Here is a 61513-nt window from a genome sequence, read left to right as displayed (position 1 = left end):
AATTACTGCTGTCATGATTATAATTACTATCCCCATTCCGCAGATAAAGAAATGGAGGCCCAGGGAACTAAAGTTCTTTCCCAGTATTTCCCCCTGGGAATCTCCCCTCCACCCTGAGGAATGAGGCCAAGGATAGGCCCGCCTTGCTCTGCACTGGTCTTGGGCACCCCCATGCTGAGTTTTCCTGCTCTACCCATGTACCTCACTCAGGCATTTGGTCCTTGGGAGAGTGAGTAAACAAACAGTAGACCTCACCTGCCACCAGTGCCTTGGCCCAGTGACCTGGGCACCTGACAGTCTCCTTACTGGTTTCCTGGCCTCTGGGACTCCAGTTCTGGTACCCTCAATCCAGTGATCAGACTATTCCTTGTTCAAAGTCCCTCAGTGCTAATAGACCAGCTCTACGTTCTTGTTCCAGGCAGCTCCAGCATCCATCACAATCTGGCCCCTGCCTGCTGTCCTTTGTCATTATGCATACACATTTTACATGCTAGGGTACACAACACTGGACTACTGGGAATTCCCAGAGTGAGCCAGGTCCTTTGTACCTTGGATGAGCCCACACATGTTGTTCTCTGCCGTGTCTGGAACACTTCCCTTCCTGTCCTCTGTGTTCCCCTCCTCCACCCCAGCACACACACACACACACACACACACACACACACACTCTCTCTCTCTCTCTTTCTCTCCCCTCCACTTCCAAACGTTTGTTTGCCTGGAAAATTCCTCCTCACCCTTCAAGTCTCAGACCAAAGGAAGCCAAAGTGCCCTCAGCACAGTTATAATTTCCTTGCCTGGAGATCTCCCTGCATCTGTACAGCCCCCACTAACGTGATGCCCACAGTGTGTTCTAACCAGTTACAGGTCAGTGTCCTCACCCAACTGTGAGCTCCTTGTGGGCAGGGATGGGGTAATGTCTATATCTCAGAGGCCAGCCCAGGACTTCAGCTCACAGTAGGTCCTTAGTAAACATTGGTCAACTGAATGAAGGTACAAATAAAGGAATGACTCCCTTACCACAACTTGCCTGGATAGGACAGAGATGGCATAGGCTCGGGAACCCAGGAATGAGTTATGAAACAGAGCCACCAAACTTTGGGGTTATTCAGTCTCACACCATGACTGTATGGAGAATAATAATGTGAGGCTCAGAGAAGGGAGACAATGGCCCTAAGCCACACAAGTTAGTACAGAGACAGAACTCAAGCCCAGGCTTCCTGGCTCTTGACCTTGGACTAATTTCACTATCCCACTCAAGAGATGCTCTAAGTAACTGTCTGAAAGGCTCCACTCGCAGTTCCATCCCTCCGCTCCTGATTCTCCTCATTGCCAGGTGAGAGAACAGCTGCAAATTTGCCAAGCCTCAGTTGCCACATCTGTCTAATGGGGAAAATCTGGGCAGACTCTGGGCTGCAGGGAGGGTTCAGGAAGATCCACATGCAAAGAGATGGAGGGGGGACATGAGGTCAGCCAGAGTGGGGTTCGAATCTCAGCTCTGCCCCTTGTGTGACCTAGAACCAGTGATTTATCCTCTTTGAGCTGCATTTCTTCACCTGCCACAATATGGACCATACCTGGCATGCTTGGTGGTGAGGATTAAAGCAATCAGGCATACCATGCACTGAACACGGCGGAGCACACAGTAGGAGCACAATAATTGCTGGTTAGCAGCAGCAGCAGCATTATCCTAGAGGCCTTTCCCCATTTCTCTCCCTTTCTCTCCGCCAGGGACTTCACCTGCCCCCTCCTGCCAGACCTGCTGTGTGTTGGTGCCCTTTTGTTAGCTTGATAAGGTAATTCCCGCCCGTGGTTTGAAGGTACCACCCTGCCCAGATAACTGTGTTTTTCCGATTACCTCTTGCTTTAACCCCTGAAGGCAGCAGAGACAAAATTATGAAGTGGATGGGAAAGTTAGTGTTTAGACGTGCCTGCCCCCGCCATCACACCTCTGTGCATCCTGGTCTCCCTGAGCCTTCCCTGCGGCCCTGAGTGTCTCCATAAGCCTTTCCCCATTCGACAGATGTGGCAACTGAGGCTCAGTGTGTTTGGCTGCAGCCATTCTCTCATCTAGGAATGAGGAAAATCAGCAAGAGGCTGGCCTCTCTAAACCCTAGCCTTTTGACCTCAAGCAAGTTAACTCACCCCCCTGAGCCTTACTCCCGTCCACTGTAAAATGGGTATACTGCCTCTAATGTACTTAGCCTAGTGCTGGACCCAGAGCCAGCAAGATGATGAGCGTCAGCCTCTCACCGAGAGAAGAGACCCTAAGAGCCAGCCAGTGGCTCCTGGAGATGGCCAGGGCCCTTCTCTCCGGCTGTGAACAGGGCAGGAGGGAGCAAGTCACAGCTGCCTCCCCTCCTTACCCTTAAGGAAACCCTGAACCAGAGGCCTGAGTGTTTACAGCCCTCTCTGGGCAGGGGATGGGTTACGTAATGCCAGATGTTTGTGAAACTGGCTCAGGCCCAGGACTGAGACACACTTTGCAATCCCAGAGCCCCTCGCAGGCCCTCTTTCCTCTGCTCCTTCCCCCCAACCTGGCTCCCCTTGGCCAGACTGGGAGCTTTCAGCCCCTCACCCTGGAAGTGGGAAATCCCACTCACTGGCAGAGACCAGGGGGCACTTGGTACTCTGCTTTATCTCCTTTGTCATGTGGGGGCCCCCAAACCCTCCCTCTCCGTCCCCTCTCTCTCTTCCTTGACTAACACCAACCTCCTCCCGCTCCTTCCCCTCTCCCCACCCTTTCCCCCCACCCCACAGGAGCCGGCCTACCCTTTGCCACCTGAGGACCCCCAGAGACAGCAGGTACGGATTGAACAGCGTGGGACGGTCCCCGGGCATCCGCCATGAGGTCACCAGTCGGCCCTTGAGCAGGCTCCCAGCCTTGCCCTCTGCTGGCCTCTTGTCTGCCTGTCAAACAGGGTCCAATGTTGGCCCCCAGGTCCCTTTGGTGGGATGGGGGAGTCCCTGATTACAGCCTTCCTGCCCACTCTGCCATGCCCACCTCAAAGGCTCAGGGTTCCCATCTTTCTTCTCCCAGAGCTGCGGAGCTTTGTTACCTTGTTCACACTACCTGGGGTTTGCTTGACAGGGCTCCTGGAGCTCAGCCCGCCTGGGGATGTACACTTCACCCCCTAAAGTCAAACCCCAGGTGGCCAGCAGGAGGGGAGTGCAGGCTACAGATGTGTGTTCAGCCCGCATAGACTTTTCAGATTATTTTGCATTAGATTCCAATGTTAAATAATCAAGAGATTTACCATATAACTACGTATTTCCAGCTTCTCTTGAAATATCTAAAGATACAGGAACTCTGGATCCCTCTTTCTTATGACAACAACCACATGGAGCCAAGGGGTCACACAAGGACCCCCCAGTTCCAAGTCCCCCACTTGCCTATTCTCCACTTTTGTGAAAGGAATGCATCAGATTCCTACAGCCACCTCCCCTCACCCCCTGCAGAGCCCCCAAATGCACCCCCTTTGGAGGAAACAGGCCCCAGCAAAGCAGAGGTATTTGCCCAAAGTCACAAAGCAGGTAGAGGTAGGATAGAGCACAGGTATCCCAACTCTCTGGAATCCAGAGATTCACTGCAGGCGGAACATGCAGCCTCAAAGCACAGGTCCAGGAGGGCTTTGGGGAAGGACTGCCCCACCCTGCCACCGCGTACCCCATCACAGCCCTGCCCACTAAACTGTGAGCTCCATGTTGGCACTCCAGTTCACCTCTGCCCACACCCAGGCGTGCAGAAGGTGCTCACTAAGTGTATGTGAATGAATGAATGAATGAATGAATGAATGAATGAATGAATGAGGCAGTTATCAGTTCTGTCCAGTCCAGGCCGCCTGGGGGTAGATTGAGAGGTTTTCCATGTTGCTGGACGGGCCTATTTTGCAGAGAATAGAGGGGACCCCTATATTGCTATTTCCTCTTTGTTCATGAAACTCTGGTTCCAGGAAGTGTGAAGAAATAACCCAGAAAGAGGAAGAGCAAAGTTGCCAGAGCCCCTGTGAGAGCTGGAAGTGCCTTTAGTGATCCGTCCCCTGTCCCCTCCCATTTCACAGATGGGAAAACTGGCCCACCAAGCACTTAGAACGCTACTGCTTCTGCTGTGCGAGGCCATGCAGGGATTGGAGCAGGCCAGGAAGCGGCGTGGGGGGAGCAGAGAATGCTGGGTAGAGGTCCCAAGCCCCGGTTTAGTTTGAGTCCAACCACCCACTGGCTGTGTGACCTGGGACAACACCCCTGCCCCTTGTTTACACATCTGCACAGTGAGGGCAAAATCCCCCCAGCTCTGACTAGCTGAAGGGCCAGAGTTGGGGGCTCCAGGCTGCCAGAAACACTCCCCCTGTCACACCCAGCTTCGCAGGAGGCAGCACGGGGAACAGCAGAACAGCAGGATGAGAAAAGCATAGCCCCAAACAGCCTGTCTCCTTCTCCCCGCCTCTGGCTGCCCCAAGCCCGTAGCTCTGACCTCACCTCTCTGGAGGCTGAGGGCGATGAGAACAGTCTGTTTGGCAGGTCATGGGCGGGGGTGGGGGTGGGGGGCGTGCAGAGCAATGTGCTCCAGCTGCAGCCAGGCCTCAGAGCAGCCTTAGTTGGTCCCACCCCCTGCACACATCTTTCCTGCCCCAGGACCCAGGAGACCCTCCAGGCCCTGCTGTGGCATCTCCTCAGCCCTCTTCAATGCTTCTTTGGCTCCAGCTCCTAGAAGCTCTACCCTTTCTCCCAGCCTGGCCAGCCCTCCAGAGCCAGAAGGACTTTGCCTTCAGAGACCATCAGGGCCAAACTGCCATTTGCCCAGGGAAGACATTCTAGCTTACCTTGTCAGGGCATTCTAGCAAGTTAAAAGCAGAGCCATGGGCTCTGAACTCAGGATTATCCAGCTACCCAGAAGGTGGCATTGCTACCTAGCTCCACCAGATCATCTCAAGGGCCCCCATGCACACAGATGATGCCATGGCAGAGACCACCTTTGCCTGGATGTCCCAGAGCTCATCTGAGGACCTCAGCCGACCTCCAATCTGATTTCCCTTCCCTTTCCCTCCCCATGTGCCCACACCCAAGACCCAACTACCGAGTCTGCCCGCTTCTGGTCGGTCAGTGAGTCTTGGCCTCCTCTTGGTTTTGATCCCTCAGGCTCCTCTGATTGGAACTGGAGATAAGAAAGAACACAGCTTAGTCCAGGTTATTCCCCAGTTTCCATCCATCTGTCCACCTTATCCATCCACTCATTGTCTATCCATCCAACATCCATCCTACATTATCTACTCACTCGTCGATCCAACATCCACGATCTCATTTATACATCCATCCTCTATTTATTCATCATCTGTCCATCCAGGCCACATGCATATCCTTCCTCAATCCATCCAACCTCCATTCATCTATTACCCATCTTCCCATCCAACGTTCACCACCATCCGCCATCCTCCTCCACAACATTTACCCTCCATACAACAGCCTTTCATCCATATTCTGCCTAACATGTATCCATCCATCCATCACCCTGTTTATCATCTAAGCAACATCCATCCATCCAGCATCCATCATCTGTTCTATTCGTCACCCATCCTACCTATCCATCCACTCATCTGTCATCCATCCAGCATCTATCTATTTATTATTTCTGCAGCATATGTCACCTATCCATCATTCATCCATCACCTACCCAGGACGCACCCATCTCCCATCGGTTTCTTACATGCACTTAAACATCCATGTATTTACTGATCAACCGTCCACTGAGCTGAGCTCCAACTTTGTGTTAGGCCCTGGGCCAGGGGCCAGAGGTACAGAGATAAAGTAGTCACGCTTCCTGCCCTCATGGAGCTCACGCTTCTCATGGGGAAATGACCACTGAGTGTGACCAGGTAGAAGGGAGCAGAACCACCAAACCCAGAAGGGAGACATCACCAACCAGGGGTGGTGGTGAGTGTCCAGAAAGGCATCTCAGAGCAGGACACCTGATCTAAGACTTGAACAATGAACAGGCATTTGGTGAGTGAAGTGGGAAGGGAAGAACATTCTGGGCGATGGGAACAGCATGCGCAGAAGCAGGGACACGTGCTCGCAGAGCTCTGCATCCAGCTCAGCATGACTAGAGGGCAAAACTGGGATGGAAGGCAGGCCTTGAATACCATACCAACGATTTTCATAGAGGGTGAGCAGCTGCGGCCCAGCATGAACCAGTGATTGCTTCTGATGTCATCTGTGAACTGTCCTTCAGCATGTGGTGTTCCCGTCCTGCCCCAGTCGCCATCTCCTAACCTCCAAGGGACCCCTGAGCCTCACCGTGGAATAACTCTGGCTGAAGAATCTCTCTATCCTCCTTCTTCCCTTTGACCCTGCCAGCCTGCAGCATCCCAGCATCCACTGGCACATAGCATCTCACCTTCCGTGAGCTGCCTGTGGTCCACCTGCCTCCCCAACAAGCCTGTCAGCAACTTCTTGTGTGGAGACCCCAAACCCTCCCCTTTGTCCTTAGGACAGGACCAAGCTGGCTCATCCCTGCATTGAGTTGATTAGAGGGCAAATGGATAAAAGCCACAGGGAAATACAGGGGAGGGGGCTCCCTAATCCTGCCATGGGCTTGAGGTCTCACAACATGGTGGTAAAAAGCTTGGGCTTTGGAGCCAGGGTCAGGTAGGAGCCACCAGAGGCATACATACCAGGTGTTGTGGGGCCAGGAGGGGAGAAGGCCTGGCCGGAGCATTTGTTTGAGGCCTCTGGGTGATCTGCACTGAGCAGACCTGGGGGCCACCTCTGCCCCCACCCTTACTAGCTATGTAATCTTGGGCGAGTGGCATAATCTCTGTCTCAGTTTCCTTGTTTGTAAATTCACAGTGCCTCATCAGGTTGCTATGGGAATTAAGAGGAAAATAACCGTAAACCATTCAGACCAGGGCTTAGCACACAAGTAAAAGCTCACAGAAGCGTTGGTCATTCTCACTGCTGGCTAGTGTGGTGGTTGGCACAGGTTTCGGTTAGAAGGTCGGATTAGGGCTGAGCTCGGGAGGGTGTGCAGGAGCTGAGAGCAGGCCTTGCTAAGGACACTTGTCTGGGGTGCTGCCCCTCAGAAGTGAGACTGACTTACCTCCCACGCTGGTGAGCTGGGGCCACCTGCAGGGCTCCTGCTCCCCAGCTGGCCTGGCTCCTCCAGACCAGCCATAACTGAGGTCTCTGGTCCACTCGTCACTTTGGTCTTTGGCCACTGGGTGGAGATGCAGGCAGGGCTGGATGGCTGGGCCAAGCTCTGGGGCCACTGCCCAGGGCTGTGTCCATTGACTAGGGTGGCCTCTGCCCAGCCTTCAGGCTGGCTGTGTCGCTCGCCATCCTTTGTGCCTAGGGAACCGAGCTCTGGCCCTGCAGCTGGGGCCTTTCGGGGCAGCTGGGCCTGCAGGAACTCCAGGAGGCCTTCCCAATCCAGCCTCGGAAGGTGGGAAATGAGTGTTGGCTCCTCCGTGCGGGCCCAGGTCCCCTCTCTGGTCATCCCCAGAAGGCTCACCAGGTCCCGCCAGTCAAGCTCAGGTCGCCTCTCAGGACCATGCAGGTGTGGCCATGTTCCTTCAGTTCCCCGGCCCGTAACAGTGGGTGTCTCAGGCCTCCAGGATTTTGAGAACTCTGCTGGCCCTTCCCTGAAGGTCTCTGGGGGGCTCTTAGGCTGGTGAGGACTACCCCAGCCCCTCTGAGCTGGCCTGTCAGGGGGCTCCTGCAACCCATTACTGGGGGGCTCCTCCCAGGCCTCTGACTGCCCCCTATGGCAGGGGGGGCCACCCAGCTGCCCCCAGCTCTCCTCAGACTCCCTGGGAGGGCCCCTCCATGTTCCCTCTGGGGCTCTGGCAGCCCCCCGGCTAGGCTCCCCAAGTCCTTGCCAGCTCGCCACGCCTGGGCCCTCTTCCTGGCTGCTCCAGCCTCTCTCCAGGTGTCTGTGAGGGCCCCAGGATCCTGGCGGCTCCTCCTGACTCTGCCACCCCCCCAGAGGCTGTCTTGGGACTGCCTGGCCACTCTCCGGAGGTCTCTCTGTCCGCCGCTCCCTCTCAGAGGTCCTGGCTGATGTCCTTGGGGGCGGTGAGGACCCCTGGAGCCGCCGGTCCCTCTCAGGTTGCCTCTCGGGGCTCCTGGGATGAGGGGGCTCTGCTCGGCTCCTCCTGGTCGCGTCTGCCTGCTTCGCAAGGGGCGTGGTTACCTGAGGATGAGGTGGGAGTGGGTGAGGCTCCCGGACCCTGACTGGGTGGCCTCTGTCTAAGAGCACAGGAAACTGGGGTGCTAGCCAGGCCTCAGAGAGACAAGCTGTGTCCTCACAGCAGCCTGGATTAAAACAGGTCAAAAATACCTACAGCCTCTGGATTCCCTCCCTGGGGGTGTCAGCTCTTCCCTCTCACCCAGTTTCCTCAGTTCCAGAAAGAGATCTGCAAAGAGCTGCTCACTTTCCCGCTTTCCCCTCCCCCAAGATATTGATTCCAACCTGGGCTATCAGGTGCCGGATTTTCCACCACCAATACTACCTATATTGCACTGGGTTGGGCCTTGCCTTCTAAGAGTTTCTTTAAAAATACAAATCCCCACCCTGGAAGAGACAGCCCTTAGAGCCAGACTGATGCGTGCGAGGCTTTCCCTGAAAACTCAAGGTGGCAGCTACCTAATGAAGGAAGGGAACAGCATGGAAGGGCCATCTTCAAAGAACTAACTCGGGGTCCTTCTCAATTTTTCCAAGTGCTGCTGGCTCTTCGGGAGAGGGGGAAGCTGGACGCCCATGATTGGGACTCTGACCCTTTCATAAAGGACCTCCCTTCCCAGGACCCCTGCCTGGCACCTGGGGAGGGGAAAAGCAGTGGCTCACCCCTTGGGGTACAGGGACCCAGGGCAGGCTGGCAGTGCTCACCTCCCTGCTGAGGGCAGGGCTGGACTGTCTTCGGAGAAGTTGGCTCTGACCTTGACCAGGCCGCTGCGACCGCCCCTCGTCCCGGGCCTGGAAGGCCCCCGGTGCCTCGGACTTCCTATGAGCAAACGCAGCCGCCCCTCTGAGGGCCCTTGGGACTGTCCCACTCCCAGCACCCCACCTCCTCTACTCCCACCCCCAATGGGAGGAGATGTGGGAGATCCAAGGACCCATAGCTCAAGGGCCCTAAGTGAGGGATAAGACTGTCAGGACTTCAGTATTCCCTTCTGGAAAATGGCGATGGTCGACACTGCTCTACCTGCCTCATGGGGATGTTGGAAAGATTCAATGAGAAAAGGGGGGAGCAAAGGTGGGGGCTCAGCCTTGGCCTTGACTGCCTCCTGTCTCACTCAGCACTTCCTGTTTCTGAGTGCCACCCAGCCAGCAGCCCACCTCTCAACCCCAGACAAAGGTTAGACTGATCTTTGCGGGAATTAAGATTTATTGAGCACCTACTTGTTGCCAGGCACCGTGCACACATGATCATAATGGCAAACATTTATTGAGCACTGCCTGCGTTCCACGTGCCAAGCACTTGTCCCATCTCATTTCAGGTCACACAACCCATGAAGTGGGGATGGGAGACGCAGAATGTTACATGCCCCCATGTTCCGTTCTTTCTGCCCTCTTCCTGTCCATATGTAAGTTTTGGACTTCCCGGACCCACATTTTCCCCCTCAGGACTAACAGAATTCTTACACTTGGCCTTGACAACTCCAGGCCATCCTAGCTATTGGTAACAGAGCTGCTAGCAAGTCAGAAAGAAGACATGTTCTCTCTTCCTGCACAGTTCCAGGAAGGCCAACATAAACGGTCCGTGCAAATGTCATTTCTAAGACACCTGGACTTCAGGCATTGTTGCCAGGTCTGACAAAGATAACTTCTAAGCTGTAAAAAGTCCTTAGTTCCACTTAATTGTCTTGCTTAATCATTGGTAGCCATGGTTTTTAATATTTAACCTGACATCTGTGTTGAAACATAGCAACACCAAACAGAATCTGGGCCCTTTTGTCTCCTCCCATAGGTAAGGGGTCAAAACAAAAGACCTGACCACTCCACTGGCTATCTAGTCCAACAGGGTTTGAGAGTCTGGCTCCATCGAATTGACAAATGGATCTGTGTCTGAACCAAACAGGGAGAAGCCTGAAAAAGAGAACCCAGGGCTGAGCCTTGACTGAGACAGCAAAGGAGGAAGTCAGAGGAACCTCTACTCAGGTCTGAGAGGGGACCGTGCTCAGCTTGGGAACCATGCTGAAACTCTACAGAGGTTTTGAATAAACAAATGATGGGCTTGGGGTCTATTGTTGTCTTACGGCTTTTGCCAATATCATTAGAATCAGACCCGTAGAGTAACTGGAGGGTTTTGTTTTTAGCAGTTCTTAGCCGTTGACTCACGGGAACCAAAGCTCCCTGTCTGGAGTGAATCTTTCTAAGTTTGGGGGCTGCTTGGACAGGTTCAATTTTCAATCTCATTTGAAGTGAGAGAGGTTTCTTGCTCTGTGAGATCTGAGGCCTTAGCGTGATTTCCCCCAGAACTGGGGTGTAGGACCTCTGTGCAGCAAGAGCCTCAAACGTGAACAGGTGGGGAGTACTTGGTGCGGTCACGTGTGTTCTCTCTCAGGTGAGTGCATTCTCCATATAAACTCTAGCTTGCTCAATTCCTCCTGAGAAGTGTCCCACTATGTGGAACTGAGAGATAGGAGTGAAGGACTCAGAAGGATTCTTAGCTGCCAACACAGACCCCGCCTTTCTAATGCTGAAGCAATAGGGTCCTCGGGCCACCTGTTCTTGGTGAGGCTGCACCGAGGGTGACAAAGGAAACGTGTTTCCTTTGGAAGCTTGAATGGGCTCTTCCACCTCCATGACAAAGCCGTCAAATCTAGCAAATTCCATGAAGGCTCTGTTTAAATTCAAGAAACTATGAAGTGCTTATATGATTCTAAGAGATTCTAAAGGCATCTAGGTGGAAAAAATGAAGATATCAAGCCAAAATTCCTAATGCTTTAATGTGATACCCCTTTAAGGAAAAATTTCCAGGTTCAGTTAGAATAATGCTTGGACACAGTAGATGCTCAATAAATACATGTCGAATGAATAAAAGGGAGAAAATGGAAGCACGGCTCCATAGCCACTCATAAATTTCAGTCTGTCCCTTCCAGATACTTAAATAGGTTTTAAAATTTCATATTCAGAGGATGAATAGTTTTCTACTTGGAATAAGTGTCATACAACAGGAGAAAATTTAATTACTCAGTAGAGTTATAAAACCTTGGTTAAAAGGTAAATAATCTATTTCACCAAAATACGTACATTAAACATATGCAATTTTATATATCAATTATACTTCAATCAAGCTTAAAAAGATAAATAATCTACTTCAAAGAGAGAAAATAAAATGAGTAACAGTATCTGTGTAAAAACAATTAAATCATTAATAAAAGTATAAACATATTCTGGCCTTCTATTATAAAACTTTCTCTCTCTAAAAGTTATCCCAGGAAGAAAAAAAAAGAATGAAAATTTAACTTTGGTTTAAAGACTTTAGTGTCCCCACTGAGTTATCAGATGAAGTCAAAGTATGCAAATTAACATCGGACAAAAAAATAGTAATCATAAATAGGCAGACAAAGGGGGTTTAGGGCAGTGAAACTATTCTGTACACCACAACGGTGAATACATGTCTTTATACATTTCTCCAAACCCACAGAATGTACACCAAGAGTGAACCCTAACGTAAACTATGGCCTTTGGGTGATAATGAAGTGTCTGCAGGTTCATGGTTTGTAACAAATGGACCACTCTGGTGAGGGATGCTGACAGTGAGGGGAGGCTGTGCCTTGGGGCACAGGGGGTGTCTGGGAAACCTCTGTACTTTCTACTCAATTTTGCAGTGAACCTAAAACTGCTCTAAAAAAATTAGTGTTTTTCTTTTTAAAAAAGGCCTAAGAAAGAATTACATTAACGCTGGAGACCATAAAGGTTGTCCCCTGGATAGTAAATGGATTAAGCTTACTGGAAAAGGAAATTTGAAGACTAAGAGATAAGGCTTCTCATGCAGATTCAAATCTAAGAGAAAATGTTGCCTAAGGGACAACAAAGAGAGGAATTCTGGATGTAAAATATTACCCGCTCTTCGGGGTGATGGAAATGTTCTAAAATTAGGTTGCGGTGATTGTTGTACAACTCGGTCTTGGTAAATACACCATAATTCATTGTACACTGAAAGTTTTCAGACTTCCAGACCAGCTTTTTTTGTGTTCTCTTGACCCTAACTACAGAATTCCAGCCCTGATCCTGAAAACTCTGAGGCTGGAACTGCTGGACAAAGAAATCTCAGCTAGATCAGGGGGAATGTTCCTCTCCCCGCAGCTGTGGAAAAGCAGTTCTCTGCTGGGTGGTAAACTGCCTGTGTGGGTGGCTCCTCCACCAAGGAGACTCGCAGGGCACCTGGACTTCAGGCGTCGCCGCTGTGTTCCAGGAAAGTAACACTCAACCTCTAAAAAGTCTGTGATTCTGAGGATTCTGAGTTCTCTTATTTAAAATAATGGCTCTGGCCACATGTTTTAAATTGACACCTCTGTTTTCTGAGGGGCACAGGTACCCATGAGGTTTTTTTTGTTAAGGCAGACAAAAATCATGGGGTTTCTTGTCCCTCACGTGAGGGGGCAAAAATGAACCTGTGACTCTGGATCAACTAAAGGGTTTGAGAGTTTAACCTCATTTCAATTAAATGTACTAATGTTCTAATTTTACAGATGGGAAAACTGAGGCTCAGGTAGGTTAAATCACTTTACAAGGTCACATATTTTGGGGAGTAGGTTTGACCCAGGATTTGACTCCAGCCTGCTTGACCCCGGTCTTTGCTCTTAACCACTAGACTATGCACAGTATCACTTAATTGTCAAAAAAGGACTCAACATGGGAAAACAGACTGATGAAGTGACTTGCCCAAGGTCACACAGCCAGTAAGTGGCAGGGCGGGGGTCTGAACCCTTTCCATCTGGCAACCTAAGCCTGTGAACCTTCCACCTGTCCTGCTGCCGAGCCTCCTCCCCAGCCCACCTGGCTGACCCCACCTTGGGCTCACCTGCGCTCTTGCCCGAAGAGGCGCTCCACCTCTGCACGGCCAGGGCTGCGGGTGCGGCCCCCGTTGCTGCCCTGGGGACCTGGCTCCCTCTGCGCCAGCCTCCTGGGCGGGGGCAGGTCGGCCAGCACGGTGTATTCCTCCCTCTCCAAGTTGTGCCTGGTCTCCCCGGGGGGTGCTGAGCCCCGAGAGCCCCCTGAGCTGCCTGGCGGAGGTGAGGATGCCAGGAATGCTAGGTCACTGGGTGGGTGGCGGGGTGGGGACGAGGCTCGTGGTGCATCTCGATACCCGATGCACACTTGGGGGGGCAGCATCGGGGAGCCATGCAGAGAGTCGGTGGAGGGGGCCAGGCTCTCCATACTAGTCCCAGGGGGGTCCTGAAAGAAGAGGGAAGGCTCGGGGGCCTGGCGTGGTGGGGATGAGAATGAGGGTGCATCTCGATGCCCAATGCACACCGGAGTGGGGATGTGTGGGGGCTCATGCAGAGACTCTGTGGAGGGGACAAGGCTCTCAGTGCTGGCCCTCGGGAGATCCTGGAACAAGAGTGCGGGCTCCGGGGCCTGGCGTGGTGGCGAGGAGGCCCGGGGTGCATCACGGTACCCGATACACACAGGTGGGGGGAACTGAGGAGGGTCATGCTGAGGGGACTGATTCTCAGCATCTGATGTGTCTGGGAGGAAGGGAAAGGGGTCAAACTGGGTGTGGCGAGGGGGTGAGGAGGCCCGGGGGGCATCCCGGTACCCAATGCACACAGCTGGGGGGATATAGGGGGGATCGTGGTGGGGTGAATCACTCTCAGAGGCACGAGGGTCTGGGAAGAAGGGGAAGGGGTCATGTTGCAAATAGCGAGGAGGTGAAGAGGCTCGGGGGGCGTCCCGGTACCCAATGCACACAGCACATGGAGACTGGAAGGAATCAAAAGAGGTCTGGGGTGTCCCACGGGCAGCTGGATGCAAAGGCGAGGAAGTCCGGGAGGCACTGTGTTGGCCCGGGTTGTGGGAGGCGGAAGGAGCCCGGGACGGTGAGTTGTGCTGGGTAGGGCCAGAGGCTGACTGCGGTGGGGTATGCTGAGCTGGTCTAGTGGGAGACGAGGTCTGAGGCCTGTCAGCCTGAGTTGGTCGGAGGGAGATGGATGCCCAGGGAACCTCACTTTGCTTGGAGCGAGATGGAGAAGAGGTTCGGGGGCCATCACTCTGGGTAGGCCGGAGGGGAAAGGAGGCCCAGGGAATGTCTTTGTTAGTACGATGGGGAGAAGAATTCCTGGGATTGTTCCGTTGAGTGGAGTGATGGGGAGTTGATGGTCCGGGATTATTCTGTTGGGTGCAGCCCTGAGAGGAGGAGGTTCCGGGGTTATCCCGCCGAAAGGAAGAGGACTGGGTGTTGTCCCGTTGTGTAGAAGTTCTGGGGGTGTTCTGCTGAGTACAAGAAGTTCTGGAGTTTTCCCGCTGGATGGTTCGGTTGGGAGAGGAGGCTCTGGGATTGTCCCTTTGGGCACAGGACGTTCTAGAGTTTTCCCGCTGGATGGTTCGGTTGGGAGAGGAAGCTCTGGGGTTGTCCCTTTGGGCACAGGACGTTCTAGAGTTTTCCCGCTGGATGGTTCGGTTGGGAGAGGAGGCTCTGGGGTTGTCCCGTTGGGCACAGGACGTTCTAGAGTTTTCCCGCTGGATGGTTCGGTTGGGAGAGGAGGCTCTGGGGTTGTCCCGTTGGGCACAGGACGTTCTAGAGTTTTCCCGCTGGGGAGTACACGTAGGAAAAGAAGTCTGAGGGTTGTCCTGTTGAGTAGAAGAGGATCTGGAGTTGTCCTGCTGGGCAGCTCTGGGGGCAGAGGAAACGCGAGGATTGCCTCGTTGGGTGGATGAGGTTCTGGGGTTATCCCGTTGAGCGATTCTTGAGGGAGAGGATGCTCTGGGGGTGTTCCGCTGTGTGGAAGAGGTCCTGGGGGTGTCCTGTTGGTTGGACAAGGTTCTAGGGTTGTCCCGTTGAGCAATTTGGGGGGGAGAGGAGGCTCGGGGGGGATCGGGCTGTGTGGAAGCAGGGTGGGCAACGTCTCTTTGCGCAGAGCGATGGAGAGAGGAAGCCTGAGGGGTGGTACTACGAGGTCCACTCTGTGACGTCCCAGAGGAAGCCTGGGTTAGTGATGACCGGTGCCGCTCCAAGAAGTGGCCACTTTCTCCCCGGAGCTTCGCCCAGTGCTGTCCAGCGCTTCGGCTCCCGCCACCGGTATCTAAAGAAAGAAGAAGCAGGTTCAAGGAGAGCGAGCTTTGCAAACAGGGAGTTGCTCTGAGAGGAATGTCCAGGAGTTCCTAGCACCTGGGATTTGGCTAATTCCTCCTTGGCCTTGGCCCCCGCCTGCAATTTGGGACCCTGCCACCAGGTGGACAGCGGTGCCTGCCTTTGATCACGCAGGTCACAAAGTGAAGCTTCCCCTCAACCCCACTGCCCATGTGTTGAAGGGCAAGAAAGCAGGTATTTACTACAAAATCTCGTGGTCTACCAATCACACCATTCCCACTGGGGAGGTGTTTAGCCCCCATGTATGATTGCTTATTCCCATACCCTCTTCCCCAGAGCCGGATGGGGCAGGGCAGGGGCGGGGGGATGGTGACAAGGTATGATTAATGTTTTTAAAGATGGCTCCGACTGCCGTGGGGGGGATGGGCTGAAGGGGGAGACCTTCAGGGGGCTCTGGCAATAATGCCAGCCAGTGGCAGTGGCACTTGGCCAGGGAGGAGTGGTACAGATGGCAATAAGGGGACAGATTAGGGATGTGTTTTGGAGGCAGGGCTAACCACGACAGCTGATAACTGGATACAAAGGATGAAGAAAGAGAGGAATCGGGATAACACGAGATTGAGTGCCTGAGCCGCTGGGCTGGTGGGGACTGAGGAGAGACTGCAGGAGAAACAGGTTTGGAGGAAGGGTCAGGTTGCTAGTGGTCCCACACCACCTCCTCTCCACCCGTCTCCCTGCTCCACGTGCTCCCATCACCCCACCTTCCTCTGCTTCTCGACACCTTAGGGCTTCTGCACTGGCTGTTCCTTCTGCTTCTAAACTCAGGTCTCAGCCAGTGTTGACTCCCCAGAGAGGCCCTCCCCGTCCACCTGGCCACTCACTCTCACAGCTTCCTGTCTTAATTGTCCAAAAATCAGTTTCCGCTCTCTGGTCTGGCTTTTCTTTTGTTTCCTGTCTGCCCTGCCTCCACCGGAGTGCCAGCTCCACAGGGTGGGTCTTGTCTGTCTTCTTCACTCTGGTTCACCAGCACCGGGACAGGGCCTGGCACACAGTAGGTGCTTCATAGTTATTGAATGACTAAAATAGAGTGCTGTGTTGAGTTTGAGGTGCTATACACCCCAGGGGAAAGGTTGGTTCTACAATGAACTCGAGTTCAGGGGAGAAATCAGGCCAGAGGTGTGGAGTGAGGGGATGTTGACTTTTCCAGATAGTACTGGAAGTCGAGTAGCTGAGTGTTCAGGGAGAGAACAGAAGGGCAGCCAGGACGAGGCTCTGGGGCACCCATATTTGAAGGTTGAGCCGAGGAAGAGGCATCAGCAAAGGAGAGCAGAGTGGCCAGTGAGGAAGGCCTTGACCCTTTGCTGAACACCCCATCTCTACACCTCTTCCCTGGGGCTCTTGGATCCAGCACGGCCAAGAGGGCTTACACCCCCTCCCCAGTTCTCCACTATCCTCGAAAGGTACCGCCATCCACACACACCCAGATCGGGCGTTGGGACCGTGTATTCTCACGTCCCTAATCCCATCTGTCCACCTCCTAAGCCTCTTCTCTTCTCTGTCCCCTCCTCACCCACAACCACGGCCCTAAGTCAGGTTTCTCCATCTCTCAGCTGGACAACAAGCTCCACGAGGGTTACAGGAATGGTGCATCCATCACCCATACAGGGATCTTTCACCCAGAGTCACCAGCTGATAACAGTTTGTCTCCTGCTTTCTTCATCTACATCCATGTACCTACCCACCTACCTAACTAGCATCTACCTGTCTCTGTCTATCTATCTCTCTATATCTACCTATCTTTTATCTACTTATTGAACTGTATGAGAGTTAGCTGATGACACTTCACCTCAACCCCCTCCTAAGGCAACTCCTAAGGGCAAGGACAGTCTCCTTCCATGACCACACTCAGGAAATACAGCGTGGATACAATACTGCTCTCTAATATACGTCCACATTCAAATTGCCCCAGCTGCCCCAATAACGTCCTTTCATCATTGTAACTTCCCATCCTGGATCCAATCCAGCACCCCACATGGCATTTTGCTCCCCCTGTAGCCTCTTTTACTCGAGAACCGCCCTCCAGGCCTTTTTGTCTTTCATGAAGAGTCCTGCCGGTTATTTTGCAGAATGTCCCTCAGTTTGGGTTTGTCTGATGTTTCATTGGGACGAGACGCAGGCGGTGCATTTTTAACCAGAAGACTCAGAAAGGGTGCCACGTCCTCGCCTGTGCATCACATGGGGGCACCTGATGCCGCTTTGCCCCACGCTAGGATGCTGAGTGGCCACTTGGGTAGGTGGTGTCTGCCAGATCTTCCCATCCTAAGGGTGCCTTTTCCCTCTGTAATCGATGTGTAATCTGAGGGGTGATACTTTGAGACCGTGTGAATATCCTGTTCCCCGACAACCTTTCACACAAGAATTAGCATCAGCCGGTGATTCGTGCCTGAACCAGCTATCACTGCAGTGGCTGCAATAGTCCCTTTGCTGGCTCATCCCTAGCCTCACCCCACTCCAGTTCATCCTTCATACCTTTGCCCTGGTGAACTTCCTCAGGCACAGGTCCAATCACATCACTCTCCTCCTCAAAACCCCCGTGACTCCCTACTACTTAGAGAAGAAAGTTCAAACTCCTTGGCTAGACTCTTGAGGCCCGGCTATATGGCCCCCATCTACACTTAAGCTGTACATATCAGGTTATTCCATATTCCCGCCTCCAAGCCCGGGCTGCACCGCGTGCACGAGGCACACCTCTGAGTCCCTTCCTGGCTGGAAAGAAGCACTTTGTCCCCTGCCTCAGACCCAACTCCTTGCTCCCAGCATGGCACGTGTTTCTGTTCTGCCTCTGTCCTGGGCTGCGGTTCGTCATCTCCCATTGCCTGCTTGCAGACCCACCTGGGGCAGGGACTAACTCCTCCTGAACACCCACGGAGTCCAGCACCAGATTTTATGCACAGGTAGTGCTAGCACGTTGCTGACTCAGTGCTAGAGGAGGCGTGGGAAGCCAGGGTGAGGACATGGGTGCCTTGGCCCAAATCCTGATGATGCTGAAGTCACCGATCAGGGGGCCACACAGGGTAGGAGTGATGGGGGGGCCCAAGCTCTGGGGCCCAGCACACTGGGCTCACATACCAGTGAGATGCTAACCGGTGTCATGTGCATCTGTGAGCTGGGCCTGCCCAGCAGCCTTTTCCCTTTCTCTGGGAGCGGCATCACCCTGATTTCCTTTGGGCCCTCTCCTCTTTCCCACTCTCAGGCCGTGAGCTTTGCACCCGGGGCTGAGCCCATCACTGATCACCAGGTTGGGCATATGAACCATGCTGGGTCCCAGGGAGAACCCTTCCTAAGGCTTTAGCTACATCTGCTGGGAAGATTGTGTGTCCTCTGTCTGTGGGGTTAATAAGCAAGTAGGATACAGCCTGGCACTGCTGCCGCTCATCATGCCACTATGGGGGAGGGTCTGACTGAGAATGAAGCCACCACAGAAGAAAGCAGAACAAAGACAAGATTTTTGATGCTGTTTGGACACCTGGATCCAGCCATGCCTGAAGTCATCACCTCCTAGACTTTTTACTCAGCCAGTTTCAGTTTCTGTCACTTGCAACCCGAAGATCCTAACCCACCAAAGGAAGACAGGCCCAAGGGCCCAGATGGCCAGTGAGATGGCTGTCTCGGCCCCAGGCCCCTGGCTATCACCACATCCATGGTCACAGGGACTAACCTGGCCTGGCAAAAACACTCACCCTCCTTTCTCTGGCCTGCAGCATCTCCTCCCACAGGAGACCGGGTGAGGAGAGATGGAGCCTTTCGGGCACTGTCAGCTCTTGGCCCTTCTTGCAGCTTGCGAGGGATCATCACGGTGAGCTCGTCCCAGCTAGAGGCCTCCTCCCGCCTCTCGACAATGTCCCAGTCCTGCCAGGGAAGGCGAGGAGAAAGTGTGCTTGGAGAAACCCCTGGGCCTATGCTCCCAGCATGAGATGGAGAGAAGGAAGGGAAAGGAACTGACACTGAAAGAGCACCTACTGTACAGCCAGCACTGTGCTGGGCTCTCTGCAAGTGTAACTCAGCTCATCTTCAATCAACCCTGTGAGGTCGGCCCGTCCATTGCAGTTAAGAACTTGCCCAAAGTTGCAAAGCTGGGAAGTGGTTTATATGGGAGGGGACTTGAACCCAGGGCAGTTGGACTCTATGTGGTAGGAGGGCCTTGGCATAATATTTTCCAATCCCAGCGAAATCTCAGGATCCAGAAGGAAGTGGATTCAAAGACTAGCCCCACCACTTACCAGATGTGTAACTTTGTTGCTTCCCTTCTCTGAGCCTCAGTTTTCTTGCCCCAGAACAGAGTCATTAAAGTCTCTACCTCAGAGGGGGGTGGTGAACCTTCCTGAGCCCATGCCTGCCATCTCGTCACTTCCCCTGGGGGTCTCATGGGTAGTCTGTCTCTTCTATCCCGTGATGGCCCTTTAAGCGCTGAATGCCCAGTAAGTTCCCCTGGGTCTCCTCTTCTCCAGGCTAAACGGCCCCAGCCCTGGCCAGGCCCCCCCAGACTGCTCCTTTCCCTCTCTCTGTCCTCTGGTCATGGGGCTCAATGGTGTGTGACCAGGGCAGGAGCCAGTGCCACTCCCATCCTTGCTCGGGACAACACACCCAACATCCTGGCCCTGTGTGACCTGTGACCTGAGTTTTTGGCAGCCTGAGCCTGTTGGTGACTCGCGTGGAAATCCCTATCCACTGAAACGCCTATCTCCATCTTCCCGCAGCCAGACCCTCAGCCCTCCTTGGCCAACCCTGCAGAGACAGCTTCGCCTTCCAGGTGGGTGGTCTGGGTAGCCCCAGGTGCCCGCTAAGTCTCCAGAGGCCCTTTGCCCAGTTCCCTGGTGAAAGAAGCTCAGCCTTCCTCTGGAGGTTTGGGTGGAACCCCGGGGCTGGCAAGAAGGGGTGATCTGCTCTTGCCCTCAGCCTCCCGCCCCCAGCTCACCACAGAGGACGAGTTGCTGGTATCATCAGCGGTGTCACAGTCAGGGCTGCAGCTGGTACCAGAGTCAGGGCTCTCGTCGAAGATGCCACACAGGGAGGAGGCCAGGCCCTCCAAATAGGGCACTGCCTCCGGGGCTCGGCTCCTGCTCCTGGGGGCAGCTGTGGGGCCCTCTGCAGGAAGGCCTGCCGCTGGGCCCCTGGGACAGGAGACAGACCCATCACTTTTTCCCCAAAAGTAATGGGAATTAAGGAGAAATACCCCCACGCAAGTACAAACACACCTCACATTAGAGTGGAAGAGGGTGCTGGCACCGAGGGCTCTCTGTGCTGGACTCTTTACATGGGCTGCCTTGTTTAGCTACAACAGCCTTTCTTTGAAGTGAAATGATTCCCGTTTTACAGATAAAGAAACTGAGGCTCAGAGAGGCCAAGGGACTGGCCAAGGTGGCAGAGCTAGGAAAGGGCAGAGCTGCGTTGTGAACCAGGGCTGTGGCCCCAGCCCCAACCCTCTGTCACTGGAGCAAGCTCAGTAAGACTAAGAAGACAGAATTGTGCTGGGCTAATCGGGGCCTCTGAGAGGTAGCAGAGCTCCAGGGGCACTGACAGGCCACCGGTCTGTGTGCCAAGGGAGGGAGTTCAGAGAAAGCCCTGCTTAGGATAAGCCAGTCGGGGTGGCCACAGGGCCAAGTAGGCTCAGAGCTGCCAGTATCCCCAAAGAGTGACCCACAAACTAGCCTACAAGATGAAAATAGGTGATGACCCCCAAAAAAGGGGTTTGTGGTCAAATAACTTTGAGATATACTACACACTTCTACTTCCCCCATTCAAAAGCAGTGTGTGCCTGCAAACTAAAGGCTTTGACAAGTCCTGCAAGAAAGATAACCGACTTAGTTTATCCCAGACTTCCTGAAACATATTTGATGGCAAAGCTTTTGGTTTTTTAAAAAAATAATGTCTACCCAGAGGAACGCATGTTTGCAAAGCAATGCTGATTTGATTCAATTCTTCTTGTTTTTTAAATGGGGAAACTGAGACACAAAAAGAGGAAATAACGTGCGCATGGTCCTACAGCCGAACAGGGATGGAGCTGAAGCTGGATGCCAGGTTTCGAGACCCTCAGCTGTGCCCTCCCAAAGCACCTTGGCCCCAAAGGAGGACTTCAGTTCAGCTCAGGACTGGAATGGAGGGAACCCCAGAGCCTGGAGCAGTGCACAGTCAGGTAGGTAGGGGGGTGATAAACCTGTTTAATTTTTTAAAGCTGTGCAAAGGGAACCTGGAAATGTGAGCGGGCTGTGGGCCATGCCCACGGCAGGGTGGGTGCATGGCTGCTCCATACCCTGGAGCGAAGCTGAGCTAGGGCCCAAGGAACATGCCCACGGCCTGCGTGTGCCTGGCCGTGTGGACTGACCATGTGAACCACACTAACAGCCATCACAGAGAGATGGTGCCATTGTGAAGGGGGGTGGGGTGGGGTGGAAGAGGGCTATCCCGGGGAGCCCCTCTCCAGGCCCTGGCACTCTACCCACCTCTCAGGCCCTGGTCCAAGGCCCAGGCCCACCACAGACTGGCAGCCGGAGGTCGAGGCACTGAGCAGGTCCTCAGCGGCAGGCGGGCGGCGGGGCAGGTCGCAGTAGGGCACCTCAGCACCTGGAGGGCTCCCGGGCTCCTGGGACAGAGTTGGAAAGAGGAGGCACCTCATGGCCCACGTGGGGGCTCCCCTCCCCCTGCACGGCCCCTCCCCCCAGGCGGTGTGGAAGAGAGTCTCCAAGCATCTCCTCCTGGGATCTCAGACTTCTCAAGGAGAGCTGTCCATCAGGCTGGAAGCGCCCCTGGGGACCCAAGCTGGGGGCTGGCAGAGGTACAGGGCGTGTGCATGCACATGTGTGTACAGGTATGTGTGCATATAAAGGCCTGTGTGAGTGCAAGTGTGCACGCATGCATGCATGTGTATTCAAGTCTAGGCGTACACTAGTGCATATGTTTGCATAAATGCATGTAAGTGTGTTTATATGCGTGTGTTGGCACATATGTAGGTGTGTGTGCTTGAGGATGTGAAGTACAAAAGGACCCCGAAGGGTCTTCTATAGCTAGAAGACGGGATGAGGAAGGAGGGTGAGGAGAAAGGACGAAGACGGCTTGGAGAATGAGGGAGGAAGATGTAGTCTGAGGGAGGGGAAGATGGGAAAAGAAGGCCTTGGAGGAGTGGGGAGATGTGCCCCATTAGAGGAGAGGCAGGGGGCTCCAAGGCTGGAGGGTCAAGGCCCTAGGGGTAGGGGCGGGGGCCCTGAGCCGACTGCCGGCTTCTCTCTTCCTCCGCCCTTAGCAAGGCCACACCTGTGAAGGCTGGTGCTGGGCTCACCCAGGGGGAACGGCTGTTCACCTCCAGGAAGGCCCCCCCAATCCTCCCCACCCCCCGGGCTGGCAAGGCCCTCCCCTACTGGTGGGAGACAGCGGCCACAGCACCCTGCACCCTGCCTCCTCTCGGGTTACCTGGGCGGCGGGCTCCGGCGGTGGCGGCTGGCGGCTGTCAGCACCCTCGTCCCCGGGGGGCTACGGCTCAGGCCCCCATGCTGCCGCCCTCCCAGGCCCCGACTCTGGGCCGTGGCAGCGGCGGCCGAGGCAGCAGAAACCTTAGAGGGGCCGGCTGCAGGAGCAGGGGCCCCTCATTACTGTTTCATAAGCCGGGGCCCAGCCAAGAACAATGCAGGACATGAAACCACAGGAACCTGATCTCCACAGCTCACCTGAGAGCTGGCTGGGCGGGGGCCTGGGAATGGGCTCCCTGGGGACCCTAGAGCCCAGAGCTCTGGGCTGAGGCCACAACCTGGCCACAGCCCCAGGGTGGGCACAGACTCTCTGGGTTCCAGGAAGGCGGCCACTAGCAGGACCTAGGCAGGGCCAAGGAGTGGGGCGGGGGTGTTTGCCACACCATCCACGCCAGAGAAGCCCGTCTGGGTTCAGTTTCGCCCCCTGCCCTGGAGCCAGATTCTGATCAGAGCTCGGCAGCAGGAGGTGTCAGATCCACAGCCCGGCCTGGCGCCTTAGCCGCCCTGGGGACCTCACTGCATGAATGAGGAAGGAGCCATTCACGGGGCATTGCCAAGGGGTCCCAGGCCAGCTGGGCCCAGCAGGACCCCCAGCCTGTCACCTGTCATGGCACCTCCTCCCTGCTGTTACCTCCAGCCCCCATCACTACCCTCCACCAGCATGAGCGGGCCCAGCAGCCAGTCCCTGGCTCTGATTTCTGTCTGGCGGGTCAGCATAGGCTCTGGCCTCAGACAGACATCAGGCCCAATCCTGGCACCTCCACTTCCCAGCTGGGTGACCTCAGAACAGTGGCTTCCCCTCTCTGAGCCTGGGTTTCTCATCTACAAAACTGGAATGATAAGAGGACCCACCTCCTAGAGGTGTTGCGAGAATTAAATGACGTAAAATTTGTAAAGGGCTTAGAACAGTGCCTGCTCTGTACATCTTAAATACTGAGGGAGCCAAAAAAATGTACACGCATTTTAAGAAAGGAAAAAACTGTATTAAAATTGTAATATTCAATATATACCAATAACAAAAGTTGAATACAAGTCATGTGTATACATTTTTTTGGCACCCCCTGTATAACAGATAATGTAAAAACATTAAATAGAATTTTGTTAGTGTTAAATCGATAGAATATTAAATACACTTAAGAATAAATACATTAAAAAGGGATGTATGATGCCTGGCATACAGCAGGATCCTCTCACCTAGGCCCTCCATCCAGAACTTGGCTAGTACCTAGTCAAGGCCAAGTGATTTCCAGGGATAATCCCTTCCCCACCCCCAGTCTGTGGGGAGACTCAGCTGAGGGTAGAGCAGAGACAGGATCCCGGGGAAGCTGGAGCAAGTTTTGGGGAGGGGCCTGCCCTGGGACCTAGGCCATTCCTGCATATTCCTGGGTAGGTAAAGATGTCCACCCCCAGGAGATACCTTTAGGCCCTCAGGAAAGAGGTTGTGCCCAGGTTTAACTAGGGATCCAGCTGGGAACGGAACAGGCCCATTCCGGCTGGAGGAGGCTTCTGTAACACACAGATTTTGTGACTCCACATGCTTGAAACTGCTCAACGATGAGCAAGACGGTCTATCTCTGGCAGAGTCTGGCTCCTAAACTCCGTGTTTCAGTTATTCCCTCATCTCCAGTGTGGCCCACAGGCACCTCTCACTCACCACTGCAAACAACTCGAGAGGGAGCTCCTATCCCAAGTACCTGCCTCAGGAAATAACTTAGACGTCAGCCATGTTCCACCTCCTCCTTGTTCCTCCGGTATTAAATCCTTTAGATTCTCCCGGTTCAATTAGTTCTGAAATGGGTCCCTGTCTCTCCATCTCAAAGTCTCTGCCATCTCTGGCATGAGTAATTGGACCTTTCCCTCACTGGTCACCTTGATTCACTCTCACTCCCTGCACTCCATTCTCTGCCCTGCAGTCAGAGTGACTTTGGAAAATGCAAATCTGATCACATCACTCCCCTGTTTAAAAATCTTCAGTGACTCCCATGCCTCTCAGGAAAAAAGTCCCAAGTCAGCATGTCCACAAGGCCCCAACCAAGGCCTGGAGAGACCAGCCCCCACCCCATTCTCCATCCTTGTCCTGGAGTTCTTCTGCCCCTCCCCCTTCCTGGCCTCTCTCCATCCTCCAACATGCCTCCTCCTCTCTGCCTCAGGGCCTTTGCACCTACCATCCCTTTCCTCTGCTCTTCCCCTAGTTCACAGGCCAATTACCAAGCTTCACCAAATAGCTGAAATGTCATTTCTTTGGAGAAACCTATTATTTACCCTCATGCCACTTGCTGTTCCTTACAACATTTATCACAACCATAATTATGTGCATGATTAATTTCTTAGTCTTCATTTATCTTGCTAGAGTATAAGCCCCATGGACCAGGGACTATTTCCCCAACACATAGCATAATGCCTGCACATTTTTAGCACCTATTCAATATATGTGAACACGTGAGCTGGACCGAGGTCTCGGCTGGGAAGTGGTAGAACTGAGACTAGAACTCAGACCTGTGTGAATCCAAATTTCTCCTCCTGTTCCTCACTTGTCATCTCCCCATCCATTGGGAGAGGTCATTTGTATGGGACATGGACTCAGAGGGCTTTCAGGCTTCTGTTCCCTGAACTTGGGGGTGAGGGTAGGGGAGCTGTTACTGCAGGTATCAAGACAAGTAGAAAGGAATCTCCCAGGTTTGCTTTTCTCGTCAGGAAGAAAGAAAAGAGGAAACTAACGTGTATTGAATTAGTTACATGTGACTTGGGCTAAGCAGGGCCAGATGCCCTGAGTGAGAAGGTCTTGTTGCCCCACTTTACTCTTCAAAAGAAGAAAGCCAGAGGGGTGGCCAGTTTAGCTCAGTTGGTTAGAGCATGGTGCTAATAGCACCAAGGTTGCTGGTTCGATCCCTGCATGGGCCACTGTGAGCTGCGCCCTCCTTAAAAAAAATAATTAATTATTAATTAATTAATTAAAATAAATAAATAAATGGAGCTGTGACTCTCAGATAGAAATGTCCTCTCCAATGTTTAAAAAAAAGAGAGAGGGAAGCCAGAGAGAGTAAATGATCCAAGGTCACACAGCAGAGAAATGGCAAACCTAGCACTGGTGCTCTGGCCTGTCTGGCTCTAAAGCTGAACAGTGACTCCCCTTCAATGGTCACCTCTTGGAGCCTAACCCCCTGCATGGCACTGGCTGCCAGGCTCCAGAGGAGCCTTAGGCCTCAGGACCCTCTGGGAATGACAGAGTCATAATGAGGCACGGCCGGAAGCGCCCATGGAGCTTCACACGTGCCCTGCTTCTCATAGCGTGTGCGACTGCACTCTGGGTTTACGTGTATGGTTTACGTGTATCAGGACATCGATCTCAAAGTGAGAAAATGCCTCCCTTTCCCTTTCCCTCCTTCAATACCTTCAAGGGGAAAGTCTTCAGTGGGTGCTGGGGTATTTTTAACGCTTTTCTAACACCTGCCAATTTCCCTTTTTAACAGAGAGACAGACAGCAGGACTCAGGCTCAGAGCCTTCAGCCAATAACACTCTCCAGTTAGAATTTAATGATATTTCTGGTTTTTGTCCTTTTCTTTCTCTCTTTTTAACCTTCTATATAAAGGATATTATCCTGGTTTTCTATTTGTGGTGGTGATGTAAAGTTCTGTTTTAGTATAAGTGAAAAAAGGGTGTGAGTTAAAAAATAATAAAGTAAGTAATAGATTACATGAGGTGATGGCAAAGAAATCATAAAAGCAGGAGAATGACTGGCATTTAGGAAACATTAACGTGGTCCCACCACCCCATTATACAGCTGGGAAAACTGAGGCTCTGCCCAGGAGGAAGGCCAGTGTCTGGGTTCCATTGCAAGCGAGTGGCCCAGCCAGACCCCAGCCCATCATGGACTCCCCCAGCCCATCATGGACTCCCCCACCCAAAACCACGCTGACCACTCGGGAAAGCCGGCCTACCTGGTGCCTTGCTCTGTGGGCCTCCTCAGGCTGCAAGCAGTTCCGACAGCAACTCTGGGCCAGCTCATTGGCCTCGAAGTGTTCACAGGGGGCATTCTCAGCTGCCCCCTCCATATTGGCTGAGTCAGGCCAGGGCAGCTCCTGTGATCTGATGGTGGCACCTGGGAAGAATGGGGGTGAGGCAAGGACCAGGTGACTAGCTGGCAGCCCACCCGGACCCCAGCCCCAGTTTGCCCCTGGACCAACAAGGGCCAAGGAAATAATGTTATCCATCCATTCATTCATTTGTTCATTTACTCATTCAACACTCATTAAGCACCTACTAAGCACCAGGCACTCTGCCAAGCATTTCACATGTGATTTCTAGTCATTACTGCATTGTTGCTCCAAGTGTGTTCCGAGGACCCTGCATTAGACTCAGCCATGCTGCTCATAACATGCATATTCCCAGTTCCCTCCCCAGATCTGCCTAGTCAGAATCTATCTGGAGGTGAGGCCTGGGGGTGTGAAATGTTATAAAAGTCTCCTAGGGGATTCCAGTGTACCCCAAAGTTGGAATGCCCTTGCCTTACAGTTATCCTACATTGTGGATACAATGAGTGCCAATTTCAGATGAGGCAACGAAGGCTCACAGAGGTTCCATAACTTGCTGAAGTTCCCAGTGGCTGAACTGGATTCAACGCCAGGTCTGTGCCCACCCCCCCTCCCCACCCTGGGGGTGGTAGTGAGGGGCACTGGAATCACACTGCCAACTCACACAGTTCCTTGGGAAACACTGGGAGTGAGGCAAAAGGCTGGCCAGGTATTTTCAGAGTTGAGGACAAAGTCGTGGACGAAAGCGAACAACCTAAAGTCACACAACAAGTTTGTGGCAGAGCTCCGCCAAAGAGAAACCCTGGTGTTCTGACTTGAGCATAGGGCTGTCCCTTCTGTGCCACTGAGGGCTCCAATGCCATGTCTGGGGGCACAAGAAAGCCCTGACAGAAAAGTGACTTGAAGATGCCCTCCTAACCCACACAGAGGCCCAGGAGGGGATGGGGATGAGAGGAATCCATATTCACAAACACGCATGCCTCTTATGGTGCCCCCAGGTCACTGCCCATACCTGTCCTCACCTGAAGAGCTTCCTCCACAGCGTTCCAGAGGATCGGGCTTTTGCTGCCAATCTCACCCGAGAGCTGGGGAATTTTATGTCCTCCCCTGGGGCATCCAGGGTGAAGGTTTCTGGCTGCTCCACCTTCAGACCTAGGGGAGCGGAAGGGCACGGTGTGTGTGGAGGGGGTATCCACTGGCCCGACGGTGGCCCCGGGGTCTCCGATCTTCTCTGGACAGTCATCTTCCCGCGTCGTTCCCTGCTCCCAGTGGTAGAGTGGGCACGCATCTGTCCCGCTCAGCCAGGGCGGTTCTTTCCCAGTCCGGCCACAAAAAGAAGCAACGCCTCGAAAGGAGACCGCCACTCAGGATGGCTCTACTCCACTTGCCCCTCACTGCTCCCTCGTCCTCCTCCCCACTCCCAACCAATTGGCAGAACCCTTCTCTGAAACCCACTTAGGTGTGGATATAACAATGAAAAACCTTCAGCGGACACGGCGGATGCCCCACCCAGAGAATGGACCCCTGGACCTCTCTCCATCCAGTCAACCAGTCCCTCCCCGTATCCCTCACCCCTCCACCTTTTCCTCCCTATGCTCCCCCCCACCTCCACCCTCCACCACCCTTTCTGCTATGCAGAACCAACCTCGGCTCGGGTTTCCACGCACAGGGGGTGCTGAGGTGGGGTGCCGAGGTCACAGCCTCTATTTTAACAATGAATCAGAATGTTGCCCTGATTCGTTCAGGGGGTGAACAAAGACCACGCCCCTTCCCTTTCCCATAGGCCATCTCTAGGTGCTTCATTTACATGAAGACTATGGGATTGGACAATCCGAGAACAAGGGGCGGGGCGGAGGCGGACGGTGCCTGCAGGCCTCCGAACGCGGGACTTAACGCACGTTTAAGCCTGAGCAGTCGGTGTGGGTCCCTAGGGGGACCTTGACAAGGGTTGCACTGGCGACTCTGGCTCCTTCAGATCTCTTTCCCGTTGGTTCATTCCCGCTACAGTCCCCTAAACTGGCTTTCGCCTAGACCTTGATGTAGAGACTTAACCTCTCTGTGCCTCAGTTTTCTCATCAGTAAAATGGAGGTAGCACCTGTGAGGATGAAATGAAATGCCCGGTTTTCAACGTCCATTTGCAACACTTCCACTGATGCGGTGCTTACTCAGAATTCACAGCTCTCCTTGTTTTAAAAGTCTGGCCCCTACTTTAAGCTAACACATATTCTGCACTATGTGCCAGCTCCTATTCCAAAAGCTTTACATTCATGAGGACATAGTGACCTGGAGGATTAAGTATCAAGATCTTCATTTCAAGCAACTGAGGATCAGAGAAATTAACTAACTTGCCAGTTTCACACAGCTAGTAAGTGGCAGAGGCAAGACAAACCCTTGGTGGTGTGTCTGACTCCACCCGCATTCACAGAGCATCTTAACTAATTCACTCAAGATATCCACATGTACCTGGAATATGCCTCAGCTGGGCGCTGGGGAGATGGTAATATGCATAAAATGTGGCTCCTTCTGAGATGCGGCGCCCACTGACCAGTGGGAGAGACCTCTGAACAGGTCATCTTGGCCCAGGATGGAACCAGCAAAAATATGCTGCATAACAATGAGCTTTCTGCTTGGTCCCAATCACTGTAAGCAAAACAAGCAGTGAGACTCATGTTCAACATCTGGCTCTAGCACTTCCTGGCTGTATGATCTTGAGAAAGTTACTTGACCTCTCGGAGCCTGGAGTGGACACTGGGTTTGAGTCTGAAGCTCAGGATATGGCCCCAGCCCTCTACAGACTCCATCAATCAGTAAAACCTGGAGCCAACTCAGAGCGGCCCTGCCAACAATTTAATTCATTATATACTATGGAGCCCCTACTTTACCAGTCGTGCATGCTGAGGATACATCAGTAAACAAAAAATCAAATTTCCTGCTTCATAGCACTTACTTTCTAGTGGAGACAAACAGACCGTAAACTAGATAATCTATAGAGTATGTTGGCTGGTGATAGATGCTAAGAAGAAAAATTAAGCAGGGAGGGCATTGAAAGTGGCTGGTGTAGGTAGGGCATTACGTTTTAAATGAGGTGTTCAGAGAAAGCCACACTGAGATGGCGACAGGTGAACAAAGACCTGGAGAAGATGAGGCAGTGAGTCTACAGGTCCTGGGGAGGAGCGTCTCTGGCTGAGGGGACAGAAGCAGTGAGACTGGAATGGAAAGAATATGGGAGCAAGGGGAAGAGTCAGGGGCAGGCTGGTGGGTCGTCCTGAGTGCTCTCCCCAGCTGGAGCTGCCTGGTTGCACCCCTCTGTAGGTTGGCTCAGGGCTAAAGGTGTCATGGCGGCAGCCAGGGAAGAGTCACCACTTGCCACCATTTAGTCCTAGCCTCACATCCCCCTTCCTACTCCCTGAAATCTGTGCCTGGTCATCTCCCCCTTTGTTCATGCCCTTCCCTGTGGCTGGGACACCCCTCTTCAGAGATCTGGGGAAGCAGAACTATTACTGACAGCTGTAGTCCCACTCTACCCCACGGAGCCTGTTTCCTCTCAGTCAAGTGGAAAAAGTCATCCCAGCCCTCTCAGTCCCTAGACTTGTCGGAAAATCACATGCCCGGGCAGGCAAGATAAGAGACACAGGCTGTGGTCCAGTGGAGCGGGGGCAAGAAGGCATGAGGCGCTAAAAGGGTCATCAGGGCAGGCTTCGGCCCCTGGGTAGCCTGCAAAGTGACCCAAAGTGGCCAGGCTTGCTTTTACTGACCCCTTTAGACACTCAAGCCTTGATAAAGCTCCTAGAGGCCTCAACCCAGAGGGCCTACAAGACGGGGAGCAGGAGTCAAGAATCCAGGTGTGGAGCATGGAGAGGGGGGCTCCTAGAAAACCAGTTCTCCAGAGGGTCCTGATTCACCACTCCTGATCCTAGGACTGGCAAAACCACCGTGACTCAATTTCCTGGGTTTGCTTCAAGAACTGCTGGCACATATAGGAAACAGCAGATGAGAATTTCATACCAGTAAACATTACAAACTGTAGATGTCAGCTGTAAATGGCCCTATGACGGGCTGGGAGGAGACCCAGGTCAGATGACTCAGTGGTCAGCAGCAGCCAGGTACACTAAAGGCACACGGGGGAATGGCAGGTGCCACAGGAAGTGGTTCATACACGTCTCATTTCTGCTGGGTGGTCCCAGGAGATAGGTGTCATATGTCATCTTACATATGGGGAACACACAAAGAAGTCAGTACAGTGAGGAGCTCACAGAATGAGCAAGTGGCAGAGCCAGGATTCAAACCCAAGCCCTGTGCACTGATCTCCCAGGCCCAGCTCTGTTTCTGCTTCCACACAGCTCTCCTGGGTTGACTGCCAGAACACCTGGAGAGCCTGGTAACCCACCCTCTGCCCTTCATGGAGGCAGCCCAGTGGGTTGAGTCACCTCACTCCAAGCACAGGGGAGAATGATCAGAAAGCAGCAGGGAAAAAAGGTGGGAGGCGCTGAGAAGCCAAGTCACAGGGCCTCCTGGCCAGAAGCCCTGAGCTTTGCATTCCCGTGTCCAGGTGTGGCCTTCAGACCTGCACCAGCCATTGTCAGCTATCACCAGATGGTGGGTTTGATGGTGACGTGAGAGATTGTGTGTCCACCCCCAGGCACAGCCTAACAGAGCCACTGTTCCTGAGCCTGCCCAGGGATGGGGCGGGACTGCTCCGGGCAGGTCCTCCATGGGGTCAGTGAGGGAAAGGCCTGGCCCGCACACTTCAGCTCCCTCCTCCAGGAGTCTCCCACATTCCAAGACCCTAAAGCTGTGCTCCTATCACAGCATTCTCCTGTCACCTTGACCATCCCTCTCACTAGTCCATGAGCTTTGCCCGGATGAAAGCACATCTTACATCCCTTTCTGTCCTAGTGTTAGGGCCCAACACAGCTCCCCTAATCAGGGTACAACAGGCAATCCCTGTCTCCGGCCCAGAATCACAAGAACCAGTAAGTGGCAAGGGGTGGGGGGTCTGCCAATGCCCCAGAACAGTGCTCTGGTTATCCTTGCTGGTACCACATCTACCTGCCACAGGCGGACCCGGATTCTGCCAATGGCCCTGCTTGGTCAGGGAACAGCAGGGTGTGTGACATGGGTCACTCATAAGCTGGGACAAGGAAGGGACAAGGCTGGTTTTCATCAGCCCTGAAGCCATGCCTGAAGCTCTGGAAGGAGTATGAAGAAATGGCAGCCTTGCAGATCACCAGCAGGCCTCCTGAGGGGTCTGCTCGGAAAAGGCCCCACTTTTAGACGAGCTGCATCTTCTTTAAAAAGGATTAATCACTCCTTGCTTCTGGGAGCTGCTGGAAGCCTGGGAAACTGCCCCATTTTGAGGGTGAGGATGCTCCAGGACTCATCCATTTCCACCATTTCAATTTTCACTGAGGAGATGAAGGAGGCTGAGAAGGGACAGGCCCCAAGTCAGTAAAGGGCAGAGCCTGGCACTGCTCACCCACCTGCCCCAGCTGCCCGCTTTTCAAAACACCAGTGGACTCTGGATTCTACCAGTGGTTACACCGGTCTGTACCCCTGGTTAGGGGGCCCAGACCCGATGCTGTCTTTTTATACCCACAGGGAAAACTGCTGGAGGGTGAGGACGGACCCACTCCCCTACCACCCCAGAAGCCTGCCCTTGGCACTTGCCATCAGGGCCAAAGACAAACCAACCACTTTGTACTTAGTTTCACAAATCTGATGAAGGCCTAGTGGGGTACACATTTGGGAAGATGCTCCAAATTTGGTCCTGAAGCTTCTTCCTGAGAAAAGCCAGTTCTCAGCTGCCTGCTCTTTCTGGGGTCCAAGCCCCAGGCCGGAGAGGTGCTGGTCTCCCAACCTGGTCTCCCACCTCGGTGCAGGCTGGGTTATGGGGACAGCCAAGCAGAGACAGGACAGGCTTGCAGCCTAGGCTGGGGCCTGGTCTGGTTCTCGAGCTCACTCTCCATTGTGCCCGGCTCTGCCAGTCAGCCGGCGGCGCTGGGTCTTGCTGGTACGAGTGGAACTCAGGGGCTTCTTGGTGGAGTCCTGCGCCCGTCGGGGATGTTTCCTCTTGACCTTTTTGCGATTGTGCGCATGCAGCGATGCTGTGAGAGAGGAGATCCTGTGGGAGGGTGGGAGGTTGGTGAGGCTAGGGCCTCAGTTTACCCTGGGGAACAGGGCATAAGTGAAAGGTTGGCTTGGGGGTGACTGATGGCCCAGATGAAGGGGAAGTCAGGACAGGCTGTGAATACTGGCAGTAACAAGTCCACTCCAGAGGCAGCCTGCTCTGACCCCAGAGGGCCTGCCAAACTCCTCAAGTCAGAGACAGAAAGGCTCTTACGCAAGGCACAAAAGGCACCGAGGGTCGGCTGTTTTTGGGGGGTGGAGGTGGGGACTGTGAGGAGGGGCTAGGACCACTTGACAGGCAAAGCAGAAGGCTGCTCTGGGCCCCACACCTGCCCCACACCGTGCCCTACAGGCCAGAGGGAAGTGGCTCTGCAGGCTGGGTCACCAATGACAGCCCTGCAGAGCAGTCATAGGGGAGGACAGGCCAGGGCTCACCGCTGGGATAGCAGGGGGTCTCTGGACTTCCTGGGTAAGGCTCTGGTCGGCTTCTCCATGGATGACAGCTCTTCCTCAGACCCGTGCCTGGCCCCCTGCTAAAGAAGCACAGAACAGGGACTGTCACAGAGAGCAGTGGATGCGGAGGCCTGGGCCAGGGCTCAGAGAAGGCCGTGTGTGCCCTGGAGCAGGGATTCCACAGGGGAGAGCTGTTTCAGAGTCCTCTGCTGCCTCAGCTTCCAATGGACTCTCAACACGCACAGATGAAAGAACTCTAAAATGGGGACAAGGCTTCTTTGCATCAGACCTTTCAGAAGAATGATTACAAAATACAAGGAGCAGTTGCTCCAGGACTGAAGGACACTGTAACCACCCATGATAGACATGTGGTTTACCTTGCAACACTTTATATACATGTACAGAAATTCCTAGACAACCCAGACAGACACAACTTTAACTGAAACAACTTACTGGGATGCTTTCCAATATTTTCAGTGACAGTCTGCTCTATTTCTTTTCTTTTCTTTCTTTTTTCTTTTTTTTAAAATGCTGGTCAAAACCTGCTAATAGTAGGTTGGTCCAAAAGTAATTGACGTTTAAAAGGTTAAAAATAATTGCAAAAAACCACAATTACTTTTGCACCAACCTAATAGGTTGAAAACTCAGTCAGTGCACACAGACGTGCCTGGTGTTATTGCTGCTTATGCAATGGGAGTGATTACAATACACAGCTATGGTAAGTGTTTCTTGTGGGTTCTTTTAATCTCATAGCCATCTGACAAGGCAGGTGCTACCATCAGTGAACACTGTTTACTGAGGAAGGGAAGAGGCAAAGCAAAGAGACTTGCCCAAGCTTCCACAGCCACTCAGCGATGGAACTGGCCTCTGAAGCCCCTTGCACTGGAATGTCCACGTCACGGACCAGCACTTAACAACCCCATAAGCCAGTCTGCCTGTGTCCCTTCTTCCCTAGGCTGGGAGTGACACCCACCTCAGGCGGAGGCAGTCCGAGCAGCCGGGCCCCCGAGAGGTCCAGGTCACTGATGGTAGTCACGGTGACAGTGTGGTTGGGGTGGTCATACTGCACTGACTCTGTCTTTGCTGTCACCAGCCGGTCCAGTTCGTCTGCCTCCTCTGTGCAGGATGGACACAGAATCAGGCCTCAGCCCCCAGGCCCAAGTAACCAGGCTCCAGCCCCTTCCAATCCTGGAATGTAATGGCCCCCTCTATTGTATGGGAGAGTATCCAGGCAGTCACCGGCTCCAGAGCCTGCTTGCCAGCAAAAGTTGGAAATGATCCAACTCTTCCTTTCATCTTCCAAGGAGACCTCAGACCACCTGGTCCCTGCCTAGGGCAAGCCCCGTGAGACACCAGGAGCTGCTCCGCCCCTTCCCCGCTACTCCCAGTCCCTCCAGGCCTCCAAACCGGACTATGTTCTCAGGATTGGTTTACCAAGAGGTTTGGGTCTCCTCCTGGTCTCTGATCCACTCACATTTAGAGGTACCTGAGGACCACCCTGGCCCCCAGATCACCACCCAGACCCCTAGAGCTAAGGACGTCAGCTTCTGTGCAGCCCTCACACCCCTCCCCTCCCACCCACTGGAGGATAAAGAAACCCAAGCTCACTGGCTATCCTCCAGGTCAGGACAAGGATGGGACTTACCCAGCGCCTCCTCTCTCTCTGCCAGCATCTTCAAATATTCTTGGTGGCGCTGAAACAAAAAGGTTAGAGAACCTTTTGTTAGAGTATGGCCTCTCAGCCCCACCTCAGGCGGGTCATTGCTCATCTCCAGGGTGAGTGAGTGAAAGACCAGAAGATTTCACCCTAAACCTTCCCTAGACCTGGGCCCACGGCGTCTCTACCTGTATGAACTGTTCCCCAGTCCTGCTCACACCTCTCCTCATCCCTGCCGATGCCCCTATTCAGGCCACTCAAGTCCCCTGGGAGTCAGACTCTCCTGCCCTCCCGCTCTGCACCTCCTCCCGGAGCTTCTTCTGCTCCTCCTTGAGCCGCTGTTTGATCTCCTCAATGGCTGCCTTCTTCCGCTCCACCTTCCTCTTGTGGAAACCTGTCAGGAACTCCCTACAGGAAAGAAGCAAGGGAGAATCAGGAGATACTAGGAAAGAAAGCCTTGCTCCAACGAGAGAAAAACAGCTAACTTTGCACTCACTATACATGCCAGGCACCATTCCAAAAATTTACAAAATTTGTAATCCTCACAACCTGGGTAATACCGTGTTTCCCCGAAAATAAGATCTAGCCGGACGATCAGCTCTAATGTGTCTCTTGGAGCAAAAATTAATATAAGACCCAGTCTTATTTTACTATAAGACCCGGTATGGTATAATATAATATAATATAAATATAATACTGGGTCTTATATTAATTTTTGCTCCAAGAGACACATTAGAGCTGATCGTCCGGCTAGGTCTTATTTTCGGGGAAACACGGTAGGTATCAACCCTGTTTTACTGATGGGGTCACTGAGGCACAGAGAGGAAAGAAAGGAAAGAGGGGGAAAAAAGGAAAAGAAAGGAAGAAGGAAAGGGAAGGGAAAGGAGAAAGGTTGCTTGTCCAAGATCACAGAGACTGGGAGATTACGAAAAAGAGGGAAATATGCTTCTTTCCACCTACTACCCTCCAGGGCTCTCAGCTTCAAACAACCGGGCCAGGTGATAGGCACAGGTCGTGGGCCTTTGAATCTAGAACAGGTGGGCACCCCTTCTATACCACCAAATTCCATTCCCCAGTGAAGTAAACCACTTCTGGCAGGGCTTTCAAGGTCACCCGCACCCAGACCTCCACATTTTCCGCTGGACATCTGCCCCCTGGATCTATCTGGAGGGCCTGTGGATGCCCCAGCATTTCCCTCCCTCTATCTGATCTCAGCCCTTTCTCAGCCCTGTAGCGCTGACTGCACCGTTCCCATCAGTTCTGGGGCCCAACACTAGGTTTTTCCCTGACCCACTACCATATGCGGAGGTGGCCCTGAGTAGGGAGCACTTGATAGGCCGGAGGCTAAGGCTTAGGCGTTCAGCTCAGGGATCCCTATGTCTGGCACACACAACGAAGGAGTAAACAAACGTCTGGTGAGTGAATAAATGAACTTAAGCCACTCATTTCATTTACTCATCATTCATAAACAGATGAGAGTACCGCGTGCGGGGCCACTGTGTTGGGCTGGGCTAAGGAGGTCGAAACCGCTGCTCAGAGACCCAAGCTCCCCTGCCAATCTGGCAGAGCACACACACAGCAGCAGCTGGGCGTGCTGGGGCACCGAGAACAGCCAAGGCAGGGCGGGGCGGGCGATTCCATTTCACAGGTTAGGGGCCGAGAGCGGCAGCTTCCATTCCGCGGGGGGGAATATCCAAGGGAACGTTAGGCCACGCCGAGGGGGCGGGGCCGGAAGGGACCTCTGCCTGAGCGTGCGCGGCCGGGACCTCGCCTCGGCCTTGCGGGCCGAAGGGGATTTGGTACAGCCTTAGCACTTACCGCCGCTTCTCCTCGTCGAAGCTGAGGACGAGCCGCGGCCGCCGGTTGTCGCCATCTCGCTTCTTTTTCTTTTTGCGGCCCATAAAGATGAGGCCTAAGCGGCGCGTCTCCTGCTCGCCTAAGACACTTCCGGGTGTAGCGTTTTCGGCTTTCCGGGCGCGCCTCGCAACAGTGCTCCGCAGTTCCGCTCATCAGGCTCCATCTTTTAAAGGGACCGCTCCAGCCCGTCTCCCCACCACTCCCTTCTGGATGTCACTGGCAGATACCTGCCCGGCGTCTCTCAGCCCCACTCCTTTTCGACTAGCTACGACTACGTAGCCACGATGAGAGCGAGGCCCCGAGGTCCTAGCGCTTAGCACAATGGCTGGCACACAGTAGGTGCTCAATGCGAGAGTTATTAGTGAATGGCCAAAAATAACTGATCCTTCTTTTGAGTCTAATGTCAGCTTGGTGGTGGTCTGCAAGAGCACGTTTCTGGAAACAAACTACCTGGATTAGACTCTTAGTATCCCAAATACAGCTGTGTGATACTGGACCAATTGCCATTGGTATGACTGAATTACCCTGTTTGTAAAATAGGGATTTGCAGGGTTATTGTAAGGCAGTGGTTTTCAAACTTTGGTGTGCATCAGAATCCCCTGGAGGTCTTGCTGAACCCCAGATCACTTGGCCCCCCACTACAGTTTCTGATTCAGCAGATCTGGAGTGAGCCCCAGAATTTGCATTTCTAACACTTGATGTGGCCCGTCCACAAACCACACTTGGAGAACGTGATTGTGAAGAGTTAAGTGAGTTATGTAATGTGTGTGTAATATAATACATACCACACGTGTTTGCTACACAAGCCATCTCCCCTCTCTTCTCTCCCAAGTATGAATAGGGGTGTAATAACTCATCCTCTACTGAAAATGAGGGCAGGAATGTGAAGGCATTCTGTAAAACAACACCTGAAGGGGAATTTTAGCAACTGGGATTGTGTACTTGAATCTCCCTGTAAACAGTAATGTAAATGGAGCCACTTTAAAATGGAGTCAGAGCTGCCATCCCAGAGTAACTGCCTTACACATCTTAACTCCTCAATCTTCAAATCTTTGGAATGTTGAAACTGGGCAAAATAACCTTTGGACTGGGCCTAAGCAACCTTGTTTCCTAAGGAACTATTTGCAAAGATAACAAAGCAATTATGACTACTGGACTGATGACTGCTGGACTGAAAATTAAAAACATTGTTTAGAATTAACACCTGTATGTTATGTTATCTGCACCAATAGAAATGCCTTCCTTCTACTGATGTAATTGTTCCCTTTCCTATTCTCATAAATACCCCTTGCCTTTGTCTCTTAATTGCAATATTATTTGGGCCTCTGCCTGAATTAATGATTCCCAAATAGCTGTTCTTATTGATCTCAAACATTTGTTTGCCTCTTACTTTGAAAGGTCTTTTTATTCTTAGGTTAGCGACCCATTCTCAATTCATTTGTGCTGGATGGTCCAGCAAGTTTAATGATTATTGCAGTCTGGAGGATGATACCTCTGCCGCTAGAAGCACAGGAGGCTGCAGGAGATCAGGGTTGGCTCCTACAGTGGAGGGCTTCCCAGAGGAGGTGACCCCAGAACTGGCTGATAGTGGGACTACCAGAAGAATAAGACTCTTAGGACCCAACTCTCTCCTTTGACAAGTGACTGGATCCCAGAGAGCAAGTAAACACACATGTATTGAGTGCTTGCTCAGTGCCAGGCACACAGAGAAGAGAAGGGAACCACACAGTATTAGCTCAGGGGAAGTGACTTGTCCAGGGTTACACTGCTACTCTGTGGCAAAGCTGGGACTTGAACCCGGTTCACTGGCCTCATGGCCCAGAATCCTGGACCACCAGCCCGAGGGATCACTCCCTGAGAAGCTAGCATGGCCCCTTTGGAGGACAAAATGCAGGACCTGACCATAAGTTTTGGAAGGAGCCAGACACACAGGTGCATCTCTCCATGAATGTTGAACCCATTCCATGAGGGTCCTCTGCCTGGGGGATTCCATGTTGGTGCTGAGAGGAAGTTATCCTCAAATCCAGGGCACAACAGGGGGTTGACTGAATGGTGGGACTTCAAGGCACTGCCCCCCACTGGCCGTGCCCTGATGCGCCCACCTTGGTACCCTCCCTCTGGGTAGAAGCCCTGCCCTGGCTACAGTGATACTCCCCCAAAGATGCCCAGCGGGCCACCTTCTGCAGCTAGGCCTGTGAGTCCCAGGCACTGGGTCTCGGGGCTGCCATCTGCTGTTTCCCAGGCTCCACGTGCCCACACACACACCCAGATTGGCTGTAGATGGAAAGTGATGGGTCCATTGCTGAACGTGATAAATCATAAAACTTCCTGGGCCTCTTCCCTCTCCACAGTTCATTCACTCAGTCTCCCACTGTGTTGAGGTATGTTCTCAGGGCCTCACGTGGATTATCTCAGTCCTCACAACCTCCCTGTGAAGTTGGTGCTGCTTTCATCCCTATGATACAGGTGAGGAAACAGGTTCAGAGAGGGGAAATGACTTGACCAAAGTCACCCAGTTAGGAAGTGGCGTACACAGCCATTCCCTGACCACTGCCCTGGGTGTGGAGTGGGTCAGCCCTCCAGAGGTTCCAGTCTGGTGCAGAGACAGACCAACTAAGGAGCCAGCTGCTTGTGCAACTAAGGAGCCAGCTCCCCGTATGGGGAGCTCGGTGCAGTTGGCCTTTGCAGCCTACAGCCTGAGTTGGAGCTCAGAGGCCTCACCTGCAAAAGCTCCCGGTGCAGAGTGAAGTCTGCCACCTCAGGCAGGCACTCTTGCTCCAAACTCTTCCCAGGAAATTTGTGGTCTCCTTGCCCCAGGAAAGGAGACAAGGTATTGGCAATGCCACCCAGGTTCCAAAAGCTTGAGGGCCCTTTACTGCAGCTCACGATCTAAAAACACCCACTTTGGCATTATTTTTGAAAATTTTCTGTTTCTTGAGCACCTACTGTGTGCTGGGCACAGCAAGAGGCAGCACATTCTCTTAATAGAAATGAAGATGATGAACAAGAGGGATTTTGCTATTCATTTAGCTCTTTACGTGATTATCTCTTTTGAGGTATGAGCCCCATTTTACTGAGGCTTCGAGGTGCAGTCACTTGCCCAAGGTCATACAGGCAAGAAGAGCAAGTGCTGAACCTAGGTGGCCTCAGGGAAGACTGAATTTCTCTGGACCCAGTTTCATAGGCTCTTGAGACACAGTGAGTCTTAAAAGAGGTGAAGGAAACCAACATTTACAGAGCTCTTTCTATGTGCCAGGCCCCATGCATTCCGCTACATTATCTCAGCTCAACCTTGCAACAACCCCACAGGGTAGATATTAGTATTAATGCAATTTGATAAAGGAGGAAACTGAGGTTCAGAGAGGTTGAGTAACTGGTTCGAGGGCAGTGTTGAAGCTGGGGTTTGAACATAACTCTAATTCCAAACCCAGTTTCCTTCCTTCTCACCCAGGGGTCTCTCTCCTTATCTTCTCCAGGGCTTTCCTCTGTACTGTGCTAGTGCCAGTCCTGGTGCATTGTGGGCGTTCAGCCAGCTTAGGGAGAATCAGTGTGGGTGAACTCTTGAGGACGAGACAGTTAGTTGAGGGGACACTTTCTCCAATGTTCAGCAGAGGGCGCCTGTCCACAGCCAGATTTCCAAAGCTGTTTCTTTGGGTGGCCACTTGGGTGATCCAGGAGAGCCTGGAGATTGGGTGTGGCTCATAGGTGCCCCCAGCATGCGTGCTCCATCCTCCTTGGCCCTCTTATAGAAATGTGCCCCCTAGGGGACCCACCAATCCAAAAGGGCCCCGGTGCAAATATGACCCCCATTTTATAGATGAGGACGTGAAAGGAAGGGATAGAAGAGACCAACCCAGGGTCTCAAGGTGGTTGCTGGCTGTCTTAGAGATTTGCCAGGCTCCCAACTCAAGCCTCAGCTGGACCTGGTACAGATAGACCAGGGAGTCATATTGTCCCTCAGAGCCTGTTTCCTCCCCTTCAAGCAGGGGTACACTAACATCTCGAGGTAGTACAGCAGAGATGGGAAACCACTACTCACTGAGCTTTTACCATGCGCCACACACTAAACTTGACCTTTTTCACATATCTCACTTAACCCTCACAACAGGCTATGTGCTACTAGTCCCCTCATATAAATGAATAACGAAGGCTCAGAGAGGTCCGTTAATACACACAAGGTCACACAGCTGGTAGCCCTGCACCACCATGTGAACTAGCTTTTTCTACTTCGTGAAAACAAATGAGAGGGGCCCCAGATACCATGACATGATTCAGTCTGTCCTTGCCTCTTCTCCCCTGGTTTCATTTATGCACCATCTTTTGGGTACCTCAAACAGCTCCCAATCCAGTGGGCCCCAGCACACAGCACTGTGTGCTGGGGCCCACTGGATTGGGAGCTGTTTGAGGACAGTAACTGGGTCTTATTTAGTAATCACTAAGCCCTCTACTATGTACTGAGCTCTCTGCTTGGCCCAGAGGACCCAGGGGACCCAGGGGAAGATGTCACTGGCACTTAGGTGTGCATCAAGAAAGTGAACAGAAGTGAAGGTAGGGGCAGAACCTGGGGGAGTTGGTGGAACCCACCCATTTACACACACACACACACACACACACACACACACGAGGCTGGTTCAACGGGAACAGAGGCAGCTGCCTTTTATTGGGGGCCATGGGTTGGCTGGTTTCACTCAAAGGCCACACACTTGATCTTGAAGTCACCCTCTGCTGCCAGGTAGTTGATGGCCTCCAGATTGAGGCGGTTGGGGAACTTGAATGTGTATCCATCTGGCAGCTTGATGCTCAGGTCTGCCTGGTCGAAGGAGATGCACACCTGGGGGAAGGGGGGATGTGAAGGGCAGTGAGCAGCGTGGACCCCCAAGCAGAAGCCTCAGTGCAGCCAATGCCATGGCCTACAGGCCAGGGGCCCTCCCAGAGCCCTTTCCTCCTGTAGCCCTGACAACAGCCCCCCTTCATGGGTGAAGCCACTGAGGCTGGGAGAGGGAGATAACACAGCAGATGAAGGGGGGAGGGGAGAAAGGGCAGGGTGGGAGCTAGATTACTAGCCACTAAACCCAGCTCTGCCCCAGCCCACCCAGTGCCCTGCTCCAGTCCCCAGTCCCCAGCCCACCTCTGTGACACTTCCAGGCTGGAAGGGAAAGGCAGACTCCCGCTGTTCCGTCCCCCAGGTCCCGTCATCCTTGCTGTTACACACAATTGTGTTGGTATCCCCATGTATATCGAAGCGAGGGTTGAAGTGCAGGCACACGTTGTTGCTGTCTTTGCCCAGGTTCAGCACGAAGCTAGTGGGTAACAGATGGGATTGAGGCCAGCTGCAGCGCCCTCGGACTAACCAGTCTGTGCTACTCAGTACACCATCAGTGCAGCTAGCTGGGAGAACTCAATTGAGCCAGGAGAAAAGAAACCTGCTTTCTAGCTCTGGCCCTACCACCTCCTTGCTGTGTGACCTTGAGCAAGTACCTGCCCCTCTCTGGGCCTCAGCTTCCTCATCTGCACAACGGGAACTGTACAGGAAGGATCTTTATGGGTCTTGCTGTGCTGATAGCCAAGACTCTTGCAGATGTTAGTTTGTGTCCCAGCCCCTTTGGTCAAAGTCGGAGACTCCCTCCAGATGGAGACCTCTGGAAGGACAAGTGTCCCATCTGTGTTGTTTATCTCTGTACCACTGGTGCCCAGTATGATGAATGACACACAGTAGGTACTCAATAACTGGGGAGAATGAAGATTTGATAGACCGAACATTTGCTGAGTGGAGGTAACAGCAATCCTCGTCCCTGAGGGTTTGGTAAGAATGAAAGAATAGCGCACGGGAGGTGTGCAGCCCTTTGATAATGTCAGCGGATCATCTCGTGGGCTCTGAGAGACCCAGCATCTCACTTCCTCCATACAACCACTGTCCCCCTTGTTTTGGTTTACTGATTAAAAAACTGAGGCTCAATGTGGTTGGTTGACTAGTTCAAGGTCACACGGCTGCTGAGAAAATTGACCAGCTAGCTGAATAAATGAGTGAATGAGTGAAGGAAGGACTGAAGGAATGAAGGTTGAGCATGCAGGAAAGAGGGACCTCAGAGGGAGAGCAACGGGGGTGAAAGCCTTCTCATTCCCTCTCTCTGCCCTGCCCCACAACGGCCTCAGGTCCCGCCAAGGTCTATGATGAGGCCGCAGCTGGTTTAGTTTAAGAGGCTCCAGCAGGGAGGGGAGGGGGCGACAGTGGTGGGGGCATCCAGATCCCGCGGAGGAAGTGACTCACCCAGAAAACGCAGCCTCTGCGGCCGCCTGAATTAACCCCTTCCCCCCTCCGCCAGAGGGTGGGGAGGAGCGGGGCCTGGCCGACCACGCCCCTACCCGACTCCGGACGCGACCCTCGGGCTCAGAACCCCAGCCCCTACCGCCCACCGCCCGCGTCTTGGCCTCCTCACCTTTTGGCGTCGGGGGCCACCTCGCCCCGCACTCTGAGGCACTCCCCAGGTTTGAGATTCAGGTTGCTGGCGACCAGACCCTGCGCAGACAAGACCCCGCCCAGCTGGGTTAGCCAACGCGTCCCGGTGGATCCTCAGGCCAACTGGAAGCCTGGGGAACCCGGGTGTAAGTTCTAGCCTTTCTTTTATCTCTGTGTGGTCCTGGGCAAATCCCTACTCCAGCCGGTTACAGTCAGTTTCCTGTCTGTAACAAGACTGGGGTTCTAGAAGCCAAAATCTAGAAGTTTTTGCGGTTCAGCTTGGAGATTTTGGATTCAGAGCGGCCTGGGAGGTGGGGAACTATGCCCCATTGCTCCATGTAATAGCTGGAGAGAACCTCATGTAATAGATGGTGCGTGAGGGAGTTAGTGGCAAAGGAAGGTGAATGGAGGGGTCTACTCCTCTGCTGAAGAGGAAGGGGCCTGGGGCTGACAGAGCCCCACTATCCCCTTCAAGTAGAGAGAGGCAGGGGCTGGAGAGGAGACCCCCAAGGAGCACAGCCAGGCGCCTCTACAGAAGGGAGAGCGGGCCTTGGCCGGAGTCTGCAGCCTGGCTGGCTGGGGGTTAACAGGATTGAGTGCATAGCTTAACTGGTTGTGAGTGGGTCCTTGCGCCAGAAACTTGAACCCTTTCCCTGGGGGCATGAGGGAGATTCTTGCCTTCTTCTTTCTCCCTTAGCACCACCCCCTCCCAGCTTGGGGGAGTGGGTGGTGGGGAATTCCCCTAACTCCCACCTGACCAGCCTGGACAGAACCACTCTCCAGCCGCTAACGCAGGCAGGCCCCTTCCTGGGCAGCCTGTCTCAGATCCTGGTGACATTTCAGAGCTCTAGTGCAGAGGGTGACTGCCCTGGCCTGGTGACTGGGGACAGCTGCTGCCCAGTGACTGGGACAGCTGCAGGGGGGGGCATGAGAGGGAAAATCAGGCTCTTTAGGGTTGGGGGGGGCAGGGGCAGTGCCCTGGGTTTCCTCAAAGTGTTGCCCCCAAGTTGGCCACACCCTTCCTACTCCTACCTCAGCGAGCTGCAGAATGTCAGACCGTGGCAGAAATAACTGTACTGTCAGACCCTGGAGGAATCTAGAAAATTCTAAAGAAGGCCTTGGGGGACCATGGTGCCCATCCCATCTTAGAGACATGGCCACTGAAGCCCAGAAAAGAGAAGGCACTTGCTCAAGGCCACACCGTGGGGACCAGAACCCCGATCCTCATCTGCCCTCATTCTCCCCAGCTGTCTGACTTCACGCCATCCGGGACCTTGGGGCGGGGTCTCCACACTCACACAAGCCATGGCTGAGGACAAGATGATGGTCCTGGGAACTGATGGTCCTGGGAACTGCAGCACCAGCTGTCTGAAGACTCCACCCGAAAGATGGGGTCCTGGGCCGCTCCCATCCTTTTAAATGGACCAGACCCCCCCTCCCCCCGCCCCCGGTGAGTCCCGCCTCCAGAAAGATCAGCCAATTGTAAGCCAGGACAAGGATATGGGCCACTGGAGGTGGAGTCAATGGAATTTTGAAGCCAGTTCTGGAGCAGAACTGACCAATCAGAATTGTGACCCCCCCCATTCCTTCTTAACCACTCCCCCAGAGTCCAGACTCCGCCTCCCATTCTGTTTCTTCCCTACCCTCCCCGTACCAAAAATTGTGCTGTGGCAGGGATTGGGGGGAGCCAATGGAAAATAGTTTGAGAATGAGCTAGGCCCTGGAGTTGGCGGAAAAGGGCCTAGGGCCAGCAGACTGAGCTCAGGGGGTACCCAGAGAAGACCAATGAGGGGGTGCATGGTCCTTGAGAGAATTAGATCTGGGGTTCCTGAGGTTGCGCCCTGGCAGGGACCAGGGTGTGACTCCCTCTGTGGGCCTCTGCAAAGGGCCCAGGACCCATCAACCACAAAGCCCTGGCCCCACCCGGGCCTCCCCCGGAAGCAGGGATTGTGGCTGCTGCCGCGTGTGCTCCTCACTAGCGCTAAAGAAAGACTGGGCAGGGTGCCAGGTCTGAGGCTGCCGCCAGGGTTCAGGGCTCAGGCCTGGGCCCTCCTGAGGGGCCTGCTGGGGATCCCTTAAGAGCTCCTGCTTGACAGCCTCTGGCCTGTCTGAAGAGGATGAGGCCAGGGAGGGGGCCCAGGCTGAGCCAGGCCATAAGGGGTTAGGGTCCTGGCTCTGTGCGTCCCTGTCCACTTTCCTCATATTCTCCCTCCGAGGTCAGGCACAGCCCTTCCTTTCCCCGTCTCTTTAGCAGATACTTTACTGAGCACCTGCTGTGTGCCTGGCCCTGAGCTGGTCTGAAAGGATTCAAAGATGGAACTCTCACAGTTCCTGCTGTCAAGTAGCCCACTGTTAGGGCAGAATCTGGCTATGAACTTAATGAAGAAATAGTATGATACTGGCTCTAAGGGAAGTCGTGAGCAAAGCATCATGGTGAAGGTGGGTCTTGAAGGGTGGGTGAAGAAGGCGGGCTGGCATTCCTGCCTGGGCAGATCTGGGGAACAGCAAGCAGCTGAGCATGGATGGAGCTTAGGGTATGTTGGGGAAAGATGGGGCATGAGGCTGGGAGGCCAACAGTACCTGGATCGTGATGGGTTTCATTGAAGGGGCTTGGACATTGTTTCACCTGAGGGTGCTGGGGAGCCACAGAAAGTTACAGGGAGGGTGAGTATTGAGGCCAGATTTGGGCTCCAGGGACAATTACTGTAGCAACAGTGGTGTGTCTGTGTGTGTGTGTGTGTGTGTGGAGGTGTGCTCACCTCACACGCAGGAGCCAGGTGGAGAGAGGGGCCTGGGGAGCGCTGGGCAAGGCAGGAGGCTTAACACATCACTGTCGCCCTTCTGAAATTGCCAGAACCAAAGAGGGAGGAGGATGTGAACCAGGAGTGACTCACATCTGGAGGCGAAGCCAGCAAACCCGGCCTGCCCTCCGATGCCTCCCAGTCCAGCTGCCACTGTCCACCCCCCCTGCCTCCGGCACAGGCCACCTTCCTCCAGATGACTGAAGCCCACCCTGGCACAGGAGGCGGGGGGGAGTGCGTGGGACTGTGAGGCAGGCCTAGAGAGCAGGCTGGGCCCCACCCCCTATGCGTCCCTTACCCCTCCTGCCAGACCAAGCCTGCAGCCTCAGAAACCAACCACAGCAGCTTCACTTTTTCCTCCAGGGCCTTCCTCAAACCTCAATCTAGGGAGGGGTGGGTAGGGCCCCCGCTCTGCTCCGCTGCCTTTCCTCTGTGCTTCCCTTCCCAGGGCCACAGGCACCCTCTCTGCCTGATCAAGGAATTGGGCATTTCTAAACCAAGGACAGAAGTACTTCAGGCACAGTCCTGCCTGGCTGCCACCAGGTGGGCCTGGCTGGCTGTTCCAGCCCAGTAGTTGGGCTCTCAGGACCCCAAGAGCTGCTCCTCTGTTCTTCCCGCTACACGGAAGACACGCCCAGCACCAGGGAGTGTTTGCTGCTGGGTGAGGGGTTGTTTACTCCTCTTCAGCATCTGGCCAGCTGAGGGATGGCAGAGAGCGGGTGTAACGTGGTGAACAGGCCCCCAGAAAGGCCCTTTTGGGAATCTGGAGATCTACCATGCCCTCCCCAAGGCATCCTGACAAGTCCCTTCTCCTTTCTTGCCTCAGTCTCCTCATCTGTAAGTTGGGGAAGTAAAAACCTGTTGTCCTGTACAAGGTTAGTATGGGGTGGAGTTCTGGTGTGTTGTACTAAATAGATGATTTTTTTTTTTATAGTCTTAGAAGGTTTTTGCATCTTTTCTCAGGCTGTTTACCTTCCTGGGGTCAACACCTCTGGGAGGCCCCTCCACCCCCACCTCATCTCCATCAGTCCCTCCTGCCTAGGCTGGGGCGGGGAGTCTCTCAGATTCCAGTGTCCCTGATAAGAGGGATGGTGGTTTTCCTGGGGGAGGGACAGGGACAAGGTGCATTGTGTGGTGGCGCCCACTTATCTGCCAGGCCCTGTGCCCGGTGCCTCGCTTTCATACACTATCTCATTTCATCTTCACCTCACCTCTTCTTGTCTGCCAACTGGGCTGAACTGCACAGGGAAGCCGCTCTGGGCCCTGAAATGAAACTGATGTTAGAATCGGGAGAAGAGAGGCAAGTCCTGATTTGGGGGCTGCCTGGCTGGGAATGCAGCCAAGTTTTTGAAGTCTTTGAACCTGTTTTCATACCTGGAAAGTGGGAACGTTACCCAGTTTTTACCCATTTGCTGGCTGGTTGGAGGATTAGTGATGTGTGAGGAGCTCATTAGTTCTCTCTCCTGCACCCTCCCCCAAGGCCAAGGCCCCCTTGCCGGGGGCTCTCCTTCCCCCATCACTGTCCTTTAGCACAGGCAGTGGGTTCTCTGGAATTCCTCCATCGTACAGACCATCTTACAGGCTGGACCTTGGCCGCTGCATGAGAGATGAGCTTAGCTCGCCCCACGGGGGATCCAGGCCAGGGAGGCCCTTCCCAGCCTACCCTGCCCTGCCATTCCCCCGTGGTGAAGGCTGTGCCTCCTGCAGCTGGCAGTGGTCAGAGCCAGGAGTCCTAGAAGTCAGAGCAGGGAGAGACCCCAAATACCACACCTGAACTGCTCCCTCATTTGATGATGAAGCAAACACCTAGTGAGGGTGGCCACTTGACCAAGGTCACACAGGAAGCTAGGACTGAAGCCCTTTCATCTGTTGAGCCAAGGAAAGAACACGAAGGACTTCAAATAATGATCTTTTTTGGATCCTGCTCCATGAAGGTAGGAAGCACTGGTGGCAGGGCAAGGGGAATCTTGCCCCACTCCCTCCCACTTTAGGCACTTTTCCAACTGGTGTGTGCAGGAGCCGCCCCCCACTGACCTTGCTCATCCATTCTTGTCTCCCTGCCTTTGTGCTATTCTCCCACCTAGACAGCCACCTCCCCAAACATTGTGGAGGTCTGTCACTTTTGTCTTCCCACCTGGTATCTGTCCTCTGATCACAGGCCCCAACTTGCCTTTGGGGAACTGCCCCTCTTCTCATATGAGGTCTGGCTGGGTTCCAGGCCCTGTCAGTCGTTAGACCCCCAGGGCTCAGGCAGGAGTCTTTTTCAGTTTTTTTTTTTTTAACATTTTCTTTTGTCATAATTATAGACTCACAGGAAGCTAAGTCCTTTTTAAGAGCTCAGAAAATATTTGAGAACTGAAGTAAAAAAAAAAAAAAAAAAAGTATTGGCTCCAAAGTTCTAAAAGTGCAAAGCTGGAATTAATAAATGTGCTCAAACTTAAAAGGTGGTAGTCATAAAAATTGTATTACATTTGAAAACAATTTAGTAGCTTGAATTATCTTCAAAAAAGGGCCCAAGTCTTCCTAAAGGTTGGTTACTCCTAAATTAGATTCCCCATAGCCAAATAATGTGTAAAACAAAAGTATAAAAATACTTTGAAAAATGTATATAGCAAGAGAAACAAAAACCAAAATGCCCCACATATGAAATGGAGGGTCCTTATGACTTTGGTTAAATTCAGTTTTAAATCTGAGCTCTAGAAATCATATCCCTCTCTCCCTCTCTAAGCCCCTCAGAGACCTAGCCTTTCTCCTAGATAATCAGCAACCCCGGAGGGGGCAGAAGGCAATAGTGGACCTGACTAATGGTGAAGGGTCAGGACCTCTGGCTGACTAAAGATAACATTTTGACGTAGGTTAGGTTTCAGCTCTAGAGCCGTAAGGTGGAATGACCCCCTGGCTATTTTCCCATGAGACAGAACAGAGGGACCCTAGAAGAAACCTCAGTAAGATCTTTAGAAATGATTGATTACCCTTACTTCACCTCCCACCACGATCCTGAACCCTTAACCCACGCTGTCTTGTAATTTTGCCCTATAGAATCTGTAACCTACATGCCACTGGGGAGCCAGATCTTTGAGCGCTAGCTCCCCTGTGTCTCCGGGTTTGGCACCATTTCCCTAAATGAACCTTTCCTTTCTTTGTGGAAAGTGCCTTTTCATGTCTCGTTTGGCTCTGATGCACGCAGGCCAATGAACCCCCTTTAGTTCGGTAACATATTTAGTGTGGGATGTGAGTGATTTTTAATGTTTTCTATGATGTGCCTGGGGGGGCCTGTGTATCAAGAGTTTTTGGCTTCAAATAATAGAAAAACTTAATGGACATTGCTTTAAAATGAAGGAAAATGTTCACATAACAAGCCTGGAGCTAGGAGGTTTCCATGGCAGGTTAATCCGGTGGCCCAATGAAATCATCAAAGATCTGGGTTATTGTATGATCGTGAGTTACGACTGTGTAGACAGTTCTTGCTCTTTGGTGAGACAAGCTAAAGGTTTTGGGGTCAACTGTCTTAATGTCTGCAATGTACTTTTGAATGAATCAGTTAAAAATGTAAATAAAGAGCGATTGAACAAATTGGGCAAATATCAACAACGGGGAGCCTAGGTGAAGGGCCCATGGGTGTTCATTTGCACGTGGGTTCTGCACTCACTCCAGGTAGTACCAGAATTGAATTCACCTGTGGGACACCCAGTTAGCATCTGCAGAAAGCTGGAGAATTGCTTGATGTAGAAAACTCACACATTTGGTGTTGAAGTATTCTGTGGGTAGAGGAAACAGTTTTCCCTTTTAGTTGGTGTCAGAGAAGTGGGATTTGCTAGAATCCCTGACTCACGGAAACATGTGGTTTGGGAAGGGGAAGGAAGGGCGGGCACGAGAAACCTCTGATGCCTGGGTGCCACGGATTCACCCATGGTGTGCAGCAGCAGCTGTGCTGTACTGTTATTAAAGTTAAAGTTGGGCGGCCGGTTGGCTCAGTGGTTAGAGTGCAGTGCTCATAACATCAAGGTCGCCAGTTCGATTCCCACATGGGCCAGTGAGCTACCCCCTCCACAACTAGATTGAAAACGACTTGACTTGGAGCTGATGGGTCCTGGAAAAATACACTGTTCCCCAATATTCCCCAATTAAAAAAAAAAGATAAAAGTTATCAACAGACTTTAGAGATGGCGCCAGTTCTCGGGGAGCTGGTTTACCTGATGTGTAAGGAAATGCAAAAAAAGAAATATATAGTCCCTTGGTTATGTTTATCTGTAACAGCTAAAATGAAATCAAAAGAGAGTGCTGGGTGAGACCTTGACGCTATACCAAGCTCAGATTTCAGTGAGTCTGAACTTCAGCCACTAGTCTCAAAGCTGTCCCTAAAGGGAAAAATTATTCAGGGACAACAGAAAGTATCTCTAAGGCCTCTGGTCAACAAGAAAGTAGTGAACATGGAGGGAAGGCAAAGCCAGGAAACTACTGAAACCAGGGGATATAGCGTGAAGGAGTTGTTTCATTTTGTGGATTGGGGTCCATCAGCCTTCTGAAATATCAACAACTGGGAATCCAGGTGAAGGCTGTTCACTGTGTCATTCTCCCACATTTTCTGTTTGAAACTTCTGAATTAAAAGTTTTGGGGAAACAACTCCAGCAAGTTCTTCCCATCTTTTTCCTCTGTCACCTGAAGCAGAGTCAAGTAGCAAGAGAAATACGTTGGGTCACGCCTCATGTTCACAGAATGCTGCAACAGCTTCTACACTCAAAGCCCAGAAGAGTGAGTCCCTCCTCCATGTCCTTCTTTAAAAGTGAGGCAAACATTTCCAGAATCTCCCAGACCTCCCGTCTTATTGGTCAGAAGTGTATCACAGATGGGCTTAGACTCAAGTTTTAAACAATCAAGATTCATTACCTGGGGCTGGATGCCACCCCCTTCTAACTCACATGCCACCATGTGCTCACCTGAAGGAAATCAGGATTCCATCAGCAAGGAGGTGGAGAGGGGCTGCTAGGCCGAGCGGGGCCAAGGAGGCCAAGCACCGCCCTCCTCTGGGGGCACATGACTTAGGCTGGTCAATAGTGGTGCTCCATCCCCTAGGGCACAGGTTCTGAGATGGAGGTGGGCATGGGACCCAAGTGAGGCCAAGGAGTCTGCCTGGAATATGGGTCGGGTGAGAGGCGCCCGCTATCTGGGAGGCAGCACAGCGGAGAGGACACACCTGGAGAGTGCAGCACCACCTCACAGGGGCAGCTGTAACTCCCTCATGCCTTAGCCAGGATGAGCTATTTCTGTCACAGCCAGAAGTCTCCACGAGTGCACATTTGCTCTGGCTTCCAGACTGTCAAGCACTCCCTCTTCCCAAAAAGAATCACACTGGAGAACTCCCCAGACCTCCAAGTCCCACCCCTCACTTTACGAATGAGGAAGCAGGCTGAGCAGGGACTTATGCAAGCTCAAGCTGACGGGCAGGCCTGGAACAGTCATGGTATCTCCCCATTCAGCTTCTGAAGCCGTTCTGGGCTGCCCGGCAGCCTGCTCAGAGCGGAGCGCCTGCTCTGCACGAAGCACTCTGGAGACAGCGATGAGCGCCTGGCCTGGAGTAGCTCAGGCGCGTGCTGGGGGCCAGCAGAGCAGACAGTCACAGCAGCATCCCAGGTGAGAAGGATGCCTGAAGGGGGTATGCCGCAGCATCCCACCTGAGCTCCCAGAGGGCGAGGACCTGTGTCTCCCTTCAGTGTCTACTAAGAGCCTCCTGGAGTCCATCAACAGAAATTCAAATCCTGCCTTAGGTGATCATACTTTCTAGATGTGCATGCGCCCTTGTGTAAATCAACATCGCATTTCCCATCCTGACTCCCCAAGTACAGCAGTAAAATGGGATGTGATGCAAGCTTCCTGGGTTTTCTGAGGGACTGAACAAACTGTTACACAGACTCAGTGGGAGATGATGTGCTACTGAATTAAGGTACTAGTGCACAGAGAATACTCTGGAGTGGGTAGATCATGTCACGTGGGAGTTGCCATGGGCCGGTTCTGGAGAGATCAGTCTCAGCCAGGAGCCCCTCCTCTGGCCCTGCCTCAGACAGACTTGACCCCACACAGACACTCCCATTTGCACTTTATTAAGTACAGAGGACTGGTTACAACGGGGGCAGAGGGGGCGGGGAAGGCCCAGCCCCACCCCCACCATCACTGGCACACGATAATAAATAAATAGCTGGGACAGGTACGAGGGAGAAGTGGCACAGCAAACAGTGACAGCACAGGTAGGAAGGCAAATGCCCCCGTTCCGAGCTGTGGTCACCAACACTGGGCTGGTACCATGGTCAGGGGAGGGTGGGGCTCTCAGCTATAGAAGCCCCCCAGAGCCACTGAGTGGCCCCCTGGATAGCAATCTTTGTGAAGGGGTACCTTTAGCATGTGGACCCTTATCAACAAAAATCTGGACCCCTGGTTGGTTCAGTCAGACCCAGATAGTCCAGAAGCCACTGTCTGTCAGACTACTGGATTCCTCTTTTCAGGATCTAAGAGATCAATGGGTCATCATTACCTGCTGTCCTGACTGGTTTACCCAGGATCTAAGACATGGAAAGGGTCATTGTTACTTAGCTTTATGATTGGTCCACTCAGGCTCCAGGACATCAAAGGGTCATTGTTACTTAGGCGCCCAATTGGTCTACTGAGGACCCAACATCAATGAATCACTATTACTTAGCCTTCTGATTGGTCCATTCAAGGCTCAGGACAATGTTTGTGGTTACCTAGACCTCTGATTGGTCAACAGGAACCCAAGGCCAGGACCTGGGGAGAGTAGGTAGAATGCTAGAGGCCCCAGGTAGGGGTGAGACAGTTAAGTGCTCAGGGTTGGGGGAATTCTTCAGTAGGCATCAGGGCCCAGATTTCAACAAGGGGAGGTCACAGGGCAGGAAATAAGGCCACCTGGCTGGGTCAGGCCAGGGCAAACTGGTGGCAGAAAGGGGCCAGCTTCTGGGACAGCAAAGAGTACCCAGCCACTGCTGGGAGAGAATGCGAGGCTCCTAAATCCTTCCCTGGGTCCCAGACCCACCAGGATGTAGAAACTGGAGCCGGAGAGCCGGTGGTGCTTAGCGTAGCTCTCGGCCGTCACCTGTGTCTATGGGATCAGGGTGGGGAAGTGGTGGGGCTGTGGTTGCAGGTCAGGTGGGCTCAGTCCTCCAGCCCTTCCATTAAGTCCGCCACGCTCTCCACGTAGTAATGGGGCACGAGGTCGTGCTGGCCGGCTGCCAGATAGGCCTGGGCCTCCTCCAGGCGGGAGACGCCTGTGAGCGTGAGCACGGTGGTCATGCCACAGCGGTGGCCGAAGAGAATGTCGGTCTCCAGGCGGTCGCCCACCATGATCATCCGGGCGGGGTCCACGCTGAAGTGCTCCGTGATGCACTCGAACATATAAGGGCTGGGCTTGCCCACCACTAAGGCCTGGCGTCCCGAGGCGGTCTCCACTGCAGCAGCCAGGCTCCCAGTGCCTGCAGGGAGATGGACACTCGGTCAGTGCGGGGGGGCAGCAGGGAAGGCATCCCGGCCCCGAAAGTGGAATTCTCAGGGAAGCAGCTTGGCAGGGGGGTACAATTAGGCACGGAAGTGAGTCAAAAGGCTTGTTTTCAAGTCTTAGTGTAGTGGTCACGAGTCCAGACTCTGCAACCCGATGCCCGCATTCAGACTCCATCTCCAGCTTTCTCGGGCAGGCTGTTTAACCTTTTGGTGCCTCAGTGTCCCCATCCCTAATATGGCACTTCTCTCATAGGGGTATTGGAAGGACTGAAGGAGCTACTGCATGTCACTGGGCCGGGCTCAGTCAGTCCTGCCTGAGGTTCACTATTTTACCCTGGCAGCTGTGTGCCTTCAGGCAAGCCACTCCATCTCTCTGAGTTTCCTTGGACTGGCTGGAAAAGGAAGATCCAAGTAACATCTACCTTCAAAGAGGCCCTGTGGGCATCACAGGGGCAAGTGCTTTGGAAATGGAAACGCACTTCCCAGACAGCAGATGTGGTTTTTGCCACAAGAATGTGCGCTCCTGGAATCAGAAACTGGCATAGCCCTTTTGGAACAGAGCAGGGCACAGAAATGTTCGCACCTCTGACCCAGTCAGCCTCCGCCGGGACCGTGGTCACAAGGAGAGAATTCAGACTGGAGACAAAAAGCTACATGCTTGAAGATGTCCGCGGCCACAGTAACTATAATACCCCAAATTGTGAACCACGCCCAAACGTTGAACAATTGGTGGACTGTTCAGAACAGGACAGTTCTGACTCCTGGCCCAGTACCATCCCGCCCCGCACAATGAGTTCACTGTACAGTCCCACAGGCACATCTTTGTGCCAGAATGTTCTGCCTTCACACTAATGTCCCTGAACAAACGACGATGATGATGATGATAATCACAATTTACTAAGCACATTCTAAAGTGCCAGCGCTGTGCTGCGTGCCCATGGAAGCCCATGTTTTTTACAGAGGAGAAAGCTGACACTCAGTGACGTTAAGTAACTTGTCCACAGTTGCACAGCTTAATAAGGTAGATAACGGATATGCTTTCAGGTGGGTCTGACCCAGTCGTGTGCCAGGCCAGCTTGTACTGGTTTGGGAGTGCTGAATGTTTCATTTTCAGGAATTCTGTGAGTTGGTGGTTAAACAAAGTCTCTATTTCAGTCCACTTATGTAAACTTACAATCAAATGAATTACGTTTAAAACAAAGGTAACGCATTCTTAAAGCTCATCACTTCCTAATGATTTTACCATTAACTATGTTCTTGAGATGATTTACTCGTATGTCTGTATTGATGAAAATACTACCTAATGGTGTGTACACATCTTCCTAACTTAATGTTCAGTAACTTCAGGTTGGTAGCTTGAAAATCCGCCAGGGTGGCAGTATTTACACCACGGACACTGATTGGCAAATGGCACAAACCATGGCTGCCCAAATCATACACATTTGTCCGTTACACCACTGGTCCGACCCCAAGTGCTCTGGCCTTGTTTCCCTCCTCACAGCATAGGAAGCCAAAGGCTCAGAAGGGTCAAGCGGTCCCAGAGGAGGAAGGACTTGAGTCACAGGACCAGGGCAGAGCTGGCCCACAGCAACCCTACTGGGAGGTTCTCCCTGACATCTGACTTAGAACTCACCCGCTTGTTTTCATAAGAACTGGGTGGGGAAGAAAAGCCATTTGCCCACTTGGTGAGAGATTCCTTCCAGGATGGGAACGACTTAACTGAGTCTCCCCAGTTTTTCTCTTGACTCAAGGTCTCAGCCATCAGCTCCTTCTTTTCCCACCAGGACAGAGCTCATCACCCGTGGCCCCCACCATGTCCCATTTCATCCACTTAGCTAATATTTACTGAGGCCGACTACACGCCAGGTATGGTGCTAGGAAGTGGGAGAGAGCAGTGAACTCAACTAAGATCCTACGCTGGGGGAGCAAGCTTCCTAGCAGGGGAGTCTATGAGCATGACTCTGCCCTCAGACCACCACAATCCCCTTCTCTCCACATCCTATAATCCAAGACTGTCACATGTTTCGGTGGTGACGTATTCCTTAGACAGGAGGCATTTCTATTTGCCAGCTCAAGTGGCTGTCCTGTGGTTATAAGGTAAACACACAATTTAGGAGACCCACAGGAGGAAAGGAAATTGGGGTGAGAGGTTTGCATTATTTCAGATTGTATGCATAACAGGGGCCTTTAGTAATATTTGTATACCACTGTGTCAAAGCTGCATCATTCAATGTACAAACACGCCAGTAACGCTGCATTTGTTAAGCCTCTGCCTCCCCCTCTAGGTTGTGGGAATGACCAGCTGGACCGGCAGGCACAGCCCAGTGGGTGTTGAGACGGGAGGGACAGGCGTGGGCAGGGCTCTTCCACACTCCCCTTCCCGAGCCCCGGGGGACTATTAACCCACAGCCCTAACCTGAGCTTTGAACCCACAGCCCTAACCTGAGCTTTGAAGACTCCAGGGAAGAGCTCAGTTTTTGTAACATAGTCTAAGGCAGGCAGGCAGGAGCTGCTGCAGCTGGGAGCTCTGAGCAGAGCCCTCAACCTTAGATTTATGGGGAAACTGAGGCTGAAGTGGTCATGCAGCAAGTAGGTCTGCAACAAAGCTAGGACAAGCCTAGAACTATAGATTCCCCACTTGGAATTGGCTCTGCCAGTTCCCCTAGTGCCCTGTTCTGCAAGATGCCTCCTCCAAGAAAGCCCTCCCAAATCCCCTCAAGCCCTAGGCCCTCCCTGCCATCCCATCATAATACTGTGTTTTCTCCTCAATCAATACCATCCTGTCCCACCAGGATTTGGTATCAATGACTGTCTGGGTCAGTGACCAGTAGAGTGATGGAGAGTTTCCCTGCCCTCTACTGCCGGGGGCACTGACCTGTCCACACTCACTACTGTCAGCCTCTGCTACCACCTGCTCCTGTCTAACTTGAACCCTTCAAGATGTAGAGCCTTCGCCTGCTCCTGCCTCCTCTGCAGGTCTGAATGCCCAAATGACAGCAGTGCAGAGTGCCTTGAATGGAGGAGGTGGGGGTTACGGTAGCCACAAGGGCCAAGCTCAGGTCCCTAATCTGTTGGGCCGCTCACTTCCCCTCTCTTAGCCTGTTTCTTTAACTGAGAAATGGGACAATAATCGCCATTTCCAGAGTCATTTGGAAACTAAATAAGAACAGACACCAAGGTGCTGCAACATGACAGGGCTCTGGGTACAAATTACATCATCTGAGCACCTATGTGCCCAGATTACTCTCTCCTCGGATAAAACTGGCATGGTTAGCATTTCCATTTTACAGCCAGGACAGAGATGCTCTGAGGTTATGTAATGTAACAAGATTACAGAGCTGGGTCAAAATCCAACCACCTACTCTACTCCCCCACACCTGCCTACAACCTGCTGCTGGAAACGGTGTTTCAACCCTCCAACAGGGGGACAATCCTTCCAGACTATGTTCCCAAATCTGCAACCTCACCCCGATGGTGGGTGAGACAAAATGACAGAGTCCTTGAGGCTGGTTCAGGAAAGTTAGGGCTGGGAGTCGGGGGACCTGGATTCCACCTGCAATCCCGAAGCCACAGTGGGCCTCAGTTTCCTCATCTGTCAAACAGGGACCCCACTGCTGCCCCTCACAGTGTGGCGGCTGCAAGAATTGCAAGACGTTATCGCGAAAGCACCCTAGGCTCTTGCTGGGTGGCGGCCGCTCTCGCAACCCTTCTGTTCCCCCCACCTGTCACTTGGAGACACCCCTTCCCTCACGCCCATGCATGGAGCTGAAAGCGTTGGTCGCTCCCCCCACCTCGGTTTCCCCGCCAGCCCCGTGCTCACCGGGGGTCCGGCTGCCATCGCTGAGCGGGTGCCACGGGTCGCGGTCGGTGGCCACGAGCAGGCAGTCGGGGTCGCGCAGGTGCGCGCACGCCTCGCTCAGTTTGGCGAAGGAGAAGTGCTCGTCGTAGCCCACGAGCACAGCGCGCACGCACGGGACCGCGCCCGGGTCCTCGCCGGGGTCCCCCGCCAGGCGTAGCCCCGCGGCGCGCAGCTCAGCGCGCAGCCCCTCGCCGCCCAGCACGAATACGGCGCCCGGCGCGTCCGGCAGCCCGGTCAGCCGCTGGCGCAGCAAGCGCGCGGCGCACAGCGCGGAGCTGAAGAGCTGCTCCGCGCGCAGCCCCCCGAAGCCGAGGCGTGCGAAGCGAACGGCCAGCTCCGGCCGCGCGCGCCGACTGTTGTTGCTCACGAACAGCGCCGCCTTCCCCGCTCGCTCCAGCCGCTCCACCAGCTCCGAGGCGCCAGGCACCGCGCGCTCGCCGTTCCACAACACCCCGTCGCAGTCGAACAGGACCCCCTGCGCCCGGCCCAGCACCTCGCGCAGGGCCGGGCCACGCAACCGCTCGCAGCGCGCCATGCAGCCGGCTGGCTGCCTGCACTCTGCTCCGCTCTCCCTCCGCAGGCTCGGCGCGCTAGCCCGCGGCCAGCCTGTGCCCCGCACCTGCCAATCGGTGAGCCGGAAGGGCCAGGGGGTGGGGTCACGGCAATGAGGGGTATCGCCAATGGGGGCGAGAGTCTCGGAAAACCGCGAGGACGCGAACAAACGGAGTTTGAAGAAAAGGGCTGAGTCGCGGCCACCACGGAGGGAAGGGGACCAATGATACCTAACGTGGCCCTTCTTCCCGCCTCCCGACTCTGCTGGGCCAGTCGCCGCCGAGTTTTAATCGCGACTGGCTTCTTTCTTGACCAATAAGGAGTTACGAGTAGAAAATGTGGCGCGAATAGCAGTCCTACGGACCCCAGCCAATCAGAAGGTTAGTAGGGTGGTTGCTAGGAGAAAAACAGATGCTAAAGGAGATGTCGTCTTTGGGTCAAATCTCATTGCCCTCTGTATCATGGACGCTCCAATTCTCAGTGAAGTCCTGAGAAGAGTGTTGGTATGAGGGGGAGAAAGGCACTTGGTGTCGAGCGCGGAGGCCCTTGGCCTAGATCAGTGGTTCTCCACGCTGGCTGTACTGTATGTAGACTCCCCCTGGAGCACTTATTTTTAGGTACAATTTACATACAATAAGATACATACATCTTAAATGAATGTAAAGTTTGATGACTTTTGACAAATGCTTTTTAAAAATACCGATGCATGGTAGAACCTGAGATTCTGATTTAATTGTTTTGGGTGTGACCTGGCATTTTTTGGTTTGTTTTTAATTACCCAAGGATTCTATTGAGGCTAGGGTGGAGAGGCACTGGGGCTAGAGGCAGTGCATCACCAAGCACCCTAGGAACGGAAGGAGCCAGAGCAGCAGTGGCCAGTTGCCCAGGGCAGTGATGGGGTGACGGGGCTGCCTACATCCCCGCTTGAAGAGGGATGTGTCACAATCCTAAGGTTGTTTGCCAACCTCTGAGAAGGCTATGAACACCTGTCTGAGCCACAGGAACCCCATCTTGTCACCCAGCCTCTAAGGCTTGGAACACACACATACACATACCAGTCTGGGTTAGTGACTTGCCCCTAACAGGGCTAATATGGGCTCCCAGAGCCATACTTGATTTTAATTTTCAGTTCTGCCTGTCTGTTCTCAGGAGCAACTCAGATGTAGGGCTGAGTTGGGGACCTCACCCAAGTTCTGGCAGAACAGCCTCAGGGAAGGGTGCAGACCGATCCATCCCTGCTCCAGGGGGTGTTTCCCCTTCTCTGGAACACTGCAGATTGGGGGAACCGGCATCAACAGCAGCCATCACTTCTCGGGTGCGCTTTTGTGTGCAAGGGTGGTGCTTTGGAAGTTATGAGTGTCTTATTTAATCATCAGAACAATACTTGTGTGGTGGAAGTTGTTATTAAGTAAATTGCACAGGATGTGAGGGACAGGCCTAGGCTGTGGAATCATTCAGACCTGGGTCCTAATCCCAGGTCCATCCTTCACTCGCTGTGCCCTTGGCAGGTCATGTTCTCAGCCTCAGCCTCAGTCTCCTCATCTGTAAGAGGTCATGGGATTTACTTCCTTGAGAGAGGATTAAATGGAAATCATGCACAGAAAAACGCAGTGTGTTGCCTAGAGTAAGTGCTGAAAACTTCGGTTGTTGTGATTTCAGGCAGGAGAAAGGAAAGGAGGCAAAGAATAGATAATTTTCCCCCCTTTGTGAAAGTGGATTCTTTATTTCGAGTACAGAAAATAAAGCTATCTTTTGGGCAGCTGTTCCAGTTTTGTCCAAAATAATTTATTTGCCAGCCTTACAAAAAAATACGTTGGCAAGGGAAAAATTGGTCCTATAGGAGCAGGCAAGCTCACCTTCCTTCTGGCAGCTCCCGTGGGACCAAGCTAGAGAGTGGGGGGTAGGCTGAGGCCCCCCAAGCGCAGGGTGGATCCAAAGGGGAAAAGGACTGGAAGTGGAGGACTATCCTGAGTCCTCCCTGCCGTGGGGGCTGACCCAGCAGGCACCAAGGCACTTGTAGGCAAAGGCTGGAGGACCCCACCACTTGGGAGGGGTGAGGGCTGTGTCCTGGGAGGACAAGGTGGGAGGGAGGGGACGCTGAGGGCTGTCAGGGAGGAGCCACCAGCTCAGTCAGTCTCTGAGGCAAGGCTCCTGGGCCGGGGCTGAGGAGGCATAGCTGGGGGAGTGGATGCCCTGCCTGCAGCCTCAGGGCCCCCTCCCTCCTCTGTGGTCATCCCCATGTCCACCTGTGCAGGCATACTCGGAGAGACTGGGCTGGGGGAGGCTGGACCGGGGGAGGCCTGGCTGGGGGAGGCTGGTGAACGCCGACTCTGGCGCCGGGCAGGCTGGGGTGGCATGGGAGGCAATGGGGGTGGCACTGTGGGGGCTCGGAGGCTGCTGCCAACCAGACGGCGGGGCAGAGCCCGGGGGGTCACAGGGCTGCCAGAGCCAGGGGGCAGGGATGGGGCTGGAGGGGAGGAGCGGGTGCTGGAGACCTGGGGGGGTGGCATGTTGGGCCGGGCTGGTGCTGGGCGCTTGGCTGTAGAGAAAGGAAAGGGGCAGTTAGGTGTCCATACTGTCTGTGGCAAATCCACCAAGCTTGACCCCACCTCAGGCCCTTTGCATCTGCTTTTCCTTCTGCCAGGAGCAGTTTCCATGGCTGGCTCTTCATCACTCAGGCCTCTCTCCATGTTCCTTCCCACGCTCAGCTAGAGTACTCCCTGACCCTGACCCAGTGACTGTCACATTTTCCACTTGTGTGTTCTTTACAGGACCTGTTGCTCTCTGAAATGATCTTGCCAGTTTTTATTTGGCTTGATCACTGCTTGTTTTCCCCACTAGAACGTAAACTCAGTGAGGCCATCTTATGTGTGGTTGACTAGCACAGAGCTGAGCACGGAGTAGGTGTTCAGTACACACTTATCGAATAAAGAAATGCTGCCTGTTCCAACACCTGCGTCTGGCTCCCTGCTTCTCGAAGCCCAGCAGAACTACCCCGCCCCAGCTCAGAGATCCCACTGCGCAGCTCTGACCTTGAGAGGCAGTTGAAGGGCTGGGTGGAGTTAGGAGGTCTGGACTCTGATCCTAGCTCTGCCTCCGCCCACTAGGGGATTTGGGCAAATCACTTGCTCTCCTGGGCCCTCAGTTTCCTCATGGTAAGATGGGATGAGCGCCTCAACCTCCAAGGGCTGATGTGAGGACCAGCTCAGGTGATGCTGTGACAGTCCTTCGACTTGTGCTCCAATGAGCAAATATCCCACTTGCCCCCCATACCGGAAAGGAGGCTAGACGCACCTCCTGCATGAAGCTCCCTGGGCAACCCACCAGCTCTTGCTGGTCCGGAGGCTCTTGCAGCTGCTCCCTCTACTCCTGGCTCTACACTGTATACCCAGGTGGAAAACTCTAGAGCCTCTTGGGCTGAGCGGGGCCTCCCAAGTGTCCTA

The 61513-nt window shown here is 53.4% G+C and overlaps 5 protein-coding genes across 5 annotated transcripts in view; all 5 read right to left on the bottom strand.

The window, feature by feature from the left end:
* Window positions 1-2456: 2456 nt before the first annotated feature.
* LOC141570031 (TRIO and F-actin-binding protein-like) lies at window positions 2457-29377 on the bottom strand. Its single transcript, XM_074324935.1, has 12 exons — window positions 29350-29377; window positions 27816-28166; window positions 26711-26871; window positions 21752-21891; window positions 20227-20422; window positions 18992-19160; window positions 13023-15243; window positions 8879-8993; window positions 7091-8182; window positions 5072-5149; window positions 2710-2907; window positions 2457-2576 (listed from the first exon to the last, which is right to left on the bottom strand). The coding sequence occupies exons 1-12, from the start codon at window positions 29375-29377 to the stop codon at window positions 2457-2459; spliced, it is 4869 nt and encodes a 1622-aa protein (XP_074181036.1).
* A 3128-nt stretch (window positions 29378-32505) lies between these two features.
* On the bottom strand, window positions 32506-37006 carry NOL12 (nucleolar protein 12). The gene is made up of 6 exons (XM_019752967.2): window positions 36859-37006; window positions 35343-35448; window positions 35029-35077; window positions 34357-34499; window positions 33366-33463; window positions 32506-32925 (listed from the first exon to the last, which is right to left on the bottom strand). Exons 1-6 carry the CDS (start codon window positions 36939-36941, stop codon window positions 32760-32762), a joined length of 645 nt encoding a protein of 214 aa, XP_019608526.2. The 5' UTR covers window positions 36942-37006; the 3' UTR covers window positions 32506-32759.
* A 4521-nt stretch (window positions 37007-41527) lies between these two features.
* Window positions 41528-44786, bottom strand: LGALS1 (galectin 1). The gene is made up of 4 exons (XM_019752954.2): window positions 44653-44786; window positions 43335-43414; window positions 42026-42197; window positions 41528-41728 (listed from the first exon to the last, which is right to left on the bottom strand). Exons 1-4 carry the CDS (start codon window positions 44659-44661, stop codon window positions 41582-41584), a joined length of 408 nt encoding a protein of 135 aa, XP_019608513.2. The 5' UTR covers window positions 44662-44786; the 3' UTR covers window positions 41528-41581.
* Window positions 44787-52233: 7447 nt separating this feature from the next.
* PDXP (pyridoxal phosphatase) lies at window positions 52234-58179 on the bottom strand. Its single transcript, XM_019753016.2, has 2 exons — window positions 57480-58179; window positions 52234-53634 (listed from the first exon to the last, which is right to left on the bottom strand). Exons 1-2 carry the CDS (start codon window positions 58051-58053, stop codon window positions 53318-53320), a joined length of 891 nt encoding a protein of 296 aa, XP_019608575.1. The 5' UTR covers window positions 58054-58179; the 3' UTR covers window positions 52234-53317.
* Window positions 58180-59833: 1654 nt separating this feature from the next.
* Window positions 59834-61513, bottom strand: part of SH3BP1 (SH3 domain binding protein 1) — a 12744-nt gene continuing 11064 nt past the window's right edge. The window contains exon 18 of the mRNA XM_074326380.1: window positions 59834-60609. Coding sequence (XP_074182481.1) covers window positions 60197-60609 — 413 coding nt within the window. The 3' untranslated portion in view covers window positions 59834-60196. The remainder of the gene's footprint in view (window positions 60610-61513) is intronic.

The sequence above is a fragment of the Rhinolophus sinicus genome, linkage group LG02 (genome assembly GCF_036562045.2).
Source record: "Rhinolophus sinicus isolate RSC01 linkage group LG02, ASM3656204v1, whole genome shotgun sequence".
NCBI classification, from domain to species: Eukaryota; Metazoa; Chordata; class Mammalia; order Chiroptera; family Rhinolophidae; genus Rhinolophus; species Rhinolophus sinicus.
The sequence above is the reverse complement of the archived record's forward strand: the minus strand, read 5'-3'. Positions and strand labels throughout refer to the sequence as shown.

Coding starts and splice junctions, on each gene's coding strand:
- LGALS1 (XM_019752954.2), bottom strand. Junction 42,198..43,334: donor GTGGCCCCCGACGCCAAAAG/GTGAGGAGGCCA, acceptor GTTACCCACTAG/CTTCGTGCTGAACCTGGGCA. Junction 41,729..42,025: donor AGCCTGGAAGTGTCACAGAG/GTGGGCTGGGGA, acceptor CCCTTCCCCCAG/GTGTGCATCTCCTTCGACCA.
- LOC141570031 (XM_074324935.1), bottom strand. CDS start 29,377: ATGACCTGTTCAGAGGTCTCTCCCACTG. Junction 26,872..27,815: donor AGCTCTTCAGGTGAGGACAG/GTATGGGCAGTG, acceptor CATTCTTCCCAG/GTGCCACCATCAGATCACAG. Junction 5,150..7,090: donor CCAGCTCACCAGCGTGGGAG/GTAAGTCAGTCT, acceptor TCTTATCTCCAG/TTCCAATCAGAGGAGCCTGA.
- PDXP (XM_019753016.2), bottom strand. CDS start 58,053: ATGGCGCGCTGCGAGCGGTTGCGTGGCCCGGCCCTGCGCGAGGTGCTG. Junction 53,635..57,479: donor CGATGGCAGCCGGACCCCCG/GTGAGCACGGGG, acceptor ATCTCCCTGCAG/GCACTGGGAGCCTGGCTGCT.
- NOL12 (XM_019752967.2), bottom strand. CDS start 36,941: ATGGGCCGCAAAAAGAAAAAGAAGCGAGATGGCGACAACCGGCGGCCG. Junction 35,078..35,342: donor AGAAGAAGCTCCGGGAGGAG/GTGCAGAGCGGG, acceptor TTTTTGTTTCAG/CGCCACCAAGAATATTTGAA. Junction 33,464..34,356: donor TCGGACTGCCTCCGCCTGAG/GTGGGTGTCACT, acceptor GTGCTTCTTTAG/CAGGGGGCCAGGCACGGGTC.